Raw genomic sequence first — 72,089 nt, 5'->3', positions numbered from 1 at the left:
TTTATTTTCTGAGAACTTTCAATACTAGGCATTCTTCCTTCAGTTGAGAAATCATTCAACCTTTTTTTTTCTTCTATTGATCACTGGTATAATCTTGTGACTCTGCTATGTTGAATCACGAATGATAGGCATAAAGAAAATATATCCTCATTCCAATCATCATTGTGCTTCAGTTTTCTTACCTTTCCTGTCCTCCTTGCAATTTGAAATTATAAGTTTGCTTCACAAATTCTCTACAGTAGACACTTTGCTTTTCAATGCCGCTGCCAAAGCAGAATTTCTGGCCACAATTTCCCTGGTTTACTGAAAAGTCTTCCATCTTTATTGCATTATTTCTAAACCCTTTCACTCGAGCCTCTCCATACCTAATGATGCCTGCAGAACCACCTCTATTCTGTGCATCATGGAATAACCAGCTCTGGTTATAATACCTTGCACAAAAGTTGGGCTCAATTAATATTTCTCTAATAAAAAATTGATAGATTAAGTCAAATTTCTGTTCAAATATTTGTGTGTCATTTACAAACTTATAGATATTTGGATTGATTATCACCATTTTGTCATTTCACTGAGCTGAATGTCTCAAGTGTTCTTTAACTAGTGAAAGTATGAAAGTGTTAGTTGTCCAGATGTGTCCAACTCTTTGCAACCCCATGGACTGTAACCTCCCAGGCTCTTCTATCCATGGAATACTTCAGACAGGAATATTGGGTTAGATACTCATTGCCTTCTGCAGGGGATTTCCCAACCCAAGGATTGACCCCAAATCTGAGCTGCAGGCAGATTCTTTACTGTCTGAGCCACCAAGGAAGCCCTCTTTAACTAAGGGAGTCACAACATTTCAGATTATGAAGGTATGTTAAGAGTTATTTTGTGAAAACTCTTTTCTAGACGTGTGAATTATCTCATACATGCCTAATAAATCATATTGTTACAAAACTTCATAAATTTTCTCCCATTTACACTTGCTACTACCCTTTCTTTGCGATTGACATCAGCTCATTTGTCACAAGTTCAAAATACCTCCCTGAAGTAGCTCTCTAATACAACTTTTACTCTCTTTTGCATTTAGCTATTTTATTCCCTCCACTCCAATTGTCAGTTTCAAATTATCTGAATTATTTATGCTGTTGGTTTTTCTATATGTACATGCTGGAATATAACACTGAAAGCAAGAAGCTTGTCTTTAATTTACCTACATCTCCTTCACTGTCTAATTTGAGACCCTTTCAAAAATATTCAAAACTGTCAGTTAAGTGATTGAAATCAATTTCCTCAACCTCGGTATATGCAAATACATAGGCAATTACATCAAAACAGACATATGAGGATATTTCTATTATTACTTTTCTGTTGCTTAGTTCCTGACGCTCGTGTTCTTAATTCCTGTATCTAATGCTAATTCTCATGAACCTGGAGAGTGTCTCTTCCATTCCTTTAAGCTCTCAGGTCGTCTTTTGTCTACCTTGGACTTTGCATCAACTTCCTGAAGAAAGTGGCATTCTTCCTCCTCTTTGCCCTTTAGTTCCATCCTAGACACAGTGGGGTTTACAAAGCACAGTTCTGAAATACTGGGAGATTTGTGCTTGGGTATGTGAGTACTTGAGAACATAAGATACAAGAAACAGGTGGAGAAGACATTACTTCTGACCCAGATATGAAAGAAGTGTTTGCATTATATCAAAGAAGAGCTCAAACTTCATGCATCACGTTTGCCCAATTTTCAACTGAGTCTACAACGCCTGGAAAAAGACTAATTCCCAAGCAAGTACACAGAGATTTGATAGAAACAATGAACCATTTTTATTGAGAACAAGTGATTTTGTTAGGATCATCAATACAGTCGTAACAGAGAATCAGAGAATAAAGACTAACATTTGCAAAAGAGTCAGAGATACTACCAAGAAGCTTCAGGGCTCAAAGAGGCCAATCTAAAGTGGGTATTTGCAGGTCAAAGCCTCTGTGAGGCATGTGATTTCTTGCAAGTGGAAATCATGGGTTATAAATCCTTGAATCAGCATTATCTTTAGATGCTTCATCTCAGAGCAAAAAGGGCTTAGATGGTGATGTTCTAGAAGCAAGAAGAATAACATCTCCTGTAGCAAACTGGCCAATAGCTGCCATAGCCAGAGCCATGTCCACAGCCATATCTGGTTCCGTAGCCACAGCCATAATAGGGGCCAAATCCACAGCCATATCCTGTCCCATATCCACAGCCGTATCCTGAGCCGTATCCACAGCCATATCTGGTTCCATATCCACAGCCATAATAGGGGCTGAACCCACAGCTATAGGTCTTTCCACAGCCATAGCCACAGGAGTTGCCGTAGTAGTTACAACACATGTTGTCAAGGCAAGAGGGTTCAGGTGGACTGCAAGGCGATGTTTCTGAAGTGTGTGTGTGTCTTCTCCTTCCCTTGGACCTTTATATACTGTCAGTAATTGGCAGGACATACCATTCATTCCCTGACACAGGCAGCAAATATGGAAGCAACATTATGAGCCAGTCACTGTTGACCAATAGTGCTTTGCTTAAAATAGCTTCTTATTTTGGAGACTCATTTCATTTAAAGAGCATCATTTTAATTTTCCTCTGCCAAAGAATTTCTCACTAGAATCATGTGCCCAAACACAGACACCCATTTTCAAAACCTCTTATCATTTAGTATATATCTTATTTCAAAAGGCTTGGGAGGAAATGTTAAAAGAAATTCCCCTTAACTTTGTCTTTTTTATTTTCACATCTACCTCTGATCACTTGAAAACAAATATGTCTGTTCATTTTCTTGAATCATTGTAGCTTCTTGCCAGAGTTCTTCACCCAGATACCTACTGCCCAAAACCAATTGGCATCTTGTTGTAGAACTCAAGGATGCTCCTAATTCTCCAGGGCACAGAACAACATGTAATAACCAAAAGGAAAACAATCCAGAATGTCAGTAGTACTGAGAATAGAAATATTACACCATAGCTGTGTGTTTACAAATAAGTTTCTCTCTCTATGAATGTCTAAATCCCAACATACTCTTCCTTCTCACTCTAAACTAAACATCTGAACTTTTTATTGCAAAATGTAGCCAAAAAATGTGTAGCTTTTTAAATTTCAGTTCAGTTCAGTTGCTCAGTCATGTCCTACTTTTTGCCACCTCATGGACTGCAGCAAGCCAGGGTACCTGTCCATCACCAACTCCCAGAGCTTGCTCAAACTCATGTCCATTGAGTTGGTGAGGCCATCCAACCATTTCATCCTCTGTTGTCCTGTTCTCCTCCTGCCTTCAATCTTTCACAGCATCAGGGTCTTTTCCAATGAGTCAGTTCTTCGCATCAGGTAGCCAAAGTATTGGAGCTTTAACTTCAGGATCAGTCCTTCCAATGAATATTCAGGACTGATTTCCTTTAGGATGGACTGGTCTGATCTCCTTGCAGTCCAAGGGACTCTCAATAGTCTTCTCCAACATCACAGTTCAAAAGCATCAATTCTTTGGCATTCAGTTTTCTTTATAGTCCAAGTCTCACATCCACACATGACTACTGGAAAAACCATAGCTTTGAGTAGATGGACCTTTGTTGGCAAAGTAATGTCTTTGCTTTTAAATAGGTTGGTCTAGGTTGGTGTAGGTTGGTCACAGAGTTTCTTCCAAGGAGCACGTGTCTTTTAACTGGCTGCAGTCACCCTCTGCAGTGATTTTGGAGCCCAAGAAAATAAAATCTCTCACGGTTTCCATTGTTTCCCCATCTATTTGCCATGAAGTGATGGGACCAGATGCCACGATCTTAGTTTTTTGAATGTTGAGTTTTAAGTGCAGTTTTCATTCTCCACTTTCACTTTCATAAAGAGGCTCTTCAGTTCCTCTTCACTTTCTGCCATAAGGGTAGTGTCATCTGCGTATCTGAGGTTATTGATATTTCTCCCAGCAATCTTGATTCCAGCTTGTGCTTCATCCAGCCTGGCATTTTGCATGGTGTACTCTGCTTAGAAGTTACGTAAGCAGGGTAACAGTATACAGCCTTGACTTACTCCTTTCCCAATTTAGAACCAGTTCATTGTTCCATGTCCAGTTCTAACTGTTGCTTCTTGACCTGGATACAGATTTCTCAGGAGATGGCTAAGGAGGACTGGTATTCCCATCTGTTTCAGATTTTTCCACAGTTTGTTGTGATCCACACAGTCAAAGGCTTTGGCATAGTCAATAAGGCAGAAGTATTTTTTTTCTGGAACTCTCTTGCTTTTTCTATATTAAAGTTGGGGGGTGTAATTTTTGCTTATCTCACTTGCTTAAGTGTGGCACTATCTTTCATAATCAAGCAGATTCCAATATTTGTTATTTTTTACAATAAGAACCATGAAGTCCTCTATCGTATACTCAAATTTCAACAACAGTGAGATGAGTGGTGATCTGGTACTTTATTGAATGACTTCAGAAGGAACTTTCATCAAGCTTCTGATCTCATTTTCCGAGAATTTTCAGTATCAGGTATTAATCCTTCAGCTGAGAAATCATTCAACCTCTTTTTTTCTTCTATTGATCACTGGTATAATCTTATGACTCTGCTATGTTTAATAAGGAATGATAAGCATAAAGAAAAAATATCCTCATTTCAATCATCATTATGCTTCAGTTTTCTTACCTTTCCGGTCCTCCTTGCAAGTTGAAATTATAAGTTTGCTTCACAAATTCTCTACAGTAGACACTTTGCTTTTCAATGCCTCTGCCAAAGCAGAATTTCTTGGCCACAATTCCCCTGGGTTACTGAAAAGTCTTCCATCTTTATTGCATTATTTCTAAATCTTTCACTCAAGCCTTTTCATATCGTATGATACCTGAAGAACCACCCCTATTCTGTGCATCATGGAATAACCAGCTCTGGTTATAATACCTTGCACATAAGTTGGGCTCAATTAATATTACTCTAATAAAAAATTGATAGATTAAGTCAAATTTCTGTTCAAATATTTGTGTGTCATTTACAAACTTATAGATATTTGGGTTGATTTTCACCATTTTGTCATTTCCCTCACTGAGATGAATGTCTCAAGTGTTCTTTAACTAGTGAAAGTATGAAAATGTTAGTTGTCCAGCTGTGTCCATCTCTTTGCAACCCCATGGACTGGAGCCCGCCAGGCTCTTCTATCCATGGACTACTTCTGGCAGGAATATTGGGTTAGATAGTCATTGCCTTCTTCAGGGGATCTTCCCAACCCAAGGACTGACCCCAGGTCTGTGCTGCAGGCAGATTCTTTACTGTCTGAGCCACCAAGGAAGCCCTCTTTAATCAAGGGAGTCACAACATTTCAGATTTTGAAGGTATGTTAAGAGTTACTTTGTGAAGACTCTTTACTGGATATATAAGCTATCTCATACATGCTTACTAAATCATATTCTTCCAAAACTTCATGGACTTCTTTTCCCCCTTTACATTTGCTACTGTCCTTTTGAATCTTTCTTTGCAATTGGCATGACATACCACAAGGTGAAAATACCTCCCTGAAATATCTCTTTAATGCTTCAATCCTTACTCTCTTTCCCACTAAATTGTTTTATTCCCACATCCCAACTATCAGTTTGAAATTATCTTAATTATTTTTTATTTTCTTATTCTTCACCTACTAGAATGTAAACACTGTGAGAGTAGGAAATTTTTCTTTAATTTTTCTACTTTGTCTTCAGTGTCTAAGATGAGACCCTTTCAAAACTACTCAAAACTATTTACCAACTAAGTGACTGGAAACAATTTCAATATCAATGTATACAAACAAATACATTTGCATTTCCATCAAAAGCAGATGATATGATAGAATGTATTGACTTTCATATGCATTTTTTAGTCTCATGTGCTTGACACCTCTCTCTGCTTCTTATATCTCATATATGCTGGAAAATTCCCCTTGCTTTCCATTATTCCTTTAAGTACTCAGGCCACCTCTTGTTTATTTTGGAATTTGCATTAACTTCCTGAATAAAGTATCATTCCACCTCCTCTTTCACCTCCAGCTCCATCCCAGACACAGAGAGATTTGCAAAGCACAGTCCTGAAATACTGAAATTTGTGCTTATATAAGTGAGTGCCTAAATATGAGAAAAACAAGAAATAGGTGGGAAAGACATTATTTCTGATGCAGGTATAAACAGAATCGCTTATATCAAGAAGGACTTCAAAGTTCAGCTTCATATTTGTTCAGTTTTCAACAGAGGCCATAACACCTCAAAACAAAAATTATGCACAAACAAATACACAGAGATTTGTTAGAAACAATGAACCATTTTTATTGATAACAAGGGACTTCCCCGACAGTAGGGTATTTGGATCATTACTACAGAGAGTCAGAGATTAAGGGAGTAAAGGTTAACATTTGGAAAAAAGACAGATGATACCACCATGGAGCTTCAGCCCTCAAAGATGCCAATCTTAAAAATGGTAGACAAAGGTCAAAGGTCTGTCTTGCGTGTAATTTCCTACATATAGAAATCATGACTTTTCAATCCTTGAATCAGCATTACCTTAGATGTATGGTTTCAGACATAAATGGTGTTTTGGGTGGTGACGTTCTAGCAGCAAGAAGAATAACATCTCCTGTAGCAGACTGGCCTGTAAGTGTCTTAGCCAGAGCCATATCCACAGCCACAGCAGGAGCCGTATCCACAGCCATATCTGGTTCCATAACCACAGCCATAACGGGAGCTGTATCCACAGCCATAATAGGGGCTAAATCCACAGCCATATCCTGAACCATATCCACAGCCAGTCCCATATCCACAGCCATATCTGGTTGCATAACCACAGTCATAATAGGGGCTCAATCCACAGCTATAGCTGTTTCCACAGCCATAGCCACAGGAGTTACCACAGTAGTAACAACACATATTGTCGAGAGAAGAGGATTCAGGTGGACTGCAAGGCGATGTTTCTGAAATGTGTGTGTCTTCTCCTTCCCATGGACCTTTGTATACTGTCAGTAAGTGGCAGAGCATACCATTCATTCCCTGACATAGATAACAAATATGGAAGCGACCATCATGTGCCGGTCGCTTTTGACAATCGATAATTTGCCTAAAGTAGCTAGTTACTTTGGAGATATTTAAAGAGCATCATTTTAATTTGCTCTGCCAGAGAATTTTTTCAGTAGAATCATGTGCCTCTAAACAGATACCCATTTTCAAATTTCCTATCATTTAATATATATCTTATATTAAAAATGCGAGGAGTAATGTAGAAAAATTTTGCCCCCTTTTCCTCTCTTTATTCTTAAATCATTTGCCTCTGGTCATAAGAAATGAATATTCCTACTTCCTTTCTTGAATCATTGCAAATTCATTTATAGAAACCAAAGATGCTGATGAAACTGCAAGGCACAAAAAGCCCCCAACAAGAAAAAAATCTTGTCCAAACTGTCAATAGTAGTAAGAAAAGAAATCTTGGTTTATAGCTACATATTTATAAATGTATTCTATTTAATTCTATTTAAATAAAAGTGATGAGAATGAGCATCCTTGTTTTATTCCTGAATTTAGCAGGAAAGATTTCACCTTTTCACCAATGAGTATTATGTTGGCTGTGAATTTGTCATAAACAGTCTTTATTATATTCAGCTATTTCCCCCTAAACCACTTTGATGAGAGTTTTTAACTTGAATGGATGCTGATCTTTAAAACTATTTTTATGCATTTATTGAAGTGACCATGTATTTTTTGTCTTTCTTTTTGTTAACATAGGTGTATCACAGTGATTGATTTGCACATGTTAAATTGTCTTTGTGACCTGGGATTAAATCCAACTTGATCACAGTGAATGACGCTTCTTTGTATTTTTAATTTGGTTTGCTAACATTTTGTGGAGGGTTTTTTTTTTTTTTTTGGAAGTGTTTTTCTCTAGTTTAGTAGCAAGGTAATGGTGGTCTAGTATTGGGATAAATTAGGGCATGTTCCCTCATCTTCAGTTAGTTGGAATGGTTTGAGAAGGATAAATATAAGTTATTTTATATATGTTTGGTAGAATTCCCCTGGAAATTTTTGAATTGCTGCTTTAATTTCACTTCTGGTAATCGGCGTGTTCAAATTATTTGCTTCTTCTTAACTCAGTCTTGGTATGCTCTGTGTTTCTAGAAATTTGTGTTTCTTCCAGGTTATCCAGTTTGTTAGTATATAACTGTTCACAGTATTCTCTTATGATTTTTTGTATGTCTGTGGTATCTCCTAGTCCTAGGGATTGGAAGGTAGAAAAATATATACCCTGAGGAGGAAATCTGTGAAGTGAAGTGAAGTGAAAGCTATTCAGTCGTGTTTGACTCTTTGTGACTAGAGCCTGCCAGGCTCCTCTGTCCATGGAATTCTCCAGGCAAGAATTCTGGAGTGCATAGCCATTCCATTCTCCAGGGGATCTTTCCAACCCAGTGATCAAACCCAGGTCTTTTATATCTTCTGCATTGCATGCAGATTCTTTACCATCTGAGCCACCAGAAAAGTCCACATATAGTCCTAATTATGGGAATCTTTAGAACATATTTCACTTGGATATTTAAAACCTACTGTATAATAAGCCTTTGATCTTGACTCAAATGCCTTACTGCAAGATGATACTTAATTCAAATTATCAAAATAGACATAGTCCTAGAAATAAAATATGTTTCTACTATGGAATAATCTTTTACTTCTGTGGAGTTTCAAAAATATTGATATCAAATTTTTGCATAAACATGTTCCCAAGACATATGCTTTAAAAATAGAACATAAAGTTATTCTTTAGTTTCTGAACTTGAAAATATGCATTATTCCATGTCCAGTAAGTTGACATAATGTTGACACTGTATTTTGGGTAATAAATTACTATACAAAATCGCTTAGTCAGAGTGCAAAACGGTCAATAGGAAGGTAATTTATATTCGGAGGGGTTTTGCTTCCTCATCATAAAAGCTTTTTTAATTAAGGTATACATATGTGGATACCATAGAATGACTTCTTTTACGTTACAAAGCTATTACATTAAATTCAGACTAAATCAGAATTACAGTAAAAATAAATATGAATATTTTAAAGCAATTATTAGACAAGAATTTAAAACTATGGAATAAGAAAAATGAGATTTCAGAAATTTAATTTTTATTGGAGTATAGTTGATTTACAATGTTGTGCTAGTTTCTGCACTACAGCAAAGTGAATCAGTTATATATATACCTATATCCACTCCTTTTTTAGATTCTATTCTTATATAGGTCATTACAGAATATTGGGTAGAGTTCCCTGTGCTATACAGTACATTTTTATTCGTTATCTATTTTATATATATTAGTGTAAATATGTCATTTTCAACCTCCCAGTTTATCCCCACTTCCCCTCCCCACCCCTTGGTAACCATGCTTATTTTTTACTTCTGTGACTCTATTTCTGTTTTATAAATAGGTTCATTTGTACTATTATTTTTAGACTTCTTAGAAATCTAAAGAAAGCATATCATATATTTGTCTTTCACTGTCTGACTTACCTCACTCTGTATAAGAATTTCTAGGTCCACCTTGTCACTGCAAAAAAAAAAAAATTATTTAAAATTAAAACTTATGTTTGGATTCTAAAAAGTGCATACTGAAAAATCATGTATTAAATGATAATCACAAAAATAAATATATATAGCCAAGAGGGAAAAAATAAAAAGGAAAGTGAGATGAAGGGAATAGCATTATTGAGTAAAATTCCTAAACAGAACACTAAATAAGTATGAAACATAAGGGAAACAATTATGTAAAAATAGGTAGACCTCATTTTGGAAAGAAGAAATATGCATTTAGACAATTTAATCATATAATCAAATGTCTTTACAGTATATGTGGCTCTCCAATGTTTGAATATATGTCTGATTTGATTCATCCATTTTTATGGAAGAATATTGAGTCCAAATTATCAGGGACTGTACTCAGAGTTGGTTATTCAAGGATGCACAGAATAGGGGTTGTCTTTACTGTTTTAAACCAGTATCCAGAGATCTGAATGGAAAGGTATTAGAAATAATGCAATAAAGATAAAAGAGTTTTTCAGTAATCCAGGGATACTGTGACCAGAGAATGTGTTGGCTATGGCACTGTAAAGTAACGTTGTCTGTACCAGAGAATTTGTCAAGTAGAATTTATAGTTTTGAATTTCAAGGCAGACTGAAAAGGTAAGAAACTGAAGGATAAGAAAAATGGAATGGGATTATATGTTCTTTATGTTTATGGTTAGGGATGAAACAGCAGTGTTCAGATTAGACCAGTGACCAATATCAGAAAAATTGGTAGAATGATTTCTCAACAGAAGGAAAAATGTCTGATAATGAAACTTCTCAAAAATTGAAGTTGGCAGCCTTGTGAAAATCCCTGTTAAAGGCATTCAATAAAGTACTCAATCACCACTTATTTCTTTGTTGTCGAAATTCAAGTATATCCAGTGGAAAGAATGATCTTGACTTTATACTCCCTTCCAATTCAGATTTCATGGTTGTTACAGTGAAAAATAATCTAAATTTTGGAGTCTGCCAGATTCTGAAAAAATTGATTGAAATAAAACATAGAAACTAAGATAAGCAAAAAAAAAGAAAAAAATGCCCCCCTACCCCAACAAACAAAGCAACATGACTGAATGTTTGGTCATGAAAGGTTGAATGTTTGGTATGAAGTTACATTTCAAGTAGTGAGGCAAGACATAGTTTTAATAAACTTTGACAAGTGCTTTGACATGTGTCTGCACATTAGAGCCAGGAGGTGCTGTTGATGGTGGCTTAGTTGCTAGGTCATGTCAGACTCTTTGCAACCCCATGGACTGTATAGCCTGCTAGGCCCCTCTGTCATTGGGATTTCCCAAGCAAGAACACTGGAGGGGGTTGCCATTTCCTCCTCCAGGGGATCTTCCAGTCCCAGGGATCGAACCTACATCTCTTGCATTGCAGGCAGATTCTTTCCTGAACCACTAAGGAAGCCCCAGGACCAAGAGGAGGATGATCCAGTTCAGACTATAACACGGAGGAAAGGCATCTCACAGGATCTGATTACAGATCTGAATTTTGATGTACAAATAGATTTTTTTTTAAGCCAAGAAATTTGGTGGCAAGAAAAATATTAACAGCAGAAGAAATGATACTCATTCTCCTCTTTTACATGTCAAAAAGGTAAGTGTGTTAGAGAAGATTATTTAGAAGAAAGGAGACATTATATTTCAAAGTCACAATGAACATTTTTGTAGAAGGTTGAGAACTTTTGATTAATGTACATATGAATAAGGATAAAATTGAGTTTTGTGGTACTTGATGTCATGAATGTCTTAGGAGCTGAAGATGGGCTTTTGCTATAGTATCAAAGTGACCCTACTTACCTTTAGCCTTTGAACTAAATGTGTAAGGAACAGTAGTGATAGAAGAAGGTAAGAATGATTGAGTGAGGGGAATGGACTAACATCTCATAACACAAAACTCTGATAAGGCTTTATGTGAAAAAAATGAGTTTCTGGTCTAACTAAGGACTTCTGATTCTTCAGGCGAATAAAGTTGGTTAAACTGTTAAAGTCTCTTCAATGGTGAGACTCAGGTAGCTACAAAAAAGAGAGAAAAAGAGGGCTGCTCCACTTGAACAGGACCTTCCATTGCCTGGTACATGGAAGAAGAAAATACAAGAAGGAACACATGCAGCATACTGTCTCCACACCTGTAAGTCTTCACTCTTCCAGGGAATGGACTTCGTTTTGAACTATCAGATACTGATCAGATACTTAGGATTTCAGGAGTCGGACAAGGCAGGGGTAAGGAATACAGAAAGGGTAGTGATTCAGGAAAGGAGACAGGAATATTCCTTTTCCTGTGGTCAGAAGCAGGTATTTTGGAAAACTGAGAGAGAAAAGGAGGCAAAATCATCTGACATTCCCCAACAAGCTTGTTTTATAAGGTATCTGTTAAATGAGAGGAGATTTTGAAAATGATCAGCTTTGGGTCACACGATTCTACTAAGACAGTTTGTCAGCAGAACAAATTAAAGTGAAGCTCTTAAAATGAAACAGGAGTCTCTCAAATAATGAGCTATTTTAAGCAAACTTTAGTGATTGTCAGTGGTGACGTGACTGGCTCATAATGTTGCTTCCATATTTGTTGTCTATGTCAGGGAATGAATGGTATGCTCTGCCAATTACTAACAGTATATAAAGGTCCATGGGGAGAAGACACACACACTTCAGAAACAGCCTCTTGCAGTCTACCTGAACCCTCTTGCCTTGACAACATGTGTTGTAACTACTACGGCAACTCCTGTGGCTATGGCTGTGGAAAGAGCTATAGCTGTGGGTTCAGCCCCTATTATGGCTGTGGATATGGAAGTAGATATGGCTGTGGATACGGCTGTGGATATGGGACAGGATATGGCTGTGGTTATGGAACCAGATATGGCTGTGGATATGGCTCTGGCTATAGCAGCTACTGGCCAGTTTGCTACAGGAGACGTTATTCTTGCTGCTAGAACATCACCCTCTTAGCCTACTCTGCTTCTGAAATGAGGAATCTAAAGATTATACTGCTTTGAGGATCTGTAACCCATGATTTGTACTTGCAAGAAATTGTATGTGTGACAGAGGCTTTGACCTCCATTTTTAGAGCGATGTCCTTGAAATCTGAGGTTCTATGGTGATATCATCTGACTCTTCCAAATGTTAGCCTTTACTCCCTTAATCTCTGAGTCTCTGTTATGATTGTGTTAATGATCCTAACATTCTATAGCATGAAAAACCCCTTATTCTCAATAAAATGGCTCATTGTTTCTAACAAATCTTGTGAATTAGTCTTTCTTGAGGTGCTATGGCCTCTTTCAAAGACTGGGCTAACAGGGTGCTTGAACCTTTAGTTCTTTGATATACTACAAGCATTTCTTCTTGTATTTGCACCAAAAATAATACCTTCTCCAAGTATTTCTTGTATCTCACATGCTCAGGCACTCACATACCCGAGCACAAATCTCGCAGTATTTCAGAACCATGCTGAACTGTGCAAATCTCACTGTGTGAAGAATGGAGCTGCAGGAGCAAGTGCAGGAGGAATGACACATATTCAGGTGGTCATGACAAAGTCCAGGTGCAGGAGAGACAATCTGATTTCCTGCAGGAGTAATGGAGTAGAAGAGATGCTTCCCAGAAGTAATGAGAAATTGGAAGCAGAGTTGGGTTTAGGCACTTGAGAATAAAGAACTAAGAAATGGCTAAGCTAGAATAAAAATATTCTATGATATAATTTTCTTTTGATGGAATTGCAAATGTATTTTTAAATTTTATTTTTAATTGAAGGATAATTGCTTTGCAATTCTGTGTTGATTTCTGCCATACAACAATGCAAATTAGTCATAACTATATGCATATCCCCTCCCTCTACAGCCTCCCTCTCACCCACCCCATCCCATCCGTCTAGGTAATCACAGAGCTCCAGCTGGGCTCCCTATGTTAATAGCAGCCTCCCATTAGCTATCTATTTTACACATGATAATGCATGTAAGTCAATGCTACTTTCTCAATTAGTCCATCCTCTCCTTCCCCCACTGTCCACAAGTCCACTGTCTATGTCTGTGTCACCATTCCTTCTCTGAAAAATAGACTCATGAGTACCATCTTCTAAATTCTATACATATATATAAATTAGTATATAATATCTGATTTTTTCTTTTGGACTTACTTTACTCTGTGTAACAAACAGGTTCATCCACCTCACTACAAATTATTATGGATGAATAATATTCTATTGCACATATGCACCATAAATTCTTTATCCATTCATCTGTGAATGGACATTTAGGTTGCTTCCATGTCCTGTCTATTATAAATAGTGCTTCAATAGACACTGGAGTACACGTGCATTTTTAAAAAAATTTTTTTAAATTTTATTTTATTTTTAAACTTTACAATATTGTATTAGTTTTGCCAAATATCAAAATGAATCCACCACAGGTATACCCGCGTTCCCCATCCTGAACCCTCCTCCCTCCTCCCTCCCCTACCCTCCCTCTGGGTCGTCCCAGTGCACCAGCCCCAAGCATCCAGTACCGTGCATCGAACCTGGACTGGCGACTCGTTTCATACATGATATTATACATGTTTCAATGCTATTCACCCAAATCTCCCCACCCTCTCCCTCTCCCACAGAGTCCATAAGACTGATCTATACATTGGTGTCTCTTTTGTACACAGGGTTATTGTTACCATCTTTCTAAATTCCATATATATGCGTTAGTATACTGTATTGGTGTTTTTCTTTCTGGCTTACTTCACTCTGTATAATAGGCTCCAGTTTCATCCATCTCATTAGAACTGATTCAAATGTATTCTTTTTAATGGCTGAGTAATACTCCATTATGTATATGTACCACAGCTTTCTTATCCATTCATCTGCTGATGGGCATCTAGGTTGCTTCCATGTCCTGGCTATTATAAACAGTGCTGCGATGAGCATTGGGGTACACGTGTCTCTTTCCCTTCTGGTTTCCTCAGTGTGTATGCCCAGCAGTGGGATTGCTGGATCATAAGGCAGTTCTATTTCCAGTTTTTTAAGGAATCTCCACACTGTTCTCCATAGTGGCTGTACTAGTTTGCATTCCCACCAACAGTGTAAGAGGGTTCCCTTTTCTCCACACCCTCTCCAGCATTTATTGCTTGTAGACTTTTGGATCACAGCCATTCTGACTGGCGTGAAATGGTACCTCATAGTGGTTTTGATTTGCATTTCTCTGATAATGAGTGATGTTGAGCATCTTTTCATGTGTTTGTTAGCCATCTGTATGTCTTCTTTGGAGAAATGTCTATTTAGTTCTTTGGCCCATTTTTTGATTGGGTCATTTATTTTTCTGGAGTTGAGCTGTAGGAGTTGCTTGTATATTTTTGAGATTAGTTGTTTGTCCATTGCTTCATTTGTTATTATTTTCTCCCATTCTGAAGGCTGCCTTTTCACCTTGTTAATAGTTTCCTTTGCAACAGAAAGAATAAAATACTTAGGAATATATCTACCTAAAAAAACTAAAGACCTATATATAGAAAACTATAAAACACTGGTGAAAGAAATCAAAGAGGACACTAATAGATGGAGAAATATACCATGTTCATGGATTGGAAGAATCAATATAGTGAAAATGAGTATACTACCCAAAGCAATTTATAGATTAAATGCAATCCCTATCAAGCTACCAATGGTATTCTTCACAGAGCTAGACCAAATAATTTCACAATTTGTATGGAAATACAAAAAACCTCGAATAGCCAAAGCTATCTTGAGAAAGAAGGATGGAACTGGAGGAATCAACCTACTTGACTTCAGGCTCTATTACAAAGCCACAGTCATCAAGACAGTATGGTACTGGCACAAAGACAGAAATATTGATCAATGGAACAAAATAGAAAGCCCAGAGATAAATCCATGCACCTATGGACACCTTATCTTTGACAAAGGAGGCAAGAATATACAATGGATTAAAGACAATCTCTTTAACAAGTGGTGCTGGGAAAACTGGTCAACCACTTGTAAAAGAATGAAACTAGAACACTTTCTAATACCATACGCAAAAATAAACTCAAAATGGATTAAAGATCTAAACGTAAGACCAGAAACTATAAAACTCAATAGAGGAGAACATAGGCAAAACACTCTCCGACATACATCACAGCAGGATCCTCTATGACCCACCTCCCAGAATATTGGAAATAAAAGCAAAAATAAACAAATGGGACCTAATTAAACTTAAAAGCTTCTGCACGTGCATTTTTGAACTGTTATTTTCTCAGGGTATTAGTCCAGTACTGGAATTGTTGGGTCATTTGGTAGTTTTATTCCCAGTTTTAAAGGGAATCTTAATATTGTTCTTCATGCAAAATGCTGGGCTGGATGAAGCACAAGCTGGAATCAAGATTGCCGGGAGAAATATCAATAAACTCACATATGCAGATGACACCACCCTTATAGAAGAAAGTGAAGAACTGAAGAGCCTCCTAGTGAAAGTGAAAGAGGAGAGTAAAAAAGTTGGCTTAAAACTCAACATTCAGAAAATGAAGATCATGGCATCTGGTCCCATCACTTCATGGCAAATAGATGGAGAAACAATGGAAACAGCTAGAGACTTTATTTTGGGGGCCCCAAAATTACTGCAGATGGTGACTGCAGGCATGAAATTAAAAGACATTTGCTCCTTGGAAGAAAAGCTATGACCAACCTAAACAGCATTACTTTGCCAACAAAGGTCTGTCTAGTTGAAGCTATAGTTTTTCCAGTAGTCATGTATGGATGTGAGAGTTGGGCTATAAAGAAATCTGAATGCCGAAGAATTGATGTTTTTGAACTGTGGTGTTGGAGAAGACTCTTGAGAGTCCCTTGGACTGCAAGGAGATCAGACCAGTCCATCCTGAAGGAGATCAATCCTGAATATTCACTGGAAGGACTGATGCTGAAGCTGAAATTCCAGTACTTTGGCCACCTGATGAAAAGTACTGACACATTTGAAAAGAGCCTGATGCTGGGAAAGATTGAAGGCAGGAGGAGAAGGGGACAACAGAGGCAGAGGCTGAGAAGATTGGATGGCATCACCGACTCAACGGACATGAGTTTGAGCAACCTCTGGGAGTTGGTGATGGACAGGGAAACCCGGTGTCCTGCAGTCCATGGAGTTGCAAAGAGTCAGACATGACTGAGCGACTGGACTGAACTGATAGTGACAGTATGAATATTTTGCATATATTGACCTTTAGGAGATTGGTTTCAGTCATTTAATTGACAAATAGTTTTGTGTAGCTTTGTGAGGGTCTTACCTTAGTGAAGACAAAGTAGGAAAATTACAGACAACTTTACTGCTCTCACAGGTTTTACAATCTAGCACTTTAAGCTAAAAAAATCAGTAAAAATATTAAGATGATTTCAGACTGACAATTGGGATAGGGGAATAAAACTGCTTAATAGAAAAAAAGTAAGGATTGAAGTATTACAGAGACAGTTGAGGGAGGCATTTTGAACTTGTGAAAAATGAGCTGATATCAATTGCAAAAGAAGATTTAAAAGGACAGCAGCAAGTGTAAAAAAGGAAGAGAAATGTTCTACGTTTTGGAAGAACAATTTATTAGACACATATGAGATAATTTATATATCCAGGAAGAGTATTTACATTTTAACTTTTAATATACCTAAAATCCTGAAACGTTGTGACTCCAGTAAAGAACATTTGAGACACTCAGCTTTGGAAAAATTAGAAAATGATGACAATTTATCCAAATACCTTATACTGACACAGCAATGTTTGACTTAATCTATCCTTTTTATTGGAGAAATATTGATTGAGTGCATACTATGTGCCAGGTACTCTTCTCAGAGAAGGATATTCAGTGATACAAAGAATATATATTTTTGTTGTTGTTATGGATCAATATCCAGAGGTTTGAATGGAAATGTATTAGAAGTAACACAATAAATAGAAGACTTTTCGATAATCCTGGGGGATTGTGATGATAAAGTGTGTACTGGCAGCAGTATTGCAAAGTAAAGTATCTATACTAGAGAATTTATGAAGTAGAATTGATAGTTTTGAATGTCAAGGAAGACAGAAAAGGAAAGAAACTATAGAGTAATAAAAATTGGAATGGAAATATATTTCCTTTATGCTTATTCTTAGGGATTAAACATAGTATAGTCATTAGATTACAGCAGTGACCAATATCAGAAAAAAATAGGTAGAGTGATTTCTTAACTGAAATAAAATTGTCTAATAATTAATGTTCTCAGAAAATAAATCATCAGCTTGGTGAAAATTCCTGTTGAAGTTATTCCAGTCTATAAAATACTGGATTATGACTAATTTTTTGTTGTTAAAATGTGAGTGTCCAGAATGGAGAATCACCTTCCAGATTTTATACTCCATTCAATTTGGATTTCATAGTGTTCACCATAAAAAGTCACTTGAAGTTTGATAAGAAATGAAAGAGGAAAAAAATGCAGTACTACAGATATAAAAAAAATCGTAAGAGAATTCTGTGAACAGTTATAAACTAACAAATTGGATAACCTGGAAGAAACACAAATTTCTAGAAACACAGAGCATACCATGACTGAGTTAAGAAGAAACAGATAATTTGAACAGACTGATCACTACAAGTGAACTTAAAGCAGCAATTCAAAAAATTTCCAACAAAGGGGAATTCTACCAAACATATATAAAATAACATATTTATCCTTCTCAAGCTATTCCAACTAATTGAAGATGAGGGAACATTCCCTAATTTATTCCACTACTAGACCACCATTACCTTGTTACCAAAACTAGATAAAGACACAACAACAACAACAGAAAAACTCAACAAAATATTAGCAAACCAAATTAAAAAATACAAAGAAGTGTCATTCACCGTGATCAAGTTGGATTTAATCCAGGGTCACAAAGACAGTTTAACATATGCAAATCAATCAATGTGATACACCTATGTTAACAAAAAGAAAGACAAAAAATACATGGTCACTTCAATAAATAGTTTTTAAAAGTCAGCATCCATTCATGTTAAAAACTCTTAGCAAAGTGGTTTTAGGGGGAAAATATCTGAATATAATAAATACTGTTTATGATAAATTCACAGCCAACATAATACTCATTGATGAAAAGGTGAAATCTTTCCTACTAAATTCAGGAATAAGACAAGGATTCTCACTCTCACCACTTCTATTTAAAGTAGAATTGGACATTCTAGCTGCAGCAACAAGAAGAAATAAAATGTACTGGAAAGAAGAGGTAACACTGTCACTACTTGCAGATGATGTACTTTGTACAGAGAACTCGAAAGTCTCCACCGAAAACCTCTTAGAGCTAATAAGTTCATTCAGTAGATTGTATGTTACAAGATGAGTATAGAGAAATCTTTTGTGTCTCTATACACTAATTATGAAATATTAGGAAGAGAAAGTAAAAAAAAAAATCCTATTTAATTGGTACTACAAATGATACCTAGAAATCAACTTAAGGAAGCAAAAGAACTATATTCTGAAATCCATAAAACTTTGGTAAGGAAAATTGAAAATGATGGGCAAAAAAGGATAGATATCCCATTTCCTTGTATTGGAAAACTTAATATTATTAAAATGGCCATAATACCCAAAGAAATCTACAGATTTAATGAAATTTCTATCAAAGTACCCATGATATTTTTCACAGAACTAGACCAAAAGAACCAAAGAACAAAAGAACCAAAAGAACTAGACCCTAAAATTCACAGAACTAGAACAATCCTTAGATAGTTCTAAAATTCATAGAAAAATAATCTTAAAACTAGAACAACAAAAGGCCACTAATTGGCAAAGCACTCTTCAGAAAAAAAAATTATAACACTGGAGATATAACTTTCCCAAAGTGACTATCTTGTAAAACTACAGTAATCAAAATAGCACAGTACTGGAATAAAAAGACACATAGATTAATGGAGCAGAAGACAGAGTCCAGAGACAAACCTCCACACCAATGATCATTTAATTTATGACAGAAGAAGCTAGTATACACAGTGGTGAAAAGACAATCTCTTGAACAAGTGGTGCTGGGAAAACTGAATAGCCACATGTAAATCAATGAGATTAGAACATTCCCTCACACCATACAAAGAAGTAAACTCAAAATGGGTTAAAGACATAAATGTAAGACCTAAAAATTAAAAACTCTTAGAAGAAAACGTGGGCAGAACCTTCTTTGAATTAAATTGTATCACAATTTTTTATTTTTAATCTGTCTCCTAAGGCAAAAGCAATGAAAGCAAAAGTAAAGACATGGGACATAATTACACTTAGAAGTTTTTGCATAGCAAAAGAAGCAGTTGATAAGGTAAAAAGGTACCCATTCTCTGCAGAATGGGAGAAAATATTTGCAAATGATGTGACTGACAAGGTATTAATATTTAAATTATGTAAACAGCTTAAAATAGAAAAGTTGAAAGACCCAATCAAAAAATGGGCAAAAGACCTGAATAGCTATTTTCCAAAGAAGACATACAGGTGGCTAACAGGACAAGAAAAGATGCTCAATATTACCAATAATCAGAAAAATGCAAATCAAAACAGTAATGCAATATCAACTTACGTCAGAGTAGCTATCACCAAAATATTTATATATTTTATAAATATCAAAAGTTTTAGAGGATATGGGGAAAGGAACCACTTGAACACTCTTGGTTCAAGTGGAATGTAAATTATTGGTGCAACCACTATGGAAATCAGTATGGAGGTTCCATAGAAACCTAAAAATAGGACAACCATATAAGCCAGCAATTCTACTCCTGGGTACATATTCAGAAAAAGTGAAAACACTAATTTGAAAAGATACATATGCTCCAATGTTCATAGCAATACTGTTATAATATCTCACATAGGGAAGCAACTCAAAGGTCCCTAGAAATATGAATCAATTAAAAAGATATGGTGTACATATACACACAATGGAATATTCAGTTCATTTCAGTACAGTTCAGTCACTCAGTCGTGTCTGACTCTTTGCGACCTCATGAATCACATGCCAGGCCTCCCTGTCCATCACCAACTCCCGGAGTTTGCCCAAACTCATGTCCATCGAGTCAGTGATGCCATCCAGCCATCTCATCCTTTGTTGTCCCCTTTTCCTCCTGCCCCCAGTCCTTCCAGCATCAGAGTCTTTTCCAATGAGTCAACTCTTCACATGAGGTGGCCAAAGTACTGGAGTTTCAGCTTCAGTATCAGTCCTTCCAATGAACACCCAGGACTGATCTGCTTTAGGATGGACTGGTTGGATCTCCTTGCAGTCCAAGGGACTCTCAAGAGTCTTCTCCAACACCACAGTTGAAAAGCATCAATTCTTCGGCACTCAGCTTTCTTCACAGTCCAACTCTCACATCCGTACATAACCACTGGAAAAACCATAGCCTTGACTAGACGGACCTTTACTGGCAAAGTAATATCTCTGCTTTTCAATATACTATCTAGGTTGGTCAAAACTTTCCTTCCAAGGAGGAAGAGTCTTTTAATTTCATGGCTGCAATCACCATTACTCAGACATAAAAATGAGATACTACCATTTGCGGCAAAATGAATGGATCTAGAGAATATTATGCTTAGTGAAAGAAGAGGAATAAGTCAGACAGAGGAAGACAAATACTGTATTACTTCACTTATGTGAAAACACTAAAAATTGAAAAATGAAAGCACATGCAAGACAGAAGAGACCCAAAGATATAGAAAACAATCTTTTGGTTACCAAAGGAGAGAGAGAAGGGGAGGGACCAATTAGTGCCACTGGATTAGCAGATGCAAACTACTGTTTATAAAGCAGATGAGCAATAAAGATATACTATATAGCATGGTGAATTCTTTATTATGTTGTAATAATATTTAATGGAATATAATCTTCAAAAACATTGAATGATTATGCTCTGCACCCAAAACTAACACATATTGTAAATCAACTATAGCTGAGTAAAAAAGAAAACTTCAAAATTTGGAGCCTGCCTGATTCTGAAAATGGTGAATGAAAGTAAATTCTATAAAAGCAAGATATGCAAAAAAAAAGTCCACAAACAAAAAAATTTTGACCACATCTTTGATGATGGAAAGGTCCGATGTTCCTTTAGATGAGAACACAGGATATGTTTGGATTTAGGCATCTACAGATACAGAAACATTTATATGTAGCTATAAACTAAGATTTCTTTTCTTACTACTATTGACAGTTTGGAGATTTTTTTCTTGTTGGGGGCTTCTTGTGCCTTGCAGTTTCATCAGCATCTTTGGTTTCTATAAATGAATTTGCAATGATGCAAGAAAGGAGGTAGGAATATTCATTTCTTATGGCCAGTGGCAAATGATTTAAGAAAGAAGAGAGAAAAAGGGGGCAAAATTTTTCTACATTACTCCTCGCATTTCTAATATAAGATATATATTAAATGATAGGAAATTTTGGAAATGGGTATCTGTTTAGAGGCACATGATTCTACTGAAAAAATTCTCTGGCAGAGCAAATTAAAATGATGCTTTTTAAATATCTCCAAAATAACTAGCTACTTTAGGCAAATTATCGATTGTCAAAAGTGACCAGCACATGGTGGTCGCTTCCATATTTGTTGTTTATGTCAGGGAATGAATGGTTTGCTCTGCCAACTACTGACAATATATAAAGGTCCATGGGAAGGAGAAGACACACACACTTCAGAAACATCGCCTTGCAGTCCACCTGAATCTGCTTCCCTCAACAACATGTGTTGTAACTACTGCGGCAACTCCTATGGCTATGGCTGTGGAAACAGCTATAGCTGTGGATTGAGCCCCTATTATGACTGTGGTTATGGAACCAGATATGGCTGTGGATATGGACTGGCTGTGGTTATGGTTCAGGATATGGCCATGGATTGAGCCCCTATTATGGCTGTGGATACAGCTCCCATTATGGCTGTGGTTATGGAACCAGATATGGCTGTGGATATGGCTCTTGCTGTGGCTGTGGATACGGCTCTGGCTACGACAGTTACGGGCCAGTCTGCTACAGGAGATGTTATTCTTCTTGCTGCTAGAACGTCACCACCCAAAACACCATTTATGTCTGAAACCACACATCTAAGATAATGCTGATTCAAGGATTGAAAAGTCATGATTTCTATATGCAGGAAATTCCATGCAAGACAGAGCTTTGACCTTCGACTACCCGTTTTTAAGATTGGCACCTCTGAGGCCTGAAGCTCCATGGTGGTATCATCTGTCTTTTTTCTAAATGTTAACCTTTACTCCCTTAATCTCTGACTCTCTGTAGTAATGATTCAAATACCCTACTGTCGGGGAAGTCCCTTGTTATCAATAAAAATGGTTCATGGTTTCTAACAAATCTCTGTATATTTGCTTGTGCATAATTTTTGTTTTGAGGTGTTATGGCCTCTGTTGAAAACTGAGCAAATGTGAAGCTGAACTTTGAAGTCCTTCTTGATATAAGCATTTCTATTTATACCTGCATCAGAAATAATGTCTTTCCCACCTGTTTCCTGTTTTTCATATACTTAGGCACTCACATATATAAGCACAAATCTCAATAATTCAGGACTGTGCTTTGCAAATGTCTCTGTGTCTGGGATGGAGCTGGAGGTGAAAGAAGAGGAATGATATTTTATTCAGGAAGTTAATGCAAATTCCAAAATAAACAAGAAGTGGCCTGAGTATTTAAAGGAATAATGGAAAGCAAGGGGAATTTTCCAGCATATATGAGAAATAAGAAGCAGAGATAGGTGTCAAGTACATGAGACTAAAGAAGGCATGTAAAAGTCAAAACATTCTATCATATCATCTGCTTTTGATGGAAATGCAAATGTATTTGTTTGTATATACTGATGCTGAAATTGTTTCCAATCACTTAGTTGATAAATAGTTTTGAGTAGTTTTGAAAGGGTCTCATCTTAGACACTGAAGACAAAGTAGAAAAATTAAAGAAAAATTTCCTACTCTCACAGTGTTTACATTCTAGTAGGTGAAGAATTAAAAAATAAAGAAGAATTAAGATAATTTCAAACTGACAGTTGGGATGTGGGAATAAAACAGTTTAGTGGGAAAGAGAGTAAGGATTGAAGCATTAAAGAGATATTTCAGGGAGGTATTTTCACCTTGTGAATCTCATGCCAATTGCAAAGAAAGATTCAAAAGGACAGTAGCAAATGTAAAGGGGGAAAAGAAGTCCAAGAAGTTTTGGAAGAATATCATTTAGTAAGCATGAATGAGATAGCTTATATATCCAGTAAAGAGTCTTCACAAAGTAACTCTTAACATACCTTCAAAATCTGAAATGTTGTGACTCCCTTAGTTAAAGAGGGCTTCCTTAGTAGCTCAGACAGTAAAGAATCTGCCTGCAGCACAGACCTGGTGTTAGTCCTTGGGTTGGGAAGATCCCCTGCAGAAGGAAACGAGTATCCAACCCAATATTCCCTCCTGAAGTATTCCATGGATAGAGGAGCCTGGCGGGCTACAGTCCATGGGGTTGCAAAGAGTTGGACACATCTGGACAACTAACACTTTCATACTTTCACTAGTTAAAGAACACTTGAGACATTCAGCTCAGTGAAATGACAAAATGGTGATAATCAATCCAAATATCTGTTAGTTTGTAAGTGACACACAAATATTTGAACAGAAATTTGACTTAATTTGTATGCAGGTCAGGAAGCAACAGTTAGAACTGGACATGAAATAACGGACTGTTTCCAAATAGGAAAAGGAGTTCGTCAAGGCTGTATATTTAACTTATATGTTTATTTAACTTATATGCAGAGTACATCATGAGAAACGCTGGACTGAAAGAAACACAAACTGGAATCAAGATTGCCAGGAGAAATATCAATAACCTCAGATATGCAGATGACACCACCCTTATGGCAGAAAGTGAAGAGGAACTCAAAAGACTCTTGATGAAAGTGAAAGTGGAGAGTAAAAAAGTTGGCTTAAAGCTCAACATTCAGAAAACGAAGATCACGGCATCTGGTCCCACCACTTCATGGGAAATAGATGGGGAAACAGTGGAAAGTGTCAGACTTTATTTTTCTGGGCTCCAAAATCACTACAGATGGTGACTGCAGCCATGAAATTAAAAGATGCTTACTCCTTGGAAGGAAAGTTATGACCAACCTAGATAGCATATTCAAAAGCAGAGACATTACTTTGCCAACAAAGGTTCGTCTAGTCAAGGCTATGGTTTTTCCTGTGGTCGTGTATGGATATGAGAGTTGGACTGTGACGAAGGCTGAGCGCTGAAGAATTGATGCTTTTGAACTGTGGTGTTGGAGAAGACTCTTGAGAATCCCTTGGACTGCAAGGAGATCCTACCGGTCCATTCTGAAGGAGATCAACCCTAGGATTTCTTTGGAAAGAATGGTGCTAAAGCTGAAACTCCAGTACTTTGGCCACCTCATGCGAAGAATTTACTCATTGGAAAAGACTCTGATGCTAGGAGGGAATGGGGGCAGGAGGAGAAGGGGCCGACAGAGGATGAGATGGCTGGATGGCATCACTGACTCGATGGACGTGAGTCTGAGTGAACTCTGGGAGTTGGTGATGGACAGGGAGGCCTGGCGTGCGGCGATTCATGGGGTCGCAAACATTCGGACACGACTGAGTGACTGATTTGATCTGATCAAATCAATTTTTTTTAGAGAAATATTAATTGAGCCCAACTTATGTGCAAGGTATTATAACCAGAGATGGTTATTCCATGATGCACAGAATAGAGGTGGTTCTGCAGGCATCATTAGGTATGGAGAGGCTTGAGTGAAAAGGTTTAGAAATAATGCAATAAAGTTGGAGACTTTTCAGTTAACCAGGGGAATTGTGGCCAGAAATTCTGCTTTGGCAGCAGCATTGAAAAGCAAAATGTCTACTGTAGAAAAATTTTTTGAAGCAAACTTAAAATTTCAAATTGCAAGGAGGACAGGAAAGGTAAGAAAACTGAAGCATAATGATGATTGGAATGCGGATATATTTTCTTTATGCCCACCATTCGTGGTTCAACATAGCAGAGTCATAAGATTATACCAGTGATCAGTAGAAGAAAAAAAAAAAAGGTTTAATGATTTTTCAGCTGAAGGATTAATGCCTAATATTGAAAATTCTCAGAAAAAGGAATCAGAAGCTTGATTAAAGTTCCTTCTGAAGGCATTCAGTAAAGTACTGGATTACCACTTATCTCACTGTTGTTGAAATTTGAGTGTGCAATAAGCGATTTTACGGTTCTTATTGTAAAAAATAACAAGTATTGGAATCTGCTTGATTATGAAAGATTATGAAAGGTACACCTAAGCAAGTGAGATAAACAAAAATAACACCCCTTCCCACCAAACTTTAAAATGGAACAATTGACAGTGCTAGTCCGTCAATTGGCACTGTAAAATCTAATGAGATTTTGAATTTAAATTTGATCAAAATGGAGAGAACTGATAGATTTGCACTATGCTAATGGATCTAATCTGTCTAATTGTTACTTAGATCTTCTTCAGTTTTTCTTAATAATTTTCTGTAGTTTTTAGTGTAGAGATTTATATACATTTTATAAAATATATTCCTAGGAATTTGGTGGTTTTTAACAATATTACAAGTAATAAATACATTAAAACTTTTCACTTTTGTAAGTTCCTATGTTGCAAATAAATGAAAATCCAACTGAAAAAAATAAAATAGAACAAGCAAGAGAGTTCCAGAAAAACATCTACTTCTGCTTTATTGACTACACCCAAGCCTTTGACTGTGCGGATCACAATAAACTGAGGAAAATCTTTCAAGAGATGGAAATACCAGACCACCTTGCCTGCCTCCTGAGAAACCTGTATGCAGGTCAAGAAGTAGCAGTTAGAACTGGATATGGGAGGAGGACCTAAGATGGCAGAGGAATAGGGCGGGGAGACCACTTTCTCCCACACAAATCCATCAAAAGAACATTTAAACGCTGAGTAAATTCCACAAAACAACTTCTGAATGCCGGCAGAGGACATCAGGCACCCAGAAAAGCAGCCCATTGTCTTCGAAAGTAGGTAGGGAAAAATATAAAAGACAAAAAAAGAGACAAAAGTGGGAGGGACGGAGCTCTGTCCCAGGAAGGGAGTCTTAAAAAGAGAGAAGTTTCCAAACACCAGGAAACACTCTCACTGCTGAGTCTGTGCCGAGCCTTGGAAGCACAGAGGGCAGCATAACAGGGAGGAAAAATAAATAAATAATTAAAACCCACAGATTATGAGCCCAACGGTAACTCCCCCAGGAGAGAAGCAGCACAGACGCCTGCACCCACCACTAGCAAGCAGGGGCTGGGTAGGGGAGGCAAGGGCTGCATCAGTTAGAGTAAGGATCGGGCCTGAATGCCCTGAGCACTATCTGAGCGAAATAACTTGGGCTAGCCAACCAGACTGCAGGATAACTACCATGTGAAAAGCCATCCCTAACCTAAGACACCGCAGGGCCGTGCACAGAACAAAGGACTGAACAGAGATAGCCAGCTGCAGACCATCCCCCTCCCGTGACAGGCAGCCAGAGCCGGAAGGGGGCAATCGCGCCCCAGAGAGACATTATCTACAAAACTGCAAGCAGGCTTCCTTGTTAACAAGACTTCTTGGGGTTCTGGATGGTCAACATCCACCTGAGAAGGTGCGCCGGTTGTACACCCAGGAAACCGAGCATCAGGGACAGGGGACGCAATAAGTCTTAGCGACCGCTCTCACCAAACACCTCAACACCTGAGCTGCTAGGACCTGCTGCTGCTGCTGCTGCTAAGTCGCTTCAGTCGTGTCCGACTCTGTGCAACCCCATGAATGGCAGCACGCCAGTCCTCCCTGTCCATCACCAACTCCCGGAGTTCACTCAGACTCACGTCCGTTGAGTCAGTGATACCATTCAGCCATCTCATCCTCTGTCGTCCCCTTCTCCTCCTGCCCCCAATCCCTCCTAGCATCAGAGTCTTTTCCAATGAGTCAATTCTTCGCATGAGGTGGCCAAATACTGGAGTTTGAGCTTTAGCATCATTCCCTCCAAAGAAATCCCAGGGCTGATCTTCAGAATGGACTGGTTGGATCTCCTTGCAGTCCAAGGGATTCCTAAGAGTCTTCTCCAACACCACAGTTCAAAAGCATCAATTCTTCGGCACTCAGCCTTCTTCACAGTCCAACTCTCACATCCATACATGACCGCTGGAAAAACCATAGCCTTGACTAGACAGACCTTTGTTGGCAAAGTAATATCTCTGCTTTTCAGTATACTATCTAGGTTGGTCATAACTTTCCTTTCAAAGAGTAAGCATCTTTTAATTTCATGGCTGCAGTTACCATCTGCAGTGATTTTGGAGCCCAAAAACATATGGAAATACAGAAAACCTCAAAAAGCCAAGGCAATCTTGAGAAAGAAGAATGGAACTGGAGGAATCAATCTGCCTGACTTCAGGCTCTACTACAAAGCCACAGTCATCAAGACAGTATGGTACTGGCACAAAGACAGAAATACAGATCAATGGAACAAAATAGAAAGCCCCAATCAAAAAATGGGCCAAAGAACTAAATAGACACTTCTCCAAAGAAGACATACAGATGGCTAACAAACACATGAAAAGATGCTCAACATCACTCATTATCAGAGAAATGCAAATCAAAACCACTATGAGGTACCATTTCACACCAGTCAGAATGGCTGTGATCCAAAAGTCTACAAGCAATAAATGCTGGAGAGGGTGTGGAGAAAAGGGAATCCTCTTACACTGTTGGTGGGAATGCAAACTAGTACAGCTACTATGGAGAACAGTGTGGAGATTCCTTAAAAAACTGGAAATAGAACTGCCTTATGATCCAGCAATCCCACTGTTGGGCATACACACTGAGGAAACCAGAATTGAAAGAGACACGTGTACCCCGCTGTTCATCACAGCCCTGTTTATAATAGCCAGGACATGGAAGCAACCTAGTTGTCCATCAGCAGATGAATGGATAAGAAAGCAGTGGTACATATACACAATGGAGTATGACTCAGCCATTAAAAAGAATACATTTGAATCAGTTCTAATGAGGTGGATGAAACTGGAGCCTATTATACAGAGTGAAGTAAACCAGAAAGAAAAATATCAATACAGTATACTAACCCATATACATGGAATTTAGAATGTTGGTAACAATAATCCTGTATACAAGACAGCAAAAGAGACACTGATGTATAGAACAGTCTTTTGGACTTTGTGGGAAAGGGTGAAGGTGGGATGATTTGGGAGAATGGCACTGAAACACGTATAATATCGTATATGAAACGAGTCACCAGTCCAGGTTCGATGCACGATACTGGATGCTTGGGGCTGGTGCACTGGGATGACCCAGAGGGATAGTACAGGGAGGGAGGAGGGATGAGGGTTCAGCATGGGGAACACGTGTATAACTGTGGTGGATTCATGTTGATATATGGCAAAACCAATACAATATTGTAAAGTTAAAAATAAAAAAAATAAAATAAAGAACTGGATATGAAACAATGAACTGGTTCCAAATTGGGAAAGCAATAAGTCAAGGCTGTTTACTGTCACCCTGCTTATTTATCTTCTAAGCAGAGTACATCATGCAAAATACAGGCTGGGTGAAGCACAAGCTGGAATCAAGATTAGTGGGAGAAATATAAATAATCTCAGATATGTAGATGACACCACCTTTATGGCAGAAAGTGAAGAGGAACTGAAGAGCCTCTTGATGAAAGTTGAAAGAGGAGAATGAAATGGCTGGCTTAAAACTCAACATTCAGAAAACAAAGATCATGCAATCTGGTCCCATCACTTCATGGCAAATAGATAGGGAGACAATGGAAACAGGGAGAGACTTCATTTTCCCGGGCTCCAAAATTACTGCAGATGGTGATTGCAGCCATGAAAGAAAAAGATGCTTCCTCACTGGAAGAAAAGCTGTGATGAACTTTGCTGTAACTCTGCTGTTAAAAGAAGAAACATGATTTGCTGAGAAAGGTCTAATCAAAGCTGTGGTTTTTCCAGTAGTCATGTATGGATGTGAGTGTTGGAATATAAAAAGAACTGAATGCCAAAGAATTGATGCTTTTGAACTGTTTTGTTCAAGAAGACTCTTGAGAGTCCCTTGGACTGCAAGGAGATCCAATCAGTCCATCCTAAAGAAAATCAGTCCTGAATATTCATTGGAAGGACTGATGCTGAAGCTGAAGCTCCAGTACTTTGACTACCTGGTGTGAAGAACTGACTCATTTGAAAAGACCCTGATGCTGGGAAAGATTGAAGGCAGGAGGAGAAGGAGATAACAGAGGATGAGATGGTTGGATGGCCTCACCGACTCGATGGACATGAGTTTGAAGAAGCTCTGGTAGTTGGTGATGGACAGGGAACCCTGGCTTGCTGCAGTCCATGAGGTCACAAAGAATCGGGCATGACTGAGCAACTGAATTGAACTGTACTGAAACTTTTAAAAGCCACCCATTTTTTCCCCCTACATGTTTGGCAATAGAAATTTCAGATGTGTAGCTTCAAGTGAAAAGGAAGAGTAGGTTTGGATTTAGACATCCATAGAGAGAAGAAACTTATTTGTAAACACACAGGTATACTGTACTGTTTCTATTCTCAGTACTACTGACATTCTCGATTATTTTTCTTTTAGTTATTACATGTTGCTCCGTGCCCTGGAGAATTAGTAGCATCCTTGGTTTCTAGATACTGTAGACATGGAACAACAGACTGATTCCAAATAGGAAAAGGGGTATGCCAAGGCTGTATATTGTCACCCTGTTTATTTAACTTATATGCAAATTACATCATGAGAAACGCTGGGCTGGAAGAAGCACAAGCTGGAATCAAAATTGCCGGGAGAAATATCAATAACCTCAGATACGCAGATGACACCACCCTTATGGCAGAAAGTGAAGAAGAACTAAAGAGCCTCTTGATGAAAGGGAAAGAGGAGATTGAAAAAGTTGGCTTAAAGATCAACATTCAGAAAACTAAGATCATGGCATCCTGTCCCATCACTTCACAGGAAATAGATGGGGAAACTGTTGAAACAGTGACAGACTTTATTTTTATGGGCTCCAGAATCACTGCAGATGGTGATTGCAGGCATGAAATTAAAAGATGCTTACTCCTTGGAAGGAAAGTTATGACCAACCTAGACAGCATATTAAAGAGGAGGCACATTACTTTGCTAACAAAGGTCCATCTAGTCAAGGATTTGGTTTTTCCAGTAGTCATGTATGGATGTAAGAGTTGGACTATAAAGAAAGCTGAGTGCCGAAGAATTGATGCTTTTCAACTGTGGTGTTGGAGAAGACTCTTGAGAGTCCCTTGGACTGCAAGGAGATTCAACCAGTCCATCCTAAAGGAGATCAGTCCTGGGTGTTCATTGGAAGGACTGATGTTGAAGCTGAAACTCCAATACTTTGGCCACCTGATCAAAGAGCTGACTCATTTGAAAAAAACCTGATTCTGGGGAAATTGAAAGCAGGAGGAGAAGGGGATGACAGAGGATGAGATGGTTTAATGGCATCACTGACTCAGTGGACATGAATTTGGGCAAACTCAGGGAGTTGGTGATGGACAGGGAGGCCTGAAGTGCTGCAGTCCTTGGGGTTGCAAACAGTCGGACACAACTGAGTGACTGAACTGAACTGATATATGTATTTATGTATGAATCTCCCCTATATCCATCCAATGGGCCTAGTTCTCAGTGAATTCATAATTTTATGCAGGAGTAACATCAGATCAGATCAGATCAGTACAGTTGCTCAGTCGTGTCCAACTCTTTGCAACCCCATGAAGTGCAGCATGCCAGGCCTCCCTGTCCATCACCAACTCCCAGAGTTCACTCAGACTCACGTCCATTGAGTCAGTGATGCCATCCAGCCATCTCATCCTCTGTTGTCCCTTTCTCCTCTTGCCACCAATCTCTCCCAGCATCAGAGTCTTTTCCAATGAGTCAACTCTTCACGTGAGGTGGCCAAAGTACTGGAGTTTCAGCTTTAGCATCATTCCTTACAAAGAAATCTCAGAGTTGATCTCCTTCAGAATGGACAGGTTGGATCTTCTTACAGTCCAAGGGACTCTCAGGAGTCTTCTCCAACACCACAGTTCAAAAGCATCAATTCTTCGGTGCTCAGCCTTCTTCACAGTCCAACTCTCACATCCATACATGACCACAGGAAAAACCATAGCCTTGACTAGACGAACCTTTGTTGGCAAAGTAATGTCTCTGCTTTTGAATATGCTATCTAGGTTGGTCATAACTTTCCTTCCAAGGAGTAAGCATCTTTTAATTTCATGGCTGCAGTCACCATCTGTAGTGATTTTGGAGCCCAGAAAAATAAACTCTGACACTGTTTCCACTGTTTCCCCATCTATTTCCCATGAAGTGATGGGACCGGATGCCATGATCTTCGTTTTCTGAATGTTGAGCTTTAAGCCAACTTTTTCACTCTCCACTTTCACTTTCATCAAGAGGCTTTGTGTTCCTCTTCACTTTCTGCCATAAGGGTGGTGTCATCTGCATATCTGAGGTTATTGATATTTCTCCCGGCAATCTTGATTCCAGTTTGTGTATCTTCCAGTCCAGCGTTTCTCATGATATACTCTGCATATAAGTTAAATAAACAGGGTGACAATATATAGTCTTGTTCCTTTTCCTATTTGGAACCAGTCTGTTGTTCCATGTCCAGTTCTAACTGTTGCTTCCTGACCTGCATGCAAATTTCTCAAGAGGCAGATCAGGTAGTCTGGTATTCCCATCTCTTTCAGAATTTTCCACAGTTTATTGTGATCCACAGAGTCAAAGGCGTAACATAGTAGGATTTAAAGAAGAAATGAAGTAATTGTTTTTGTAGCCATGTGTTATGAAAGTTATAAAATATGGAAGGTTATTAGTGCTGTGAGAGTCAGGAAAGAGTTCTGAGAAGATGGGGCACTAGACATGAGGCTTGAGTAGGAACTGGCCAGTCAGATAAGGAAGTGGGACAAGTCTTTCTGTGCATTTATTACCACCAGTGGAGGTGTGTAATCACTAAGCAGATGTAGAGAGGAACTCTCAGACTTTTCTTTTTCTGTTCAGATTATTTAGAGCACAGCGCATACTGCTTCCATAGGCAGGAGAGGGTCTGGCCAGGAGGAGCATATGGCATTGAGCTCACTAGCAGAAGACTATGAAAACTTGGTTCTGACACTGCTTTGTTGTGTGATTTCAAGATAGTGACTTAATCACTCTGAGCCTCAGCTTCTTTCTCCCAATACTTGTTTGTCAAGTAGCCACTCTATTTTTAGAGGATGTGAAAATGAATTGAGATAATGTGTAAAAAGACATTTTACAACATGCAATAGAGATGAACTGATTCAGTTCAGTTCAGTTCAGTCATTCAGTTGTTTCCAACTCTTTACAACCCCATGAACCAGGCCTTTTCCACACCAGGCCTCCCTGTCCATCACCAATTCCTGGAGCTTACCCAAACTCATGTCCATTGAGTTGGTGATGCCATCTAACCATCTCATCCTCCGCCATCCTCTTCTCCTCCCACCCTCAATTTTCCCAGCATCAGGGTCTTTTCAAATGAGTCAGCTCTTCACATCAGGTGGCCAAAGTACTGGAGTTTCAGCTTCAAAATCAGTCCTTCCAGTTAATACCCAGGATTGATCTCCTTCAGAATGGACTGGTTGGATCTCCTTGCAGTCCAAGGGACTCTCAAGAGTCTTCTCCAACACCACAGTTTAAAAGCATCAATTCTTCGGCACTCAGCTTTCTTCACAATCCAACTCTCACATCCATACATGACCACTGGAAAAACCATAGCCTTGATGAGACAGACTTTTGTTGGCAAAGTACTGTGTCTCCTTTTTAATATGCTGTCTAGGTTGGTCATAACTTTCTTCCAAGAAGTAAACGTCTTATAATTTCATGGCTGCAATCACCATCTGCAGTGATTTTGGAGCCCTGAAAAATAAAGTCTGCCACTGTTTCTACTCTTTCCCCATCTATTTGCCATGAAGTGATGAGACCAGATGCCATGGTCTTAGTTTTCTGAATGTTGATCTTTAAGCCAACTTTTTCACTCACCTCTTTCATTTTCATCTAGAGTCTCTTTAGTTCTTCACTTTCTGCCATAAGGGTGGTGTCATCTGCATATCTGAGGTTATTGATATTTCTCCCAGCAATCTTGATTCCAGCTTGTGCTTCCTTCAGCCCGGGGTCTCTCAGTTTCTCATGATGTACTCTGCATAGACGTTAAATAATCAGGGTGACAATATACAGCCCTGATGTACTCCTTTTCCTATTTGGAACCAGTCTGTTTTTCCATGTCCAGTTCTAACTGTTGCTTTCTGATCTGCATACAGGTTTCTCAAGAGTCAGGTCAGGTGGTCTGGTATTCCCATGTCTTTCAGAATTTTCCACAGTTTATTGTGATCCACACAATCAAAGGCTTTGGCATAGTCATTAAAGGAGAAATAGATGCTTTTCTGGAACTCTCTTGCTTTGTCGATGATCCAGTGGATGTTGGCAATTTGATCTTTGGTTCCGCTGCCTTTTCTAAATACAGCTTGAACATATGGAAGTTCACAGTTTGCATTTGCTGAAACTTGACTTGGAGAATTTTGAGTATTACTTTACTAGCATGTGAGATGAATGCAGTAGTGCGGTAGTTTGAGCATTCTTTGGAGTTTGAGCCTTTCTTTAGGATTGCAATGAAAACTGACTTTTTCCAGTCCTGTGGCCACTGCTGAGTTTTCCAAATTTGCTGGCATATTGAGGGAAACACTTTCACAGCATCATCTTTCAGGATTTGAAATAGCTCAACTGGAATTCTACTTCTTCCTCTAGTTTTGTTCATAGCGATGCTTCCTAAGACCGACTTGACTTCACATTCCAGGGTGTTTGGCTCTTGGTGAGTGATCACACCATCCTGATTATCTGGATCATGTAGATCTTTTTGTCAGTTCTTCTGTGTATTCTTGCCACCTCTTCTTAGTATCTTCTGCTTTTGTTAGGTCCATACCATTTCTGTCCTTTATTGAGCCCAAATTGCAGGAAATATTCCCTTGGTATATCTAATTTTCTTGAGTAGATCTCTAGTCTTTCCCATTCTCTTCTTCCCTCTATTTTTTGAGTTAATCACTGAAGAAGGCTTTCTTATCTCTCCTTGCTATTCTTTGGAACTCTGCATTCAAATGTGTATATCTTTCCTTTTCTCCTTTGCCTTTTGCTTCTCTTCTTTTCACAGCTATTTGTAAGGCCTCCTCAGACAGCCATTTTACTTTTTTGCATTTCTATTTCCTGGGGATGGTCTTGATTCCTTTCTCATGTACAATGTCACTAAGTCCGTTCATAGTTCATCAGGCACTCTGTCCATCAGATCTAGTCCTTTAAATCTATTTCTCACTTTCACTGTATATTTGTAAGGGATTTGATTTAGGTCATACCTGAATGGTTTAGTGGTTTTCCCTACTTTCTTCAATTGAAGTTTGAATTTGGCAATAAGGAGTTCATGATCTGAGCCACAGTCAGGTCCTGGTCTTGTTTTTGCTGAGTGTATAGAGCTTCTCCATCTTTGGCTGCAAAGAATATACATTCCTTAGTTCTTTATTTTCAAGTGCCTAACACCCAACTCTGCTTCCAATTTCTCATTGCTTCTGGGAAGCATCGCTTCAATTCCATTACACCTGCAGGAAATCAGATTGTCTCTTCTGCACCTGGACTTTGTCATGACCACCTGAATGTGTGTCATTCCTCCTCCACTTGCTCCTCCAGCTCCATTCTTGACACAGTGAGATTTGCACGGTTCAGACTGTTCTGAAATACTGTGAGATTTGTGCTTCTGTATGTGAGTGCCTGAGCATGTGAGATACAAGAAATAGTTGGAGAAGGTATTATTTTTGGTGCAAATACAAGAAGAAATGCTTGTATTATATCAAAGAACTCAAGGTTCAAGCCACCTCTTAGCCCAGTCTTTGAAAGAGGCCATAGCACCTCATGAAAGACTAATTCATAAGCAGTACACAGAGATTTGTTAGAAGCAATGAGCCATTTTTATTGAGGATAAGGGGTTATCCAAGCTTTAGAATGTTAGGATTATTAACACAGTCATAACAGAGACTCAGGGATTAAGGAGTAAAGGCTAAATTTGGAAGAGTCAGATGATATCACCATTGATCTTCAGACCTCAAGGACGTCAATCTAAAAATGGGTAGTTGGAGGTCAAAACCTCTGTTACGTATAAAATTTCTTGCAAGTACAAATCATGGGTTACAGATCCTCAAAGCAGTATTATCTTTAGATTCCTCATTTCAGAAGCAGAGTAGGCTAAGAGGGTGATGTTCTAGCAGCAAGAATAACATCTCCTGTAGCAAACTGGCCAGTAGCTGCCATAGCCAGAGCCATATCCACAGCCATATCTGGTTCCATAACCACAGCCATAATAGGGGCTAAATCCACAGCCATATCCTGTCCCATATCCACAGCCGTATCCTGAGCCGTATCCACAGCCATATCCTGAGCCGTATCCACAGCCGTATCCACTTCCATATCCGCAGCCATAATATGGGCTCAATCCACAGCTGTAGCTGTTTCCACAGCCATAGCCACAGGAGTTGCCGTAGTAGTTACAACACATGTTGTCAAGGCAAGAGGATTCAGGTGGACTGTAAGAGGATGTTTCTGAAGTGTGTGTCTCCTCCCCATGGACCTTTATATACTGTCAGTAATTGGCAGAGCATACCATTCGTTCCCTGACATAGACAACAAATATGGAGGCAACATTATGAGCCAGTCACGTCACTATTGACAATCACTAATGTTTGCTTAAAATAGCTCATTATTTGAGAGACTCCTGTTTCATTTTAAGAGCTTCACTTTAATTTGTTCTGCTGACAAACTGTCTTAGTAGAATCGTGAGACCCAAAGCTGATCATTTTCAAAATCTCCTCTCATTTAACCGATACCTTATAAAACAAGCTTGTTGGGGAATGTCAGACAATTTTGCCTCCTTTTCTCTCTCAGTTTTCCAAAATACCTGCTTCTGACCACAGGAAAAGGAATATTCCTGTCTCCTTTCCTGAATCACTACCCTTTCTGCATTCCTTACCCCTGCCTTGTCCGACTCTCCTCAAATCCTAAGAATCTGATCAGTATCTCATAATTCAAAACGAAGTCAATTCCCGGAAAGAGTGAAGACTTACAGGCGTGGAGACAGTATGCTGCATGTGTTCCTTCTTGTATTTTCTTCTTCCATGCACCAGGCAATGGAAGGTCCTGTTCACGTGGGGCAGCCCTCTTTTTCTCTCTTTTTTGTAGCTACCTGAGTCTCACCATTGAGGAGACTTTGATAGTTTAACCAACTTTATTTGGCTGAAGAATCAGAAGTCCTCAGTTAGACCAGAATCTCATTTTTTTCACATAAAGCCTTAGTCTATTCCCCTCCCTCAATCATTCTTACCTTGTTATATCACTACTGTTCCTTACACATTTAGTTCAAAGGCTAAAGGTAAGTGGGGTCACTCTGATACTTACAGCAAAAGCCCATCTCAGCTCCTAATACATTCATGACATCAAGTACCACAAAACTCAATTTTATCCTTATTCATATGTACATTAATCAGAAGTTCTCAACCTTCTACAAAAATGTTCATTGTGACTTTACAATATAATATGTCTCCTTTCTTCTAAATAATCCTCTCTAACACACTTACCTTTTTGACATGTAAAAGAGGGAAATGAGTATCATTTCTTCTGCTGTTAATATTTTTCTTGCCACCAAATTTCTTGGCTTAAAAAAAATCTATTTGTACATCAAAATTCAGATCTGTAATCAGCTCCTGTGAGATGCCTTTCCTCCGTTTTATTGTCTGAACTGGATCATCCTCCTCTTGGTCCTGGGGCTTCCCTAGTGGCTCAGGAAAGAATCTGCCTGCAATGCAAGAGATGTAGGTTTGATCCCTGGGTCTGGAAGATCCCCTGGAGGAGGAAATGGCAACCCCCTCCAGTGTTCTTGCCTGGGAAATTCCAAGGACAGAGGGGCCTAGTGGGGTATACAGTCCATGGGGTTGCAAAGAGTCTGACATGAGCTAGCATCTAAGCCACCACCGCCAGCACCTCCTGGCTCTTATGTGCAGATACATGTCAAAGCACTTGTCAAAGTTTATTAAAACTATGTCTTGCCTCACTAACTGAAATGTAACTTCCTACCAAACATTCAACCTTTCATGACCAAACATTCAGTCATGTTGCTTTGTTTGTTGGGGTAGCGGGACATTTTTTCCTTTCTTTTTTTTTGCTTATCTTAGTTTCTATGTTTTATTTAAATCAACTTTTTCAGAATCTGGCAGACTCCAAAATTTAGATTATTTTTCACTGTAACAACCATGAAATCTGAATTGGAAGGGAGTATAAAGTCAAGATCATTCTTTCCACTGGATATACTTGAATTTCGACAACAAAGAAATAAGTGGTGATCGAGTACTTTATTGAATGCCTTTAACAGGGATTTTCACAAGGCTGCCAACTTCAATTTTTGAGACGTTTCATTATCAGACATTTTTCCTTCTGTTGAGAAATCATTCTACCGGTTTTTCTGATATTGGTCACTGGTCTAATTTGAACACTCTGCTGTTTCACCCCTAACCATAAACATAAAGAAAATATATTCTCATTCCATTTTTCTTATCCTTCAGTTTCTTGCCTTTTCTGTCTGTCTTGAAATTAAAAACTATAAATTCTACCTGACAAATTCTCTGGTACAGACACTTTACTTTTCAGTACCACAGCCAACACACTCTCTGGTCACAGTATCCCTGGATTATTGAAAAACTCTTTTATCTTTATTGCATTATTTCTAATACCTTTCCATTCAGATCTCTGGATACTGGTTTAAAACAGTAAAGACAACTCCTATTCTGTGCGTCCTTGAATAACCAACTCTAAGTACAGTCCCTGATAATTTGGACTCAATATTCTTCCATAAAAATGGATGAATCAAATCAAACATATAGTCAAACATTGGAGAGCCACATATACTGTAAAGACATTTGATTATATGATTAAATTGTCTAAATGCAAATTTCTTCTTTCTAAAATGAGGTCTACCTATTTTTACATATTTGTTTTCCTTATGTTTCATACCTATTTAGTGTTCTGGTCAGGAATTTTACTCAATAAATGCTATTCCCTTTATCTCACTTTCCTTTTTTTTTTCCCCTCTTGGCTATATACATTTATTTTTGTGATTATCATTTAATACATGTTATTTAAGTATGCACTTTTTAGAATCCAAACATAAATTAAAATTTTAAATAATTTTTTTTTTTGCAGTGATAAGGTGGACCTAGAAATTCTTATACAGAGTGAAGTAAATCAGACAATGAAAGACAAATATATGATACTGCTTTTTTTAGATTTCTAAGAAATCTAAAAATAATAGTACAAATGAACCTATTTATAAAACAGAAATAGAGTCACAGAAGTAGAAAACAAGCATGGTTACCAAGGAGTGGGGTGGGGAAGGGGGGATAAACTGGGAGGTTGAGAGTGACATATTCACACTACTATATATAAAATAGATAACTAATAAAAATCTACTGTATAGCACAGGGAATTCTGCCCAATATTCTGTAATGACCTATATAAGAACAGAATCTAAAAAAAGGAGTGGATATAGGTATATATATAACTGATTCACTTTGTTGTACAGCAGAATCTAGCACAATATTGTAAATCAACTATACTCCAATAAAAATTAAATTTTTGAAATCTCATTTTTCTTATTCTATAGTTTTAAATTCTTGTTTAGTAATAGCTTTAAAATAGCCATATTAATTTTTGCTGTAATCCTGATTTAGTCTGAATTTAATGTAATAGCTTCGTAACATAAAAGAAGTCATTCTATGGTATACACATATGTATGCCCTAATTAAAAAAGCTTTTATGATGAGGAAGCAAAACTCATCTGAATATAAATTACCTATCTATTGACCTTTTTGCACTCTGACTGGGCAATTTTGTATAGTAATTTATTACCCAAAATACAGTGTCAACATTATGTCAACATAATGGACAAGGAATCATGCGTATTTTCAAGTTCAGAAACTAAAGAATAACTTTATGTTCTATTTTTAAAGCATATGTCTTGGGAACATGTTTATGCAAAAATTTGATATCAGTAGTTTTGAAACTCCACAGGAGTAAAAAGATCAGTCCATAGTAGAAAAATATTTTATTTCTAGGACTATGTCTATTTTGATAATTTGAACTAAGTATCATCTCGCAGTAAGACTTTTGAGTCAAGATCAAAGGCTTATTAAACAGTAGGTTTTAAATATCCATGTGAAATATGTTCTAAAGATTCCCATAATTAGGACTATATATGGACTTTTCTGGTGGCTCAGATGGTAAAGAATCTGCATGCAATGCAGAAGATATAAAAGACCTGGGTTTGATCGCTGGGTTGGAAAGATCCCCTGGAGAATGGAATGGCTATGCACTCCAGTATTCTTGCCTGGAGAATTCCATGGACAGAGGAGCCTGGCAGGCTCTAGTCACAGAGAGTCAAACACGACTGAATAGCTTTCACTTCACTTCACTTCACTTCACAGATTTCCTCCTCAGGGTATATATTTTTCTACCTTCCAATCCCTAGGACTAGGAGATACCACAGACATACAAAAAATCATAAGAAAATACTGTGAACAGTTATATACTAACAAACTGGATAACCTGGCAGAAACACAAATTCCTAGAAACACAGAGCATACCAAGACTGAGTTAAGAAGAGGCAAATCATTTGAACACACTGATCACCAGAAATGAAATTAAACCAGCAATTCAAAAAATTTCCAGGGGAATTCTACCAAACATATATAAAATAACTTATTTATCCTTGTCAAACTATTCCAGCTAACTGAAGATGAGGGAACATACCCTAATTTATCCCAATACTAGACCACCATTACCTTGCTACCAAACTAGAGAAAAACACTACCAAAAAAAAAAAAAAAAAACCCTCCACAAAATGTTAGCAAACCAAATTAAAAAATACAAAGAAGCGTCATTCACTGTGATCAAGTTGGATTTAATCCCAGGTCACAGAGACAATTTAACATATGCAAATCAATCACTGTGATACACCTATGTTAACAAAAAGAAAGACAAAAAATACATGGTCACTTCAATAAATGCATAAAAATAGTTTAAAAAAAATCAGCATCCATTCAAGTTAAAAACTCTCATCAAAGTGGTTTAGGGGGAAATAACTGAATATATTAAGACTATTTATGAGAAATTCACAGCCAATATAATACTCATTGGTGAAAAGGTGAAATCTTTCCTGCTAAATTCAGGAATAAGACAAAGATGCTCATTCTCACCACTTCTATTTAAAGTAGATTTGGACATTCTAGCTGCAGTAACAAGAAGAAATAAAACATATTGGAAAGAAGAGGTAACACTGTCACTACTTGCAGATGATGTACTTTGTACAGAGAACTCGAAAGTCTCCACCGAAAAACTCTTAGAGCTAATAAGTTCATTCAGTAGATTGTATGTTACAGGATGAGTATAGAGAAATCTGTTATGTTTCTATACACTAATTATGAAATATTAGGAAGTGAAAGTAAAAAGAAATCCTATTTAATTGGTTCTACAAATGATACCTGGGAATCAACTTAAGGAAGCGAAAGAAGTATATTCTGAAAACCATAAAACTTTGATAAAGAAAATTGAAAATTACATGCAAAAATGGAAAGATATCCCATTCCCTTGGGATATTGGAAAAGTTAATATTATTAAAATGGCCATAATACCCAAAGAAATCTACAGATTTAATGCAATTTCTATCCAGTACACATGATGGTTTTTACAGAACTAGACCAAAAAATCCTAAAATTCATAGAACTAGAATAATCCGTACATAGTTATAAAATTTACAGAAAAATAATCTTAAAACTAGAACAACAAAAGACTACTTATTGGCAAAGCACTCTTCAGAAAAAAAACGATAATGCTGGAGATATAACTCTCCCAAACTGACTATATTGTAAATCTACAGTAATCAAAATAGCATGGTATTGGCATAAAAAGGCACATAGAACACACAGATGGCTAACAGGACAAGAAAAGATGCTCAATATTACCAATTATCAGAAAAATGCAAATTAAAACAATAATGCAATATCAACTCACATCTGTCAGAATATGTATCACCAAAGCAATCAGTAAATATCAGAAGTTTTAAAGGATATGGGAAAAGGAACCACTTGAACACTCTTGGGCAATGAAAATTATTGGTTCAACCACTATGGAAATCAGTATGGAGGTTCCATAAAAACCTAAAAATAGGACAGCCATATGATCCAGCAATTCTAGTCCTGGGTACATATCCAGAAAAAGTGAAAACACTAACTTGAAAAGATACATACACTCCAGTGTTCCTAGCAATACTGTTTATAATATCTCACATATGGAAGCATTCAAACATCTCTCAGCTCATTTAAGAAGATATGGTGTACATAAACACATCATGGAATATTACTCAGACATAAAAATGAGATACTACCATTTGCAACAAAATGGATGGATCTAGAGAATATGCTTAGTGAAAGATGTTCAGGCAGAGGAATAAGGCAGATAGAGGAAGACAAATACTATATTACTTCAGTTATATGAAGACTCTAAAAATTATAAAATGAATGCATATGTAAGACAGAAAGAGACCCAAAGATATAGAAAACAATCTTTTGCTTATGAAAGGAGATAGCAATGGAGAGGGACCAATTAGTGCCACTGGATTAGCAGATGCAAACTACTGTTTATAAAATAGATAAGCGATAAAGATGTACTATATAGCATGGTGAATTATTTATTATGTTATAATAATTTTTAATGGAGTATAATCTTCAAAAATACTAAATCATTATGCTCTACACCCTAAACTAACACAATATTGTAAATCAAATATAGTTGAATAAAAAAAAAAAAAACTTAAAAATTTGGAACCTGCCTGATTCTGAAAATGGTGATATGAAAGTACAATCTATACAAGTAAGATATGCAAAAAAAAAGTCCACAAACAAAAACATTTTGACCACATTTTTGATGATAGAAAGGTCCGGTGTTCCTTTAGATGAGAGGACAGGATATGTTTGGATTTAGGCATCTACAGATAGAGAATCATTTATAAATATGTAGCTATAAACTAAGATTTCTTTTCTTACTACTATTGACAATTTGGAGAAGATTTTTTTCTTGTTGGGGGCTTCTTGTGCCTTGTAGTTTCATCAGCATCTTTGGCTTCTATAAATGAATTTGCAATGATGCAAGAAAGGAGGTAGGAATATTCATTTCTTATGGCCAGTGGCAAATGATTTAAGAAAGAAGAGAGAAAAAGGGGGCAAAATTTTTCTACATTACTCCTCGCATTTCTAATATAAGATATATATTAAATGATAGGAAATTTTGGAAATGGGTATCTGTTTAGAGGCACATGATTCTACTGAAAAAATTCTCTGGCAGAGCAAATTAAAATGATGCTCTTTAAATATCTCCAAAATAACTGGCTACTTTAGGCAAATTATCGATTGTCAAAAGTGACCGGCACGTGGTGATCGCTTCCATATTTGTTGTCTATGTAAGGGAATGAGTGGTATGCTCTGCCACTTACTGATAGTATATAAAGGTCCATGGGAAGGAGAAGACACACACACTTCAGAAACATCGCCTTGCAGTCCACCTGCATCTGCTTCCCTCGACAACATGTGTTGTAACTACTGCGGCAACTCCTGTGGCTATGGCTGTGGAAACAGCTATAGCTGTGGATTGAGCCCCTATTACGACTGTGGTTATGGAACCAGATATGGCTGTGGATATGGCTCTGGCTACCACAGTTACAGGCCAGTCTGCTACAGGAGATGTTATTCTTCTTGCTGCTAGAACGTCACCACCCAAAACACCATTTATGTCTGAAACCACACATCTAAGACAATGCTGACTCAAGGATTGAAGTCATGATTTCTATACGCAGGAAATTCCATTCAAGACAGAGCTTTGACCTTCGACTACCTGTTTTTAAGATTGGCACCTTTGAGGCCTGAAGCTCCATGGTGGTATCATCTGTCTTTTTTTAAATGTTAACCTTTACTCCCTTAATCTCTGACTCTCTGTAGTAATGATCCGAATACCCTACTCTTGGGGAAGTCCCTTGTTATCAATAAAAATGGTTCATTGTTTCTAACAAATCTCTGTGTATTTGCTTGTGCATAATTTTTGTTTTGAGGTGTTATGGCCTCTGTTGAAAACTGAGCAAATATGAAGCTGAACTTTGAAGTTCTTCTTGATATAAGCATTTCTATTTATACCTGCATCAGAAATAATGTCTTTCCCACCTGTTTCTTGTTTTTCGCATACTTAAGCGCTCACTTATATAAGCACAAATCTCAGTATTTCAGGACTGTGCTTTGCAAATGTCTCTGTGTCTGGGATGGAGCTGGAGGTGAAAGAGGAAGAGGAATGATACTTTATTCAGGAAGTTAATGCAAATTCCAAAATAAACAAGAGGTGGCCTGAGTACTTAAAGGAATAATGGAAAGCAAGGGGAATTTTCCAGCATATATGAGAAATAAGAAGCAGAGATAGGTATCCAACACATGAGACTAAAGAATGCATATGAAAGTCAAAACATTCTATCATATCATCTGCTTTTGATGGAAATGCAAATGTATTTGTTTGTATACACTGATGTTGAAATTGTTTCCAGTCACTTAGTTGGTAAATAGTTTTGAGTAGTTTTGAAAGGGTCTCATCTTAGACACTGAAGACAAAGTAGAAAAATTAAAGAAAAATTTCCTGCTCTCACGGTGTTTACATTCTAGTAGGTGAAGAATAAGAAAATAAAAAATAATTAAGATAATTTCAAACTGATAGTTGGGATGTGAGAATAAAACTATTTAGTGGGAAAGAGAGTAAGGATTGAAGCATTGAAGAGATATTTCGGGGAGGTATTTTCACCTTGCGATATCTCATGCAAATTGCAAAGAAAGATTCAAAAGGACAGTAGCAAATGTAAAGGGGGAAAAGAAGTCCATGAAGTTTTAGAAGAATATGATTTAGTAAGCATGTATGAGATAGCTTACATAACCAGTAAAGAGTCTTCACAAACTAACTCTTAACATACATTCAAAATCTGAAACGTTGTGACTCCCTTAGTTAAAGAGGGCTTCCTTGGTAGCTCAGACAGTAAAGAATCTGCGTGCAGCACAGACCTGGGGTCAGTCCTTGGGTTGGGAAGATCCCCTGCAGAAGGCAATGACTATCCAACCCAATATTCCTGCCTGAAGTATTCCATGGATAGAAGAGCCTGGCGGGCTACAGTCCATGGGGTTGCAAAGAGTTGGACACATCTGGACAACTAACACTTTCATACTTTCACTAGTTAAAGAACACTTGAGACATTCAGCTCAGTGAAATGACAAAATGGTGATAATCAATCCAAATATCTATAAGTTTGTAAATGACACACAAGTATTTGAACAGAAATTTGACTTAATCTATCAATTTTTTATTAGAGTAATATTAATTGAGCCCAACTTATGTGCAAGGTATTATAACCAGAGCTGGTTATTCCGTGATGCACAGAATAGAGGTGGTTCTGCAGGCATCATTAAGTATGGAGAGGCTTGCGTGAAAAGGTTTAGAAATAATGCAATAAAGATGGAAGACTTTTCAGTAACCCAGGGGAATTGTGGCCAGAAATTCTGCTTTGGCAGTGACATTGAAAAGCAAAGTGTCTACTACAGAGAATTTTTGAAGCAAACTTATAATTTCAAATTGCAAGGAGGACAGGAAAGGTAAGAAAACTGAAGTATAATGATAATTGGAATGAGGATATATTTTCTTTATGCCTATCATTCATGATTCAACATAGCCGAGTTATAAGATTATACCCATGATCAATAGAAGAAAAAATAACGGTTGAATGATTTCTCAGCTGAAGGATTAATGCCTAATACTGAAAATTCTCAGAAAATGAAATCAGAAGCTTGATGAAAGTTCCTTCTGAAGGCATTCAATAAAGTACTGGATCACCACTCATCTCACTGTTGAAATTTGAGTGTACAATAGAAGACTTCATGGTTCTTATTGTAAAAAATAACAAGTATTGGAATCTGCTTGATTATGAAAGATAGTGGTACACTTAAGCAAGTGAGATAAGCAAAAACAACACTCCCCCAACTTTAATATAGAAAAAGCAAGAGAGTTCCAGGAAAACATCTACTTCTGCCTTATTGACTATGCCAAAGCCTTGGACTGTATGGATCATAAAAAACTGTTGAAAATTATGAAACAGATGGGAATACCAGACCTCCTTAGCCATATCCTGAGAAATCTGTATCCAGGTCAAGAAACAACAGTTAGAAAAGGGCATGGAACAATGAACTGGTTCTAAATTGGGAAAGGAGTAAGTCAAGGCTGTATACTGTTATCCTGCTTATTTAACTTCTAAGCAGAGAACACCATGCAAAATGCCAGGCTGGATGAAGCACAAGCTGGAATCAAGATTGCTGGGAGAAATATCAAAATACCAATAACCTCAGATATGCAGATAACACCACCCTTATGGCAGAAAGTGAAAGAGGAACTGAAGAGCCTCTTGATGAAAATGAAAGTGGAGAATGAAAACTCCACTTAAAAGTCAACATTCAAAAAACTAAGATCATGGCATCTGGTCCCATCATTTCATGGCAAATAGTAGGGGAAACAATGGAAAAAGTGACAGACTTTATTTTCTTGGGCTCCAAAATCACTGCAGATGGTGACTGCAGCCATGAAATTAAAAGACGCTTGTTCCTTGGAAGAAAAACTATGATAAACCTAGACAGCATATTAAAAAGCAAAGAAATTACTTTGCAAACAAAGGTCCATCTACTCAAAGCTATGGTTTTTCCAGTAGTCATGTATGGATGTGAGAGTTGGACTATAAAGAAAACTGAATGCCAAAGAATTGATGCTTTTGAACTGTGTTGTTGGAGAAGACTATTGAGAGTCCCTTGGACTGCAAGGAGATCAGACCAGTCCATCCTAAAGGAAATCAGTCCTGAATATTCATTGGAAGGACTGATCCTGAAGTTAAAGCTCCAGTACTTTGGCTACCTGATGCGAAGAACTGACTCATTGGAAAAGACCCTGAGGCTGTGAAAGATCGAAGGCAGGAGGAGAATGGGACAACAGAGGATGAGATGGTTGGATGGCGTCACCAACTCAATGGACATGAGTTTGAGTAAGCTCTGGGAGCTGGTGATGGACAGGTACCCTGGCTTGCTGCAGTCCCTGAGTTGGCAAAGAGTAGGACATGACTGAGCGACTGAACTGAACTGAAACTTAAAAAGCTACACATTTTTTGGCTACATTTTGGCATTAGAAAGTCCAGATGTTTAATTTAGAGTGAGAAGGAAGAGTATGTTTGGATTTAGACATCCACAGAGAGAGAAACTTACTTGCAACCACACAGCTATAGTGTAATATTTCTATTCTCAGTAGTACTGACATTCTAGATTATTTTTCTTTTGGTTACATGTTATTACATGTTGTTCTGTGCCCTGGAGAATTAGGAGCATCCTTGAGTTCTACAATAAGATGCCAATTGGTATCAGGCAGTAGGTATCTGGGTGAAGAACTCTGGCAAGAAGTTACAATGATTCAAGAAAATGAACAGACATATTTGTTTTCAAGTGATCAGAGGTAGATGTGAAAATAAAAAAGAAAAAATTAAGGGGAATTTTTTTAAACATTTCCTCCCAAGCCTTTTAAAATAAGATATATACTAAATGATAAGAGGTTTTGAAAATGGGTGTCTGTGTTTGGGCACATGATTCTAGTGAGAAATTCTTTGGCAGAGGAAAATTAAAATGATGCTCTTTAAATGAAATGAGTGTCCAAAATAAGAAGCTATTTTAAGCAAAGCATTATTGGTCAACAGTGACTGGCTCATAATGTTGCTTCCATATTTGCTGCCTGTGTCAGGGAATGAATGGTATGTCCTGCCAATTACTGACAGTATATAAAGGTCCAAGGGAAGGAGAAGACACACACACACTTCAGAAACATCGCCTTGCAGTCCACCTGAACCCTCTTGCCTTGACAACATGTGTTGTAACTACTACGGCAACTCTTGTGGCTATGGCTGTGGAAAGAGCTACAGCTGTGGGTTCAGCCCCTATTATGGCTGTGGTTATGGAAGTAGATACGGCTGTGGATATGGCTCAGGATACGGCTGTGGATATGGGACAGGATATGGCTGTGGATTTGGCCCCTATTATGGCTGTGGCTATGGAACCAGATATGGCTGTGGATATGGCTCTGGCTATGGCAGCTACTGGCCAGTTTGCTACAGGAGATGTTATTCTTCTTGCTTCTAGAACAGCACTAACTAAGCCCTTTTTGCTTCTGAGATGAAGCATCTAAAGATAATGCCGATTCAAGGATTTATAACCCACGATTTCCACTTGCAAGATATCACATGCATGACAGAGGCTTTGATCTGTAAATACCCACTTTAGATTGGTGTCTTTGAGCCCTGAATCTTCTTGGTAGTATCTCTGACTCTTTTGCAAATGTTAGTCTTTATTCTCTGACTCTCTGTTACGACTGTATTGATGATCCTAACAAAATCACTTGTTCTCAATAAAAATGGTTCATTGTTTCTATCAAATCTCTGCGTACTTGCTTGGGAATTAGTCTTTTTCCAGGCATTGTAGACTCAGTTGAAAACTGGGCAAACGTGATGCATGAAGTTTGAGCTCTTCTTTGATATAATGCAAACACTTCTTTCATATCTGTGTCAGAAATAATGTCTTCTCCACCTGTTTCTTGTATCTTATGTTCTCAGGCACTCACATACCCAAGCACAAATCTCCCAGTATTTCAGAACTGTGCTTTGTAAATCCCACTGTGTCTAGGATGGAACTAAAGGGCAAAGAGGAGGAAGAATGCCACTTTCTTCAGGAAGTTGATGCAAAGTCCAAGGTAGACAAAAGACGACCTGAGAGCTTAAAGGAATGGAAGAGACACTCTCCAGGTTCATGAGAATTAGCATTAGATACAGGAATTAAGAACACGAGCGTCAGGAACTAAGCAACAGAAAAGTAATAATAGAAATACCGTCATATGTCTGTTTTGATGTAATTGCCTATGTATTTGCATATACTGAGGTTGAGGAAATTGATTTCAATCACTTAACTGAGACTTTTGAATATTTTTGAAAGGGTCTCAAATTAGACAGTGAAGGCAATGTAGGTAAATTAAAGACAAGCCTCTTGCTTTCAGTGTTATATTCTAGCATGTGCGTATACAAAAACCAACAGTATAAGTAATTCAGATAATTTGAAACTGACAATTGGAGTGGACGGAATAAAATAGCTAAATGAGTAAAAGTTGTATTAAAGAGCTACTTCAGGGAGGTATTTTGAACTTGTGACAAATAAGCTGATGTGAATCGCAAAGAAAGGGCAGTAGCAAGTGTAAATGCAAAAAATTTTATAAAGTTTTGTAACAATATGATTTGTTAGGCATGTGTGAGATAATTCACACATCTAGAAAAGAGTTTTCACAAAGTAACTCTTAACATACCTTCAAAATCTGAAACGTTGTGACTCCCTTAGTTAAAGAGGGCTTCCTTGGTGGTTAAGACAGTAAAGAATCTGCCTGCAGCTCAGATTTGGGGTCAGTCCTTGGGTTGGGAAGATCCCCTGCAGAAGGCAATGACTATCCAACCCAATATTCTTGCATGAAGTATTCCATGGATAGCAGAGCCTGGCGGGCTACAGTCCATGGGGTTGCAAAGAGCTGGACACATCTGGACAACTAACACTTTCATACTTTCACTAGTTAAAGAACACTTGAGACATTCAGCTCAGTGAAATGACAAAATGGTGATAATCAATCCAAATATCTATTACTTTGTAAATGACACACAAATATTTGAACAGAAATTGACTTAATCTATCAATTTTTCATTAGAGAAATATTAATTGAGCCCAACTTATGTGCAAGGTATTATAACCAGAGCTGGTTATTCCATGATGCACAGAGTAGAGGTGGTTCTGCAGGCATCATTAGGTATGGAGAGGCTTGAGTGAAAAGGTTTAGAAATAATGCAATAAAGATGGAAGGCTTTTCAGTAAACCAGGGGAATTATGGCCAGAAATTCTGCTTTGGCAGCGGCATTGAAAAGCAAAGTGTTGTACTACCCAAAGCAATCTATTGATTCAATGCAATCCCTATCAAGCTACGAACGGTATTTTTCACAGAGCTAGAACAAATAATTTGACAATTTGTATGGAAATACAAAAAACCTCGAATAGCCAAAGCTATCTTGAGAAAGAAGAACAGAACTGGAGGAATCAACCTACCTGACTTCAGAATCTACTACAAAGCCACAGTCATCAAGACAGTATGGTACTGGCACAAAGATAGAAATATAGATCAATGGAACAAAATAGAAAGCCCAGAGATAAACCTACGCATGTATGGACACCTTATCTTTGTCAAAGGAGGCAAGAATATACAATACAGAAAAGACAATCTCTTTAACAAGTGGTGCTGGGAAAACTGGTCAACCACTTGTAAAAGAATGAAACTAGAACACTTTCTAACACCATACACAAAAATAAACTCAAGATGGGTTAAAGTTCTAAACATAAGACCAGAAACTATAAAACTCCTAGAGGAGAACATAGGCAAAACACTCTCCGACATACATCACAGCAGGATCCTCTATGACCCACCTCCCAGAATATTGGAAGTAAAAGCAAAAATAAACAAATGGGATCTAATTAAAATTAAAAGCTTCTGCACAACAAAGGAAACTATAAGCAAGGTGAAAAGACAGTCTTCAGAATGGGAGAAAATAATAGCAAATGAAGCAATGGACAAACAACTAATCTCAAAAATATACAAGCAACTCCTGCAGCTCAATCCCAGAAAAATAAACGACCCAATCAAAAAATGGGCCAAAGAACTAAATAGACATTTCTCCAAAGAAGACATACAGATGGCTAACAAACACATGAAAAGATGCTTAACATCACTCATTATCAGAGAAATACAAATCAAAACCACTATGAGGTACCATTTCACGCCAGTCAGAATGGCTGTGATCCAAAAGTCTACAAGCAATAAAGGCTGGAGAGGGTCTGGAGAAAAGGGAACCCTCTTACACTGTTGGTGGGAATGCAAACTAGTACAGCCACTATGGAGAACAGTGTGGAGATTCCTTAAAAAACTGGAAATAGAACTGCCATATGACCCAGCAATCCCACTGCTGGGCATACACACCAAGGAAACCAGAATTGAAAGAGACACGTGTACCCCAATGTTTATTGCAGCACTGTTTATAATAGCCAGGACGTGAAAGCAACCTAGATGTCCATCAGCTGATGAATGGATAAGAAAGCAGTGGTACATATACACAATGGAGTATTACTCAGCCATTAAAAAGAATTCATTTGAATCAGTTCTAATGAGGTAGATGAAACTGGAGCCTATTATACAGAGTGAAGTAAGCCAGAAAGAAAAACACGAGTACTGTATACTAATGCATATATATGGCATTTAGAAAGATGGTAACAATAACCCTGTATATGAGACAGCAAAAGAGACACAGATGTATAGAACAGTCTTTTGGACTCTGTGGGAGAGGGAGGGGGGGATGATTTGGGAGAATGGCATTGAAATGTATAATATCATATAAGAAACGAATCACCAGTACAGGTTTGATGCAGGATACAGGAAGCTTGGGGCTGGTGCCCTGGGATGACCCAGAGGGATGGTACGGGGAGGGAGGTGAGAGGGGGGTTCAGGATTGGGAACACGTGTATACCCGTGGAGGATGCATATTGATGTATGGGAAAACCAATACAATATTGTAAAGTAAAATAATAATAATTTTTAAAAATAAATAAATAAATAAAAATTACATATATTAAAAAAAAAAAAGAAACGCAAAATGCCTACTGTAGAGAATTTGTGAAGCAAACTTAAAATTTCAAATAGCAATGAGGATGGGAAAGGTAAGAAAACTAAAGCATAATGATGATTGGAATGAGGATATATTTTCTTTATGCCCACCATTCATGATTCAACATAGTAGAATCATAAGATTATACCCGTAATCAATAGAAGAAAAAAAAAAGGTTTAATGATTTCTCAGCTGAAGGAAAAATGCCTAATATTGAAAATTCTCAGAAATGAAATCAGAAGCTTGGTGAAAGTTTCTTCTGAAGGCCTTCAATAAAGTACTGGATCACCACTCATCTCACTGTTGTTGAAATTTGAGTGTGCAGTAGAAGACTTCATGGTTCTTATTGTAAAAAATAACAAGTATTGGAATCTGCTTGATTATGAAAGATTATGAAAGGTACAACTAAGCAAGTGAGATAAACAAAAATAACACCCCCCCCCACCAAACTTTAAAATGGAACAATTGACAGTGCTAGTCAGTCAGTTGGCACTGTAAAATCTAATGAGATTTTGAATTTTTAGATCAAAATGGGGAGAACTGATACATTTGCAATATGCTGATGGGTCTAATCTGTCTAATTGTTACTTAGATCTTCTTCAGTTTTTCTTAATAATTTTCTGCAGTTTTTAGTGTAGAGGTTTATATATAAATTATAAAATATATTCCTAAGAATTTGGTGGTTTTTAATGATATTACAAGTAATAAATACATTAAAACTTTTTACTTTTGTAAGTTCCTATGTTGCAAATAAGTGAAAATTCAACTGAAAAAAATTAAATAAAATAGAATAAGCAAGAGAGTTCCAGAAAAACATCTACTTCTGCTTTATTGACTATGCCAAAGCCTTTAACTGTGCGGATCACAATAAACTGAGGAAAATCTTTCAAGAGATGGGAATACCAGACCACATTTCCTGTCTCCTGAAAAACCTGTATGCAGGTCAAGAAGCAGCAGTTAGAACTGGACATGGAACAATGAACTGGTCCAAATTGGGAAAGCAGTAAGTCAAGGCTGTATACTGTCATCCTGCTTATTCATTTTCTAAGCGGAGTACATCATGCAAAATACCAAGCTGGATGAAGCACAAGCTGGAATCAAGATTAGTGGGAGAAATATAAATAATCTCAGATATGCAGATGATACCACCTATATGGCAGAAAGTGAAGAGGAACTGAAGAGCCTCTTGATGAAAGTGAAAGAGGAGAATGAAATTGCTGGCTTAAAACTCAACATTCAGAAAACAAAGATCATGCAATCTGGTCCCATCACTTCATGGTAAATAGATGGGGAGACAATGGAAACAGGGAGAGACTTCATTTTCCTGGGCTCCAAAATTACTGCAGATGGTGATTGCAGCCATGAAAGAAAAAGATGCTTGCTCACTGGAAGAAAAGCTGTGACCAATCTAGACAGCATATTACAAAGAAGAGACATGACTTAGCTGAGAAGGGTCCATCTAGTCAAAGTTATGGTTTTTCCAGTAGTCATGTATGGATGTGAGTGTTGGATTATAAAAAGAACCGAATGCCAAAGAACTGATGCTTTTCAACTGTGTTGTTCAAAAAAAGAGTCTTGAGAGTCCCTTGGACTGCAAGGAGATCCAACCAATCCATCCAAAAGGAAATCAGTCCTGAATATTCATCGGAAGGACTGATGCTGAAGCTGAAGCTCCAGTACTTTGACTACCCGGTGTGAAGAACTGACTCATTTGAAAAGACCCTGATGCTGGGAAAGATTGAAGGCAGGAGGAGAAGGGGACAACAGAGGATGAGATGGTTGGATGGCCTCACCGACTCGATGGACATGAGTTTGAAGAAGCTCTGGTAGTTGGTGATGGACAGGGAACCCTGGCTTGCTGCAGTCCATGAGGTCACAAAGAATAGGGCATGACTGAGCGACTGAACTGAACTGTACTGAAACTTTTAAAAGCCACACATTTTTTTCACCTACATGTTTGGCAATAGAAAGTTCAGATGTGTAGCTTCGAGTGAGAAACAAGAATAGGTTTGGAAGAAACTTGTTTGTAAACACACAAGTATACTGTAATGTTTCTATTCTCAGTACTACTGACATTCTCGATTATTTTTCTTTTAGTTATTACATGTTGGTCTGTGCCCTGGAGTATTAGTAGCATCCTTGGGTTCTACATGCTGTAGACATGGAACAACAGACTGGTTCCAAATAGGAAAAAGGAGTACATCAATGCCGGGGACCAGCCCCGGCTGATCCAGGGTATTCGAAGCCCCAGCTGATCCAGGGTATTCGAAGCAGGGACGGTGTCGGCGACCTATTTATTTGAATATTTTATCAAAGATATAAAGAGTAATAGGATAAGGATAGCTCAGTAGGAAAATTCAGTGGAGAAAAGGGGCTGAATAGCTTGGTTTATGCGGGAGACCAATACAACTTCAAGACAAGAATTTAGCACCACTTACCTAGGCCGCAGGCGTCCTTCCATTCTCCCGAAGGACAGGAGACACTGAGGCCTCCCCGGTTGGATCCTAGAAGCCCAGGCATAATTAGCAAGCATGGCGGGTTCTGTGCTCCAGATGGAGACTCAGCCAGAATTTGAGAGAGAGAGCGACATGGGGAGACCAAGTTTCGGTGAACAAGGCCCGCACTTTATTTTCCAAAGTAGTTTTTATACCTTAAGTTGTGCATAGAGGATAATGGGGGAAGGGGTGGAGTCATGCAAGGACAGCAGTTCCTGGTCCTAATCGAAGCCAGGCTTTCAAACTTATCTTATGCAAAAGTTCAGGTGAATTACATCATCTTCTGGCCAGGAGGCCTGTTAACATTTTAAGAAACTTATCTTTCTCTAAAGGTGATTATTCCAAAGTCAGGCACCAGCCCCCAAAAAAGCATTGGACAAAGCTGCATTCCTATAGGGCAAAGGTGAGGTGGGCTCAATCAAGAAAAGAATTAACTCAAGGGTCCAAGGTTACAAACATTGAGGCTACTACTTACATTTCTATACACCCATTATATCAATCAATACACTGCCAAGGACACAGTAGGTAAGGAGTATGGAGACTTAGCAGCAAACATTGGCCCAATAAGTGAAAAACCCTTCACCAATACAATTTCTAATCAATCTTTTAACTACTCAAAGGGATCTGTGTTTAGACAGTTTAGAACATCTCCTGCCTCTCACAGTTGGGAGGCTCTGAACAATCACATGTGGCTGGAAAAACCTATTTATGCAGGCTAGAGGATTTCCAAAGGAGTTTGTAGGTTAAACACTGTCACACCCAGGAATTATTAACTGGAGCTGTAAGCTAACTCTTTTTTGAGAGAGAGGTAGTGGGGGACAGCCCCCCATAAAGTCAGAGGTATAGGTGAAAGCGCAAAGCAGAAAGTAGGCAGAATCTGGTTTTGGGGGTAGATGCTCAAGAATTTCCAGGGGGACTCCTGAGGCTTGATCCCGCCTTTGCGTATGCCGAGCCTCCTTCCTCATGACCTTTGTCATGGGCGGAATTCCTCACACTGGCTCCCGGCAGTGATAGAATTCCAGTTGAGCTATTCTAGATCCTGAGAGATGATGCTGTGGAAAGCGCTGCACTCAATATGCAATATGCCGGCTCCTGGCACATCAAGGCTGTATACTGTCACCCTGCTTATTTAACTTATATGCAGAGTACATCATGAGAAACGCTGGGCCGGAGGAAGAACAAGCTGGAATCAAGATTGCCTGGAGAAATATCAATAACCTCAGATATGCAGATGACACCACCCTTATGGCAGAGTGAAGAAGAACTAAAGACCCTCTTGTTGAAAGTGAAAGAGGAGAGTGAAAAAGTTGGCTTAAAGCTCAACCTTCAGAAAACTAAGATCACGGCATCCGGTCTCATCACTTCATGGCAAATAGATGGGGAAACAGTAAAAACAGTGTCAGACGTTATTTTTTTGGGCTCCAAAATCACTGTAGATGGTGATTGCAGCCATGAAATTAAAAGACGCTTACTCCTTGGAATGAAAGTTATGACCAACCTACACAGCATATTAAAAAGGAGACACAGTACTTTGCTAACAAAGGTCCATCTAGTCAAGGATATGGTTTTTCCAGTGGTCATGTATGGATGTGAGAGTTGGACTGTGAAGAAAGCTGAGTGCCGAAGAATTGATGCTTTTCAACTGTGGTGTTGGAGAAGACTCTTGAGAGTCCCTTGGACTGCAAGGAGATCCAACCAGTCCATCCTAAAGGAGGTCAGTCCTGGGTGTTCAGTGGAAAGACTGATGTTGAACCTGAAACTATAATACTTTGGCCACCTGATATGAAGAACTGACTTATTTGAAAAGAACCTGATTCTGTGGAAAATTGAAAGCAGGAGGAGAAGGGGATGACAGAGGATGAGTTGGTTGGATAGCATCACTGACTCAGTGGACATGAATTTGGGCAAACTCAGGGAGTTGGTGATGGACAGGGAGGCCTCATGTACTGCAGTCCTTGGGGTTGCAAAGAGTCGGACACAACTGAGTGACTGAACTGAACTGAACTGATATAGGTATTTATGTATGAATCTCTCCTCTATCCATCCAATGAGCCTAGTTCTCAGTGAATTCATAATTTTATGTAGGAGTAACATAGTAGGATTTAAAGAAGAAATGAAGTAATTGTTTTTGTAGCCATGTGTTATGAAAGTTATAAAATAAGGAAAGTTATTAGTGCTGTGAGAGTCAGGAAAGAGTTCTGAGAAGATGGGGCACTAGACATGAGGCTTGAGTAGGAACTGGCCAGTCAGATAAGGGAGTGGGACAACAAGTCTTTCTGTGCATTTATTACCACCAGTGGAGGTGTGTAATCACTAAGCAGATGTAGAGAGGAACACTCAGACTTTTCTTTTTCTCTTCAGATTATTTAGAGCACAGCGCATACTGCTTCCATAAGCAGGAAAGGGCCTGGCCAGGAGGAGCATATGGCAGTGAGCTCACTAGCAGAAGACTATGAAAACTTGGCTCTGACACTCAGTTGCTGTGTGATTTCAAGATAGTGACTTAATCACTCTGAGCCTCAGCTTCTTTCTCCCAACACTTGTTTGTCAAGACCCACTCTATTTATTTTAAGAGGATGTGAAAATGAATTGAGATAATGTGTAAAAAGACATTTTACAACATGCAATAGAGATGAACTGGTTTGGTTCAGTTCAGTTCAGTCATTCAGGTGTTTCCAACTCTTTACAACCCCATGAACCAGGCCTCTTCAACGCCAGGACTCCCTGTCCATCACCAATTCCTGGAGCTTACCCAAAATCATGTCCATTGAGTTGGTGATGCCATCCAATCATCTCATCCTCTGCCATCCTCTTCTCCTCCTTCCCTCAATTTTCCCAGCATCAGGGTCTTTTCAAATGAGTCACCTCTTCACATCAGGTGGCTAAAGTCTTGGGGTTTCAGCTTCAAAATCAGTCCTTCAAATGAATATCCAGGACTGATCTCCTTTAGGATGGACTGGTTGGATCTCCTTGCCATCCATGAGACTCGCAAGAGTCTTCTCCAACACCACAGTTTAAAAGCATCAATTCTTCTGCACTCAGCTTTCTTCACAGTCCAACTCTCACATGCATACATGACCACTGGAATAACCATAGCCTTGATGAGACAGACTTTTGTTGGCAAAGTACTGTGTCTCCTTTTTAATATGTTTTCTAGGTTGGTCATAACTTTCTTCCAAGAAATAAGCGCCTTATAATTTCATGGCTGCAATCACCATCTGCAGTGATTTTGGAGCCCCCCCAAAAAATTCTGCCACTGTTTCTACTGTTTCCCCATCTATTTGTCATGAAGTGACGATACTGGATGCCTGGTCTTAGTTTTCTGAATGTTGAGCTTTAAGCCAACTTTTTCACTCTCCTCTTTCACTTTCATCTAAAAGCTCTTTAGTTCTTCTTCACTTTCTGCCATAAGGGTGGTGTCATCTGCATATCTGATGTTATTGATATTCCTCCCGGCAATCTTGATTCCAGCTTGTGCTTCTTCCAGTCCAGTGTTTCTCATGACGTACTCTACATATAAGTGAAATAAGCAGGGTGACAATATACAGCCTTGACGTACTCATCTTCCTATTTGGAACCAGTCTGTTATTTCATACATAGTTCTAACTGTTGCTTCCTGACCAGCATATAAGTTTCTCAAGAGGCAGGTCAGGTGGTCTGTTATTCCCTTCTCTTTCAGAATTGTCCACAGTTTATTGTGACCCACACAGTCAAAGGATTTGGCATAGTTAATAAAGCAGAAGTAGATTTTTTTCTGGAACTCTCTTGCTTTTTCGAGGATCCAGTGGATGTTGGCAATTGGATCTCTGGTTCCTCTGCCTTTTCTAAATCCAGCTTGAACATCTGAAAGTTCACGGTTTGCATATTGCTGAAAACTGGCTTGGAGAATTTTGAGTATTACTTTATTAATCGTGAGATGAATGCAGTTGTGCGGTAGTTTGAACATTCTTTGGCATTGCCTTTCTTTTGGATTTCAATGAAAACTGACATTATGCAGTTCTGTGGCCACTACTGAGTTTTCCAAATTTGCTGGCATATTGAGTGAAACACTTTCACAGCATCATCTTTCAGGATTTGAACTAGCTCAACTGGAATTCCATTACCTCCACTAGCTTTGTGCATAGCGATGCTTCCTAAGGCCCACTTGACTTCACATTCCAGAATGTCTGGCTCTAGGTGAGTGATCACACCATCCTGATTATCTGGGTCATGTAGATCTTTTTTGTCAGTTCTTCTGTGTATTCTTGCCACCTCTTCTTAATATCTTCTGCTTTTGTTAGGTCCATACCATTTCTGTCCTTTATTGAGCCCAAATTGCACGAAATATTCCCTTGGTATATCTAATTTTCTTGAATAGATGTCTAGTCTTTCCCATTCTATTGTTTTCCTCTATTTTTTGAGTTGATCACTGAAGAAGGCTTTCTTATCTCTCCTTGCTATTCTTTGGAACTCTGCATTCAAATGTGTATATCTTTCCTTTTCTCCTTTGCTTTTTGTTTCTCTTCTTTTCACAGCTATTTGTAAGGCCTCCTCAGACAGCCATTTTACTTTTTTGCATTTCTATTTCCTGGGGATGGTCTTGATTCCTTTCTCATGTACAATGTCACTAAGTCCGTTCATAGTTCATCAAGCACTCTGTCCATCAGATCTAGTCCTTTAAATCTATTTCTCACTTTCACTGTATATTTGTAAGGGATTTGATTTAGGTCATACCTGAATGGTTTAGTGGTTTTCCACACTTTCTTCAATTGAAGTTTGAATTTGGCAATAAGGAGTTCATGATCTGAGCCACAGTCAGGTCCTGGTCTTGTTTTTGCTGATTGTATAGAGCTTCTCCATCTTTGGCTGCAAAGAATATACATTCCTTAGTTCTTTATTTTCAAGTGCCTAACACCCAACTCTGCTTCCAATTTCTCATTGCTTCTGGGAAGCATCTCTTCTATTCCAGTACTTCTGCAGGAAATCAGATTGTCTCTCCTGCACCTGGACTTTGTCATGACCACCTGAATGTGTGTCATTCCTCCTCCACTGTCTCCTCTAGCTCCATTCTCGACACATTGAGATTTGCATGGTTCAGCATGGTTCTGAAATACTGTGAGATTTGTGCTTGTGTATGTGAGTGCGTGACCATGTGAGATACAAGAAATAGTTGGAGAAGGTATTATTTTTGGTGCAAATACAAGAAGAAATGCTTGTATTATATCAACGAACTCAAGGTTCAAGCAACCTCTTAGCCCAGTCTTTGAAAAAGGCCATAGCACCTCACGAAAGACTAATTCATAAGCAGTACACAGAGATTTGTTAGAAGCAATGAGCCATTTTTATTGAGGATAAGGGGTTATCCAAGCTTTAGAATGTTAGGATCATTAACACAGTCATAACAGAGACTCAGAGATTAAGGAGTAAAGGCTAAATTTGGAAGAGTCAGATGATATCACCATTGATCTTCAGACCTCAAGGACGTCAATCTAAAAATGGGTAGTTGGAGGTCAAAACCTCTGTCATGTATACAATTTCTTGCAAGCACAAATCATGGGTTACAGATTCTTGAAGCAGTATTATCTTTAGACTCCTCTTTTCAAAGCATACTAGGCTAAGAGGGTGATGTTCTAGCAGCAAGAATAACATCTCCTGTAGCAAACTGGCCAGTAGCTGCCATAGCCAGAGCCATATCCACAGCCATATCTGGTTCCATAACCACAGCCATAATAGGGGCTAAATCCACAGCCATATCCTGTCCCATATCCACAGCCGTATCCACAGCCATATCCACAGCCATATCTACTTCCATATCCACAGCCATAATAGGGGCTGAACCCACAGCTATAGCTCTTTCCACAGCCATAGCCACAGGAGTTGCCGTAGTAGTTACAACACATGTTGTCAAGGCAAGAGGATTCAGGTGGACTGCAGGAGGCTGTTCTTGAAGTGTGTGTGTCTCCTCCCCATGGACCTTTATATACTGTCAGTAACTGGCAGAGCATACCATTCATTCCCTGACATAGACAACAAATATGGAGGCAACATTATGAGCCAGTCACGTCACTGGTGACAATCACTAGAGTTTGCTTAAAATAGCTCATTATTTGGGAGACTCCTGTTTCATTTTAAGAGCTTCACTTTAATTTGTTCTGCTGACAAACTGTCTTAGTAGAATCGTGTGACCCAAAGCTGATCATTTTCAAAATCTCCTCTCATTTAACCGATACCTTATAAAACAAGCTTGTTGGGGAATGTCAGACAATTTTGCCTCCTTTTCTCTCTCAGTTTTCCAAAATACCTGCTTCTGACCACAGGAAAAGGAATATTCCTGTCTCCTTTCCTGAATCACTACCCTTTCTGCATTCCTTACCCCTGCCTTGTCCGACTCTCCTCAAATCCTAAGAATCTGATCAGTATCTCATAATTCAAAATGAACTCCATTCCCGGAAAGAGTGAAGACTTACAGGCATGGAGACAGCATGCTGCATGTGTTCCTTCTTGTATTTTCTTCTTCCATGCACCAGGCAATGGAAGGTCCTGTTCACGTGGGGCAGCCCTCTTTTTCTCTCTTTTTTGTAGCTACCTGAGTCTCACCATTGAGGAGACTTTGATAGTTTAACCAACTTTATTTGGCTGAAGAATCAGAAGACCTCAGTTAGACCAGAAACTCATTTTTTCACATAAAGCCTTATCAGAGTTTCGTGTTATGAGATGTTAGTCCATTCCCCTCCCTCAATCATTCTTGCCTTTTTCTATCACTACTGTTCCTTTTTTTTGTTTTTTTTTTAATACAGATTTCTGGGGTTTTATTTGGTCTTTACTTGATGCAAACATATCATTCAGATAAATTTAAATCTAAAGACCTCCCCAAGTTAACTTTGCCCTTGTTGAGGTCTCCCTCCTTGATCCCTCCCTCTTCCCCTCTTTCTCCCTGGGGACACTAGCCAGGCTTAGCTGAATAAGTGATGCTGAAAGGCTTCTCAGAGGAGTGCTATTTGGCACTGAAGAAAGAGTGGTATTGAGCATGGAGAACCAACTACTGAGAAGAGCTTCAGGGAAACCAGGGGTGGTGTTTCCCCAGGATTTTTAGGTCCCACCATAAGTCAGGGTGATGAGAAATACCAGGTCCATTTTCACAAAGAAGAAAACTGAGACACCGAGGGTTTAACCGACTTACCAAAGGTCACAGGCTGTAAATCTTGAGCCCACAAGCCCTCTGCTTTGATAAATATGGTGAAGCTAGCAAGCTGGTCACTGAATGCATACCCCTTCCCTATTTTTTTTTTTTTTTTGTACATTTTTTTCTGTTTTATTGGGAGATGCTTTGCAACTGTTACATCATAGTAATGCATCACTGATTCAGATTAAATGGGAACACAGGACCTATCAAAATTAGTTAGAAGGCAGAATTATTCTATTTTATTTAAACAAATTCCATTGCCCTTTGGTATGTGAAGTAAGGAATCAGGTTTGCCAAGGTTGCCTAATAAATCTTGTTTTAATGAGCAGATTTTTAAAGGATTACAATTAGCATATGTCAGCACCAGTCTCTGGCACGTTGGCTGCTGCTTACATTGCAATTTCAAGGCTTCACTTTATCTATTTATTTATTTGCTTTTGTTATTTATTTATTTTTAAAAATTATATTTTATTTTTAAACTTTACAATATTGTATTGGTTTTGCCAAATATCAAAATGAATCCGCCACATGTATACATCTGTTCCCCATCCTGAACCCTCCTGCCTCCTCCCTCCCCATACCATCCCTCTGGGTCGTCCCAGTGCACCAGCCCCAAGCATCCAGTATCATGCATCGAACCTGGACTGGCGACTCGTTCCATATATGATATTATACGTATTTCAATGCCATTCTCCCAAATCATCCACCCTCTCCCTCTCCCACAGAGTCCAAAAGACTGTTCTATACATCAGTGTCTCTTTTGCTGTCTTGTACACAGGGTTATTGTTACCATCTTTCTAAATTCCATATATATGCATTAGTATACTGTAGTACTGTTTTTCTTTCTGGCATACTTCACTCTGTATAATAGGTTCCAGTTTCATCCACCTCATTAGAACTGATTCAAAAGTATTCTTTTTAATGGTTGAGTAATATTCCATTATGTATATGTACCACAACTTTCTTATCCATTCATCTGTTGATGGACATCTAGGTTGCTTCCACGTCCTGGCTATTATAAACAGTGCTGCGATGAACAGTGGGGTACACGTGTCTCTTTCAATTCTGGTTTCCTCAGTATGTATGCCCAGCAGTGGGATTGCTGGATCATAAGGCAGTTCTATTTCCAGTTTTTTAAGGAATCTCCACACTGTTCTCTATAGTGGCTGTACTAGTTTGCATTCCCACCAACAGTGTAAGAGGGTTCCCTTTTCTCCACATCCTCTCCAGCATTTATTGCTTGTAGACTTTTGGATCACAGCCATTCTGACTGGCGTGAAATGGTACCTCATAGTGGTTTTGATTTGTATTTCTCTGATAATGAGTGATGTTGAGCATCTTTTCATGTGTTTGTTACCCATCTGTATGTCTTCTTTGGAGAAATGTCTATTTAGTTCTTTGGCCCATTTTTTGATTGGGTCATTTATTTTTCTGGAGTTGAGCTGTAGAAGTTGCTTGTATATTTTTGAGATTAGTTGTTTGCCAGTTGCTTCATTTGCTATTATTTTCTCCCATTCTGAAGACTGTCTTTTCACCTTGCTTATAGTTTCCTTTGTTGTGCAGAAGCTTTTAATTTTAATTAGATCCAATTTGTTTATTTTTGCTTTTATTTCCAATATTCTGGGAGGTGGGTCATAGAGGATCCTGCTGTGATGTATGTTGGAGAGTGTTTTGCCTATGTTCTCCTCTAGGAGTTTTATCGTTTCTGCTCTTATGTTTAGATCTTTAATCCATCTTGAGTTTATTGTTGTGTATGGTGTTAGAAAGTGTTCTAGTTTCATTCTTTTACAAGTGGTTGACTAGTTTTCCCAGCACCACTTGTTAAAGAGATTGTCTTAATCCATTGTATATTCTTGCCTCCTTTGTCAAAGATAAGGTGTCCATAGGTGCGTGGATTTATCTCTGGGCTTTCTATTTTGTTCCATTGATCAATATTTCTGTCTTTGTGCTAATACCATACTGTCTTGATGACTGTGGCTTTGTAGTAGAGCCTGAAGTCAGGTAGGTTGATTCCTCCAGTTCCATTCTTCTTTCTCAAGATAGCTTTGGCTATTCGAGGTTTTTTGTATTTCCATACAAATTGTGAAATTATTTGTTCTAGCTCTGTGAAGAATACTGTTGGTAGCTTGATAGGGATTGCATTTAACCTATAAATTGCTTTGGGTAGTATACTCATTTTCACTATATTGATTCTTCCAATCCATGAACATGGTATATTTCTCCATCTATTAGTGTCCTCTTTGAATTCTTTCACCAGTGTTTTATAGTTTTCTATATATAGGTCTTTAGTTTCTTTAGGTAGATATATTCCTAAGTATTTTATTCTTTCCGCAATGGTGAATGGAATTGTTTCCTTAATTTCTCTTTCTGTTTTCTCATTATTAGTGTATAGGAATGCAAGGGATTTCTGTGTGTTGATTTTATATCCTGCAACTTAGTAAAGTTGATTAGTTCTAGTAATTTTCTGGTGGAGTCTTTAGGGTTTTCTATGTAGAGCATCATGTCATCTGTAAACAGTGAGAGTTTTACTTCTTCTTTTCCAATTTGGATTCCTTTTATTTCTTTTTCTGCTCTGATTGCTGTGACCAAAACTTCCAAAACTATGTTGAATAGTAATGGTGAAAGTGGGCCCCCTTGTCTTGTTCCTGACTTTAGAGGAAATGCTTTCAATTTTTCACCATTGAGGATAATGTCTGCTGTGGGTTTGTCATATATAGCTTTTATTATGTTGAGGTATGTTCCTTCTCTTCCTGCTTTCTGGAGAGTTCTTATCATAAATGGATGTTGAATTTTGTCAAAGGTTTTCTCTGCATCTATTGAGATAATCATATGGTTTTATTTTTCAATTTGTTAATGTGGTGTATTACATTGATTGATTTGCGGATATTGAAGAATCCTTGCATCCCTGAGATAAAGCCCACTTGGTCATGGTGTATGATCTTTATAATGTGTTGTTGGATTCTGATTGCTAAAATTTTGTTAAGGATTTTTGCATCTATGTTCATCAGTGATATTGGCCTGTAGTTTTCTTTTTTTGTGGGATCTTTGTCCGGTTTTGGTATTAGGGTGATGGTGGCCTCATAGAATGAGTTTGGAAGTTTACCTTCCTCTGCAATTTTCTGGAAGAGTTTGAGTAGGATAGGTGTTAGCTCTTCTCTAAATTTTTGGTAGAATTCAGCTGTGAAGCCGCCTGGACCTGGGCTTTTGTTTGCTGGAAGATTTTTGATTACAGTTTCAATTTCCGTGCTTGTGATGGGTCTGTTAAGATTTTCTATTTCTTCCTGGTCCAGCTTTGGAAAGTTGTACTTTTCTAAGAATTTGTCCATTTCTTCCACGTTGTCCATTTTATTGGCATATAATTGCTGATAGTAGTCTCTTATGATCCTTTGTATTTCTTTGTTGTCTGTTGTGATCTCTCCATTTTCATTTCTAATTTTATGAATTTGATTTTTCTCCCTTTGTTTCTTGATGAGTCTGGCTAATGGTTTGTCAATTTTATTTATCCTTTCAAAGAACCAGCTTTTGGCTTTGTTGATTTTTGCTATGGTCTCTCTTGTTTCTTTTGCATTTATTTCTGCCCTAATTTTTAAGATTTCTTTCCTTCTACTAACCCTGGGGTTCTTCATTTCTTCCTTTTCTAGTTGCTTTAGGTGTAGAGTTAGGTTATTTATTTGACTTTTTTCTTGTTTCTTGAGGTATGCCTGTATTGCTATGAACTTTCCCCTTAGGACTGCTTTTACAGTGTCCCACTGGTTTTGGGTTGTTGTGTTTTCATTTTCATTCATGTCTATGCAAATTTTGATTTCTTTTTTGATTTCTTCTGTGATTTGTTGGTTATTCAGCAGCGTGTTGTTCAGCCTCCATATGTTGGAATTTTTAATCGTTTTTCTCCTGTAATTGAGATCTAATCTTACTGCATTGTGGTCAGAAAAGATGCTTGTAATGATTTCAATTTTTTTATATTTATCAAGGCTAGATTTATGGCCCAGGATGTGATGTATCCTCGAGAAGGTTCCATGTGCGCTTGAGAAAAAGGTGAAATTCATTGTTTTGGGGTGAAATGTCCTATAGATATCAATTAGATCTAACTGGTCTATTGTATCATTTAAAGTTTGTGTTTCCTTGTTACTTTTCTGTTTAGTTGATCTATCCATAGGTGTGAGTGGGGTATTAAAGTCTCCCACCATTATTGTGTTATTGTTAATTTCTCCTTTCATACTTATTAACATTTGTCTTACATATTGCGGTGCTCCCGTGTTGGGTGCATATAAATTTATAATTGTTATATCTTCTTCTTGGATTGATCCTTTGTTCATTATGTAGTGACCTTCTTTGTCTCTTTTCACAGCCTTTGTTTTAGTCTATTTTATCTGATATGAGTATTGCTACTCCTCCTTTCTTTTGGTCCCTATTTGCATGGAAAATCTTTTTCCAGCCCTTCACTTTCAGTCTGTATGTGTCCCCTGTTTTGAGGTGGGTCTCTTGTAGACAGCATATGTAGGGGTCTTATTTTTGTATCCATTCAGCCAGTCTTTGTCTTTTGGTTGGGGCATTCCACCTATTTACATTTAAGGTAATTATTGATAAGTATTCCACCCATTTATGTTTAAGGTAATTATTGATAAGTATGATCCCATTGCCATTTACTTTATTGTTTTGGGTTCGAATTTATACACCATTTTTGTGTTTCCTGTCTAGAGAATATCCTTTAATATTTGTTGGAGACCTGGTTTGGTGGTGCTGAATTCTCTCAGCTTTTGCTTGTCTGTAAAGCTTTTGATTTCTCCTTCATATTTGAATGAGATCCTTGCTGGGTAGAATAATCTGGGCTGTAGGTTATTTTCTTTCATCATTTTAAGTATGTCTTGCCATTCCCTCCTGGCTTGAAGAGTTTCTATTGAAAGATCAGCTGTTATCCTTATAGGAATTCCCTTGTGTGTTGTTTTTCCCTTACTGCTTTTAATATTTGTTCTTTGTGTTTGATGTTTGTTAATTTGATTAATATGTGTCTTGGGGTGTTTCACCTTGGGTTTATCCTGTTGGGGACTCTCTGGGTTTCTTGGACTTGGGTGATTATTTCCTTCCCCATTTTAGGGAAGTTTTCAACTATTATCTCCTCAAGTATTTTCTCATGGTCTTTCTTTTTGTCTTCTTCTTCTGGGGCCCCTATGATTCGAATGTTGTAGCATTTAATATTGTCCTGGAGATCTCTGAGATTGTCCTCATTTTTTAAAATTCATTTTTCTTTTTTCCTCTCTGATTTGTTTCTACCATTCTATCTTCTAGTTCACTAATCCTATCTTCTGCCTCTGTTATTCTACTATTTGTTGCCTCCAGAATGTTTTTAATCTCATTTATTGCATTATTGATTATATATTGACTCTTTTTTATTTCTTCTAGGTCCTTGTTAAACCTTTCTTGCATCTTCTCAATCCTTGTCTCCAGGCTATTTATCTGTGATTCCATTTTGATTTCAAGATTTTGGATCAATTTCACTATCGTTTTTCAGAATTCTTTATCAGGTAGATTCCTTATTTCTTTGTCTTTTGTTTGGTTTGGTGGGCATTTATCCTGTTCCTTTGTCTGCTGGGTATTCCTCTGTCTCTTCATCTTGTTTAAATTGCTGAGTTAGGGGTGTCCTTTCTGTATTCTGGCAGTTTGTGGAGTTCTCTTTATTGTGGCATTTCCTCACTGTGTGTGGGTTTGTACAGGTGGCTTGTCAAGGTTTCTTGGTTAGGGAAGCTTGTGTCGGTGTTCTGGTGGGTGGAGCTGAATTTCTTCTCTCTGGAGTGCAATGAAGTGTCCAGTAATGAGTTATGAGTTGTCTATGGTTTTGAGGTGACTTTGGGCAGCCTGTATCTTGGAGCTCAGGGCTGTGTTCCTGTGTTGCTGGAGAATTTGCTTGGTATGTCTTGCCCTGGAACTTGTTGGCTCTTGTGTGGTGCTTGGTTTCAGTGTATGCATGGAGGCGTTTGATGAGCTCCTGTCAATTAATGATCCCTGGAGTCAGGAGTTCCATGGTGTCAGGGTTTGGACTTAAGCCTCCTGCTTCCAGTTATTGGTCTTATTTTTACAGTGGTTTCAAAACTTCTCCTTCTATACAGCACCATTGATAAAACATCCACATTAAAGATGAAAAGTTTTTCCACCGTGAGGGTCACCCAGAGAGGTTCACAGCGTTACATGGAGAAGAGAAGAGGGAGGAGGGAGTTAGAGGTGACCCAAATGAGATGAGGTGGAATCAATAGAGGAGAGAGTGGGCTAGCCAGTAATCACTTCCTTATGTGCATTCCACAACTGGACTGCTTAGATATGTTCACATAGTTATACAGAGAAGAGAAGAAGGAGGAAGGAGACAGAGGTGGCCAGGAGGATAAAAGGGGGGAATGAAAAGGAGGGAGACAGATCCAGCCAGTAATCAGTTCCCTAAGTGTTCTCTACCGTCTGGAACATACAGAAATTCACAGAGTTGGGTAGAGTAGAGAGGGTTTAGGGAGGAGACACAGGCTTCCCAGTGAGAAGAAAAAGGAGAGTTCAAAGGGAGAGAGAGCAGTCAAGCCAGTAATCTCGCTCCCTAGTGAAAAATGGGTACTGAAGATTGGGTTCTTAAAGGTACAAAATTGGTAACAAATACATAAAAGCAAAAATTAAAAATCTAGATTAGAGTTTGGAATTTCAAAAATACAGTGTTAAAGAAAAGAAGAAGAAAAAAAAAAAGGTCACAGAAGTTATAAAATATATATATATGAAGTTTGCTTTAAAAAAATAGGGTCTTTTTTTTTTTTTTGCAAAGTAATAGTAGGTTATAAAAGTGAAAATTAAAAGAATAATAGAGGACTTAAAAATTTTTTTAATTAAAAAAAAAGAAAGAATGATAGTAAAAATAGTAAAAATATATCTAGGACTTTCTCTGGTTTTGTTGTGAGTATTGTGGGGTCAGTTCATTTTTGGCTAGTTCCTTCATCCAACTTACATTTCTCAAGATCTATAGGCCCCTTCCTATGTAGTCAGTACTAACCACAGGGTTTAATCTATTGCCTGTAGCTTCCAAGGTGGTTCCCTCTGTTATAGCTTCTTCTGTTTGCTGGTTTCTTCAGTATCTGGTTTCCGCCCTGACCCAAAGGGGACAGTGGTGGACACGTTTTTTTTTAGGCTCACTTGTTCAGTTGCGCTGTGGGGAGGGGGGGATGCTGCAAACAAAATAACACTGGCATGTGCTTGCAGTGCCTCAGCCACACTGGGTCTGCCCCCGTTCACGGCGCGTGTAGCCTCCCTGCCCACACTGCTCAGGCTCTAGGTTGCTCCGCCAGGAACCATCCGTGGCCGGCCCTGGGCTGCTTGCACCTGCCGGGTCCAAGCCGCTCAGGTTCAGGCACTCAGGTAGTCCTCAGAGGCCCAGACTTGGTTGGGCCTGAGTTTTGTGCCCTTCCCAGGTCCGAGCAGCTCAGGTGATGAGGTGTTTGGCGAGCGCAATTGCTGTGACTTATCGCCTCCCCGCCGCTTGGTTATCTACGTGTACAACCCATGCACCTTCTCAGGTGGATGTTGACCGTCCAGACCCCCAAGAAGTTTTAGTTAGCAAAAAAGCCTGCTTACAGTTTATAGATAATGTCTCTCTGGGGCTGCAATTGCCCCCTTCCGGCTCTGGCTGCCTGTCATCGGAGGGGGATGGTCTGCCACCGGCTATCTCTGTTCAGTCCTTTGTTCTGTGCGGGGGCCTGGCGGTGTCTTAGGTTAGGGCTGGCTTTTCACGTGGTAGATATCCCACAGTCTGGTTTGCTAGCCCAAATTATTTTGCTCAGATAGCGCTCGGGGTATTCAGGCCAGATCCCTACTCTAAGCGATGCAGCCAGCCCCGCGCCTCCCTGCCCAGCCCCTGCTTGCTAGTGGCGTGTGCAGGCGTCTGCGCTGCTTCTCCTCTGGGGGAGTTACTGTAGGGCTTGCAATCTGCAGGTTTTAATTGTTTATTTATTTTTCCTCCCTGTTGTGTTGCCCTCTGTGCTTCCAAGGCTCAGCACAGATTCGACAGTGAGAAGGTTTCCTGGTGTTTGGAAACTTCTCTCTTTTTAAGACTCCCTTCCCGGGATGGAACTCTGTCCCTCCCTCTTTTGTCTCTTTTTTTGTCTTTTATATTTTTTCCTACCTCCTTTCGAAGACTTGGGTTGCTTTTCTGGGTGCCTGATGTCCTCTTCCAGCATTCAGAAGTTGTTTTCTGGAATTTACTCAGCGTTTAAATGTTCTTTTGATGAATTTGTGGGGGAGAAAGTGTTCTCCCAGTCCTACTCCTCCGCCATCTTAGCTCCTCCCTTTCTCACTACTGTTCCTTACACATTTAGTTCAAAGGCTAAAGGTAAGTAGGGTCACTCTGATACTTACAGCAAAAGCCCATCTCAGCTCCTAATACATTCATGACATCAAGTACCACAAAACTCACTTTTATCCTTATTCATATGTACATTAATCAGAAGTTCTCAACCTTCTACAAAAATGTTCATTGTGACTTTGAAATATAATATGTCTCCTTTCTTCTAAATAATCCTCTCTAACACACTTACCTTTTTGACATGTAAAAGAGGGAAATGAGTATCATTTCTTCTGCTGTTAATATTTTTCTTGCCACCAAATTTCTTGGCTTAAAAAAAAATCTATTTGTAGATCAAAACTCTGATCTGTAATCAGCTCCTGTGAGATGCCTTTCCTCCGTGTTATTGTCTGAACTGGATCATCCTCCTCTTGGTCCTGGGGCTTCCCTAGTGGCTCAGGAAAGAATCTGCTTGCAATGCAAGAGATGTAGGTTCGATCCCTGGGTCTGGAAGATGCCCTGGAGGAGGAAATGGCAACCCCCTCCAGTGTTCTTGCCTGGGAAATTCCAAGGACAGAGGGGCCTGGCGGGCTATATGTCCATGGGGTTACAAAGAGTTTGACATGACCTAGCAACTAAGCCACCACCGCCAGCACCTCCTGGTTCTTATGTGCAGACACATGTCAAAGCACTTGCCAAAGTTTATTAAAACTATGTCTTGCCTCACTAATTGAAATGTAACTTTATACCAAACATTCAACCTTTCATGACCAAACATTCAGTCATGTTGCTTTGTTTGTTGGGGTAGGGGGCATTTTTTCTTTTTCTTTTTTTTTGCTTATCTTAGTTTCTATGTTTTACTTAAATCAACTTTTTTAGAATCTGGCAGACTCCAAAATTTAGATTATTTTTCACTGTAACAACCATGAAATCTGAATTGGAAGGGAGGATAGTCAAGATCATTCTTTCCACTGGATATACTTGAATTTCGACAACAAAGAAATAAGTGGTGATCGAGTACTTTATGGAATGCCTTTAACAGGGATTTTCACAAGGCTGCCAACCTCAATTTTTGAGAAGTTTCATTATCAGACATTTTTCCTTCTGTTGAGAAATCATTCTACCGATTTTTCTGATATTGGTCACTGGTCTAATCTGAACACTCTGCTGTTTAATCCCTAACCATAAACATAAAGAACATATGATCCCATTCCATTCTTCTTATCCTTCAGTTTCTTACCTTTTCTGTCCGCCTTGAAATTCAAAACTATAAATTCTACTTGACAAATTCTCTGGTACAGACACTTTACTTTTCAGTACCAAAGCCAACAACTCTCTGGTCACAGTATCCCTGGATTATTGAAAAACTCTTTTATCTTTATTGCATTATTTCTAATACCTTTCCATTCAGATCTCTTTATACCATTTTAAAACAGTAAAGACAACTCCTATTCTGTGCATCCTTGAAAAACCAGCTCTGAGTACAATCCCTGATAATTTGGACTCAATATTCTTCCATAAAAATGGATGAATCAAATCAAACATGTAGTCAAACATTGGAGAGCCACATATACTGTAAAGACATTTGATTATATGATTAAATTGTCTAAATGCAAATTTCTTCTTTCTAAAATGAGGCCTACCTATTTTTACATAATGTTTTCCTTATGTTTCATATCTATTTAGTGTTCTGGTCAGGAATTTTACTCAATAAATGCTATTCACTTTATCTCCCTTTCCTTTTTATTTTTCCCCTCTTGGCTATATATATTTATTTTTGTGATTATCATTTAATACATGTTATTTAAGTATGCACTTTTTAGAATCCAAACATAAATTTTAATTTTAAATATATATATATATATATATATATATATATATATATTTTGCAGTGACAAGGTGGACCTAGAAATTCTTATACAGAGTGAAGTAAGGCAGACAGTGAATGACAAATATATGATACTGCTTTCTTTAGATTTCTAAGAAATCTAAAAATAATAGTACAAATGAACCTATTTATAAAACAGAATTAGAGTCACAGAAGTAGAAAACAAGCATGGTTACCAAGGGTTGGGGAGGGGAAGTGGGGATAAACTGGGAGGTTGAAAATGACATATTTACACTAATATATATAAAATAGATAACTAATAAAAATCTATTGTATAGCACAGGGAACTCTGCCCAATATTCTGTAATGACCTATATAAGAATAGAATCTAAAAAAGGAATGGATATAGGTATATATATATATAACTGATTCACTTTGCTGTATTGCAGAAACTAGCACAACATTGTCAATCAACTATACTCCAATAAAAATCAAATTTTTGAAATCTTATTTTTCTTATTCCATAGTTTTAAATTCTTGTCTAGTAATAGCTTTAAAATACCCATATTTATTTGTACTGTAATCCTGATTTAGTCTGAATTTAATGTAATAGCTTTGTAACGTAAAAGAAGTCATTCTATGGTATCCACATATGTATACCCTAATTAAAAAAGCTTTTATGATGAGGAAGCAAAACCCCTCCGAATATAAATTACCTTCCTATTGACCTTTTTGCACTCTGACTAAGCGATTTTGTATAGTAATTTATTACCCAAAATACAGTGTCAACATTATGTCAACTTAATGGACATGGAATCATGCACA

General features: G+C 38.2%; 1 long non-coding RNA gene across 1 annotated transcript; it reads right to left on the bottom strand.

Moving 5' to 3' along the window:
- Nucleotides 1-35,569: 35,569 nt before the first annotated feature.
- Nucleotides 35,570-54,215, bottom strand: LOC147380328 (uncharacterized). Its single transcript, XR_015169408.1, has 3 exons — nucleotides 53,916-54,215; nucleotides 37,169-37,386; nucleotides 35,570-36,208 (listed from the first exon to the last, which is right to left on the bottom strand). It is a non-coding gene; the product is annotated as an uncharacterized LOC147380328 (long non-coding RNA).
- Nucleotides 54,216-72,089: the final 17,874 nt, after the last annotated feature.

The sequence above is a fragment of the Bos grunniens genome, chromosome 1 (assembly GCF_055505025.1).
Source record: "Bos grunniens cultivar Pamir isolate PY7600 chromosome 1, Bosgru_T2T1.0, whole genome shotgun sequence".
In the NCBI taxonomy this organism is placed as follows: Eukaryota; Metazoa; Chordata; class Mammalia; order Artiodactyla; family Bovidae; genus Bos; species Bos grunniens.
The sequence above is the reverse complement of the archived record's forward strand: the minus strand, read 5'-3'. Positions and strand labels throughout refer to the sequence as shown.